The following is a 65,219-nucleotide window of genomic DNA, read 5'->3' as shown; positions in this document are numbered from 1 at the left end:
GGCTGTAGCTGGGGCCCACACCATTTCTCCTTCCCCCTCCCCAACCCCCACCCCCACCCCCTCCCCAACCCCAACCCCCACCCCCTCCCCAACCCCCACCCCCACCCCCTCCCCTCCCCAACACTGGAGACACTGGCTGTAGCTGGGGCCCACACCATTTCTCCATCCCCTTCCCCTTCCCCCTCCCCAACCCCCACCCCCTCCCCAACCCCCACCCCCACCCCCTCCCCAACACTGGAGACACTGTCTGTAGCTGGGGCCCACACCATTCCTCCATCCCCTTCCCCCTCCCCAACCCCCACCCCCACCCCCTCCCCAACCCCCACCCCCACCCCCTCCCCCTCCCCAACACTGGAGACACTGGCTGTAGCTGGGGCCCACACCATTTCTCCATCCCCTTCCCCCTCCCCAACCCCCACCCCCACCCCCTCCTCAACCCCCACCCCCACCCCCTCCCCCTTGCTCATGACCACCCCAAACACCGCACAGCCAACCAGCGGGGACCAGGATGGCTCAAGTAGCCGTAAGTAAATAATGTGTATAATGTTGACCTACACATTTCTACACATCAAAAATCACAACAACCACATATGTGTATCCAACATCAACATTAGTTGCAACATATCACTGCAGGCCGACCATAAGGTGTGTCCTGTCCTTCTCCAGGAACAAGGGTCCCCTTGGTGATATTTTTGAGTGTGGCCATGCCTCACCCCTTGAATAATTGACATAACAGTACATCCAATGAGATATCCGACATTAGTGGTGTGGTAGTTATGTGGCTCCAGGTGTTGGGTAACTCCAGTTCCCAGCATGATGTGCAACACAGGGCCGGATTATAATGGAGGCACAAGGGGTCAGTGCCCCTGGGCCCCCCTCTAGTTAGGGGCCCCCTGTGGTTGGCATGTATTTAAAAAAAAAAAAATTGATTTGTTTTGTATTTTTTGTTTTTTGCTAAAGGTTTTGTCCATGGGTGGGGTAGTGCTGCAGCTTCACCTATCTGCCAATGTGACAATGATTTATGGTGCTGAACATCGGGAGCCAAGGCACACTGATTGCACAAGTGTGCAGTGCATTTCTGGGACTTGACTAAGTCCCCTGACTCTTTGCACCAGAGGACAGAGGCTGAGAAGTTTGTGCTGAGCTCGGATTGGTGGAGCTCATTACATGCTTCTCAGGTCCATGGAGAACAGCAGCAGCAGCTTAGTCATGGGAGGGTTTTTAATCAGAGGCAGCAATAGGACTGTGAGGTCTCCTCCAGAGTAAGGGGCAGAGGGACAAACACAGGCTTTTCATGTGGTGTGTGTGTGTGTGTGTGTGTGTGTGTGTGTGTATATATATATATATATATATATATATCCCCTGCAGTTAACCATTAACCAAGTTTACTCTGTGTTTTGACAGTATAATTTTCTCCCATGCAGTGTGCGGCCAGTAATGACAAGTGCAAGGGGGCCCCCCGGTCTAAAGTACCCCGGGCCCCCCAAAGGCTTAATCTGGCACTGGTGCAACATAAATGTAGAGATTGTTTTGGTAATAGTGTGTGAGGCCATGCGGATGCATGCTTTACAAACATAGCTGTAGGCCTATAATTTGTACAGCAATGTCCTACATTTAAAATAGTAAGGAGTGCTTAAGCCGCCACAATGTCATAACCCTTAAATAGCACAGCCTAATTGTGAGGTTAGAGGTGATTCCCCCAAAACCAAACTACCAATTGGGTCTCAGCATACATACATTCAAGAAGGAGTAATTGAATTAATGTTATTTACTATGTACAGTATGTGTGTGTTAACATATTATTTTTTAGTACTGTGTTTACAGCAGACCCATCTTCAATGTAGTTTAAAAATGTATGTGGCCTTCACACATAACTCACCACTTTTTATTATGTACAAATACAACAAACATTTGTGTATGTTATATATTAATTTTTTTTTTTATCCCTTCACTACAGACACTGAACAGCAGCAGGAGGAGGTGGCAGCCCTTATTCAGGAGATATTCATGACACTCCTCTATCTCCAAATCCTTTTTGGCCTTCTGGAGGCCCGCATTTAATTTATTTTTATCCCCCCCCCCCCCCCTTATTATTTTTGTTCAAAATAAAAGTTTATATTGTCTTATTAATTGCCTGTGTTTTTACTAATAAATATGTTAGAGGGTTTGTAAGGGTAGGTACATACAGATGTGTACTGTAAGTTATACTTGTAATTTGAGGTGAGGGGTAATGATTGATGTGTGAATGTGTGTGTTTTTGAGTAAAATAACACATAGTGAAAATGCATGAATGTTTAATGTTGTTAGATTAAAACATCACACATAACATCAGGGTAGGTATACATGTTACACATTGTGGACAAAGAAATTATGGACATATTTAGTACATATACAGAAACACCAACATAACTTGATGTACAATTAACAGCAATATGGGGACACATAGATAGTGATTAAAATGCAACATTAGAACATAACAAATATACATGTAATGAGGGTTCAAATGTTGTTTTATTAGGTCTTTATTAAGGTAGACAATTGAGTTAATAGAAATCAATAATTGAATAACAAATAGATTAATTAATCAATTGTCAGATTTGTAGTTGAAAGGCAAGATTTGCAGGTCCATATATGTGAAGAGTATGGCAGCGTACACGGACGTACGCTCACTCTCACGAGCGGTGACATAAGCTGTGTTTTCCATTGAAAACAATAGGGACCCGTCCGTGCAAACTGGCGTACGCTCAGATCTCCGCAAGAAGTCGGTGGGGAGACGGACGAAAGACGTCCGTAAACGGCGCCGTACGCTCAGTTGTACGCCTGTTGTCGGAGTGCAAGGGCTGGGCCGTCCGCGTACGTTGCCGTACGCTCATTTGTACGCCACTCCCCTTCTACGATATTTCTGCCCGTACGTAAGCGGCTGATTTGTGGGTGGACCTAACCCTAACGGCCGCGTACGGCTAGCGTACGTTAATGGCGAACGTACGCACGTTTGGCCGCTCCGATCAGAATAAGGCCCTGTGTGTGGGTCCAATATCTGAGAGATTCAGATTAAGGGAAATCTCTAATGCTGAATCTCCCGTTATGAATCTCTGGCACAACTCTCTCCGTGTGTAGGGCCCTTAAGTCTCTGCCTTTCAGAGCCCACAGGAGTCCAGGCAGAATGTCTTCTGGGTGCTCTCTGTGGCAGTGGTGGTCCCTTTTTTATTAGAACATAGGAGAAACAGTACATATCTTTTATTTCCTAGGATGCAAGGAAGTACCCTGTTTGCGTAGCATTTACTACTAACCAGTGGGCAGTCCAGAAGGGGGGCTGCAGCACAATCCAAAATTCAAATAGGGAGCTGCACCAACTGTCACTCCAAATGCTGGCAAATATCACTGCTGGCAGGTGGTGCAACTCCCTGATTTGAATTTTGGACTGCCCTCCAGCCACCTCTGGAGCCCCCATGACTACAAACCAAAGGTGATCCAAATTCAACCTTACAATGCTTAAGTGAAGATTGAGATGGTTTAGGTTTAATATAAGACAAACCAACAAATCCACTTTTTAGACAAGAATACGGTTAAGGAAAAAGGCCAGATTCTACTGTTCACTTAGAACTGGGACAGTTGCAGAGCTGCAGGTAAAGGGGGTACGCCATAGTATGGGTGGGGGGAAGTGGTACAGGTATGCAGTACCACTTCCCCCACCCATAGCCGCTGCTTTTGCATGCCGGTTCACTTGGCAAAATGGAAGCAATGTAACAGCTGGGCAGAGAGCGGTGGGCTGCCCAGCTGTCTTCTGAGTAGGTCCATGGCTATTTGCAATATCGCGCCAGGTCACCAGCCAATAGGAGCCGCTCCTGATTAGCTGCCGGGCCGCAAGCTCCTATTGGCTGGCAACCCGGCGCGGTATTTCAAATATCCGTGGACCTGCTCAGAAGACAGCCGGGCAGCCCACCACTCTCTGCCCAGCTGTCACATCACTTCCATTCTGCGGGGCTCACCAATGTCACCATGAGCCTCACTCCCCCATGGCAATGAGCATGAACCACTCTTGGCAGGGCATGTAATCCCCTTTGTCAATGAGCATGAAACCCCCTTGGAAACGAGCATGTAATCCCCTATAGAAACAAGCATGTATAATCCCCCATGGCAATGAACATGAAACCCCCTTGGCTTTGAGCATGAAGCCACCGGCAGTGAGAAAGAACCTTCTTTCATTGAGCATGTGGGTAAGTGGCATTTTTGTTTCATTATATGTAATGGGCATCATGGTGTGTGGTGTCATGTGTAATGGGCATTATAGTGTGGGGCATAGTGTGAGGTGGGCATTACGGTGTGGGACATAATGTGTAATGGGCATTACCATGTGGGGCATAATGTGTAATGGGCATTACGGCGTGTGGTATAATGTGTAAGATTCATAACAGTGTGTGGCATAATGCCCCTATTGTCATGTAACCACTCGTCTAGTTTCATATGACCATGCCCCCTCATGACACATGGCCATGCCCAATTTTGGCACACGTGACTATGGCACACACTTATAGTACCACTAAGAAATAATTTCTACTTGCACTACTGGACAGTTGCCTCTGATGGGAATAAAGACTTTATACAGTACTGCAGCTACGAGAAAGCCTGACATGTTGTGTCATCATCTGAAACCAAAGTTGCAGAGTAACATTTGGATGAATATTTGCAAAGGTCAAGAATAAACCTTCTCCTAATGATACCTGTGACTAATTAATCCCAAATGGACACCATTTTCTGGTTCAAAAAGAGAAATAGGTGTTCCGTGTACACTTTCTGTAAACAGAGGTGGACCTGGACAACACCCCATCAAGGTTTCTTATTTTTCTGATAGCCTACTGGGTCCTCCTGGGACATCAGAATCCCAATGGAAGGGGGAAGGTAAGTATCCCAATGGAGGGGGTAAGGTAGTTATACTTACCTTCCATCTGCCCCCTGACCCTCCCTCCTTGTAGCCTAACCCTAACCCTAACCCTTCCCCTTAGCCTAACTCCAGCCCTAACTGCTAGCACCTAAACCTAACCCCAACCCCCCCGCTGCCTAGTACTACCCCCTTGAAAGTACCTAACCCTTCTTCCTTGCAGCCTAATCCTAAACTCCTCTAGTGCCTGAACCTAACCCCTCCCTGGCCTAACCTTAACCTGCCCCACATCCTTATGTTCAGCATTTCGGCAGTTGGAATTCCAATGCCGGAAATATAATCTTTTTTTTTTTGCACAACATTTTTTATTTGAATTTATATAACAAATGTGAGCATTACTGGCAATTTTGGCAGATATTTTTAACATCTCTCGAAGAGATGTTGGCACTCAAAGTATAAACATCTAATGTACCATGTAACATGAAAATAAATACTCACCATCTGTCCAAGTTGCAATTATCAGACATTATTAAAGAAAGTTTGAATAAAAGTGATTCCGATCCTCACCCACTGCCAATGTCAGACACAATGGAGCAATTGTTTCCTTCTGTGCATGAGTCTGTCACACTTCACATGTGTCCAGAGAGAGTGCCTGGGAGTTGTGGTTGAGGCACACGGTGGATGCATAGCCAGAGAAATGTGTTGGAAACTCAAATTTGACATAATACAGGAGCTGCTGCACATCTTTTACACAGCGATCGTGGAGTCCGACCTATGCTCCTCTATCACAATCTAGTACAGAGGGGCTAATGAGACTGACAAACAAAAACTGCAAAGGGTGGTGAGATCAGCAGAGAATATCATTGGGTAGATCATTGGGACTGAACTCACTATACTTCGCCAGGGTGAAGAAGTGTCCAGAGAAGATTGTGGCAGACAAGTTTCCTCTGTTCATAAACTATTCGACATTCTCCCATCAGGCAGATGCTTCAGGTCCATCCCTGCTAAGTCATCCAGAACAGCAAGAAGCTTCTTTCTGATAGCTATTTAACAATTGAACAATGTACTCTAAATTACTGCTAATCTCTCCACCAAATTGTCCAACTATGCAAATCGTAACATGTGAACTATTGTATGTAATGTAAATGTGTGTCATGTTTTCCCTCTTGTACCCTTGCCTGAAGCTGCACTGCATCTGCAAAAAAATCCTAGTATATGCGCGTATACATGGCCAATAATTTTGATTCTGATTCTGAAATGTAGTAGCTATTGATGACCGGCGATGGGCTTGTTGCCAGTTTAAAAAAAAAAGAAAAAAAGATGCATCCCTAAGAAGGGAATCTGGACAGGGGCCTATTAAGCATACTTTCACTCCACCTGCCCCCCACCCTAACCCTCCCTTCTAGGAGCCTAACCCTACCCCCCCCCCCAGCCTAACCCTAACCTTCCCTGCTGGTGCCTAACACAAACCCCATACCCAGCCATCTAAACCTAAACCCCCATCACCCCTATTCAGGTACTGACCCACTGCAGTGTGTAGCTCTAGTGCTGATTGTTTGAAGAGACATTTTTGCAATGCAAGCACCAACACAATGGAGTGATATTGAATTTGCCTTAGATGACTGCATATAATAACATAAGTTCCTTACAAGTAACAGGAGTAAATTACAGATAGGAACACCACCCTGAATATCTATCTATCTATCTATCTATATATCTTTTGGCCTATTTCAAATGCAAGGTTTATTTTCTTAGACAGGCAGTTCAAAGATGAACAGCCATAGCTACCAGCAATTCACAGGTCACAGCAGATCTATACAGACAGAGGTGTAAATTCTCTAAAGACCACTGAGATCCAGGACCCCTGACAGAAGTCACCACCTGACCTATCACCTGGGCAGCTAGTTCACCATTAGGAGCCCTGTTCCTTCTGTCAAACAAGCTGACAGGTGACTGTAATCATGCTTGCTATATCAGACTTAATCAAACGGAATAACTGTGCTGGATTCTTTCCAACCACAATCCATGGTAGGTATATTTATGCTGTCCCTGTCAACAAAGGTCAACAAAGCAATAGATCAACATGGCATCGGTCAACATATGAAAGACTGACATTACTTTTTTGATTTTTCATACATTAAGATCCATGTGGATTCCGATTTGGAACAATAAAGTGTGCAGTCGTAATTGAGCGATGAAGCAGGCCTGAAGCATGGTGGATACATTTTCTACACAAATTGGGGACTCGCGTGCTCAAGCATCGATGCTGACACCAAAAAACATGAAAAACTCATATCACCTTTACATATGTCAACCTTTTCTATGTAGATCTTTTCCCGGTATCTACCTTTTGTCAATGTCAACACTGTGTCAACCTTTTGGTGTTGACCTATTGACCGTTAATCTAGACACTCTCTATCATTTGAGCCACACCCCTATAGGGCATAGTGGCACTAAATAAGTTAATCAAAAAATTAATAACTCTTGTATTGGCAAGTATGAAATAAAACACTGGAGGTTTCCAAGGCGCAAGGATAGAGGAGCAGCTCGATATAACCAAAAAAGCTTGTTCAACCAAAACAAGTAAACAATGATATACAAAAAAGAATAAGGATATATTCCAAGCGCTGTCTGTATAGGAATTTTTTCTTTCTCCCGTTCTCACAGATGGTGAATATGTGAAATAAAGAGAGGGGTTAAATGTGTAGGACTATTTATTTGTCTTGAAACATAAATATATGACAGGGGTAAGACGTACCACACTCACAGAGAGAGTGTGTTTTTGAAGCTCAAAAAGTTATCTTTTTCTGGTGATATAATGCGACCTTCACCAGACTTCACCACAGTGTCCAAATTATTAAATTTAAACGTACATTTCCACTCACTAGAGTTTAATGCTGTAACACATGTAAAGGTTTCTTTTTAGGTAAGCGTACCAATTACTCACAATTCGCCGGGATTTTTAAAGCACATCTGGGTTTCTTTCACTTGGAAAATACTTTTATTGCCACACAGAAAAAACAATATAAAAAAGGAACCACAAGTACACTGAAGAAATAGATCCAAGGGTGAGTGAGTGATGTTTTGTAGGATTCACATTAGCAATACATCGGAAACTTTCCGGATAAGTCTGAGATGTTTGGTGAATGAACACCCAGTACCTTGGTTCAATGTCCAACAGTGACAAGTGTCCAATATAAAAGGAAAAAAACTCTTTGTGCAAGTCCAGAAAGCCAGCCAACGCGTTTCGATTAAAATCTTTTTCAAGGCCTGTCTCTGGAGTGCACTGCATCCATATTTATACCCAGGGATCAGGAAGTGAATACTCCAGGAAGAGGAGGAACCATAGGGAAATTTGTTTCATAAATGCATATCTACACATTTCATAAGAGTAGGTAACATAACTTATAACATAGCATAGCTTATTTGTGAATAATTCAAAACATGCATAAAAATCCAGAAAAAACGAATGAATAAAGCCAAAAACGCCTGTGCGTTCCACACACTTGGAACGCACGGATATCCGGGTCTATGGAGACCGGCCTCACACTTCCTGCAATAACGCCTCCCACAACATAGCCGTAAATCACTGGCCGGGGACAGCGTCTGTACGCAGGAGGCTAGAGCTGTCCTTACATAATGGCTATGTGCCATTGGCCGGGAAAAGCATCTGTCAAGTGGGGGCTTGAACCAGCGCTGCGCCCGGAGTGGTCCCTCCGTTGCGCGTCATCTGGTATCCGCCTTCCCAAATGACGTCAGCCAAATGCCGGATTTCTGCAGCGCTCGTTCCCAAATATGTATTGGAACGCATAGCGATGTTTTGACGATGATATATGTGGAACGCACGGCCATACTTGACCTTCTATCATAAAAATGGGGGCTGTTATTAATTGATTTTTACGTAAAACAGCATGTGTAAAGTGCTTGTGCCTAATAACAATAAGATGTAGTGAATATAATAAATATAAATAAAATATTGATGTTAATATTGATGTTCACTGGCACGGTCTTCTCCTGGTTCACCTCATACCTCTCTGATCGCTCCTTCTCCGTCTCCACTCCGAGATCCTCCTCTCCTACTACCCCGCAGCCAGTCGGTGTTCCCCAAGGGTCAGTCCTTGGCCATCTCCTCTTCTCCCTCTACACCACCTCTCTGGGCACCCTCATCAGCTCCTATGGTTTTCATTACCACCTTTATGCTGATGATACCCTAATCTATCTCTCCTCCCCCGACCTATCCCCATCACTCCTGTCCAAGGTCTCCGAATGCCTCACGGCCATCTCAGCCTGGATGACCCAACGCTTCCTGAAACTAAACATGGCTAAAACTGAACTTCTAATCTTCCATCCCCCGAACATCCCCTCTTCTCCCACTATCTCCATCAGCATTGGTGAAACCGAGATCACCTCCACCGACCAAACGCGCTCCCTCTCTTTCACCCCCCACATTCGTGCTCTCTTACAGTCTTGCCGCTTTCACCTACGCAACATCTCACGCATCAGACCATTCCTCTCCACTGACGCGACCAAAATTCTCATTCACTCTCTTGTCATCTCCCGCCTTGACTACTGCAACATCCTTCTCTCTGGGCTACCTCTCACCCGCCTCGCACCTCTCCAAACCATTCTTAACGCTGCTGCTAGGCTCATCTTCCTCTCCCGCCGCTCTACCTCCGCCTCCCTCCTCTGTCTATCTCTTCACTGGCTCCCCATTCCTTTCCGAGTTCTCTTTAAACTCCTCACCACCACCTACAAGGCTCTCTCCTCCTCCACCGCTCCTTACCTCTCTTCACTGATCTCTATCCACACTCCCTCCCGTCCTCTTCGCTCCATCGCTGACCGCCGACTGACCTCTCACCTAATCACCTCCTCCCACTCCCGTGTCCAAGACTTCCCGCCACCCATCAGGCTTTCTGATTCCCTTACCTCCTTCAAGCGCTCTCTCAAAACCCACTTTTTTCGACTAGCCTATCCTTCCTCCTAACCTCTTTTGATCCTCCTATCCTGCCTCCGTTCCCCTCCATTCCTACTTATCCTGTTGTTTTTCGTTCGTTCGTCCACCCACCTATTTTTAGTATGTTAACTCTTATCAGTAGGGTCCTCCTGCCTCACGTACTCACCCTACCTCTTTACCTCACCTGTCCTCCTGTCCTGTTCTTCCCTTCCTCTACTTCATCTTCAGTCTCCTCGACAATTTTGACACCTACTTCTGAACTGATGCTGATTTTATTTCTACCAGCTATACCCCTATTTATACTGTATTTTTCAACACACCCTGTACGTTACCTTGTCATTTGTTTTTTGTTTGCTATATACGGCGCTGCGGACACTTTGCGGCGCCTTATAAATAAATGTACTACTACTACTACCTAAAAAGAAACCTTTACATGTGTTACAGCATTGAACTCTAGTGAGTGGAAATGTACGCTTAAATTTAATAATTTGGACACTGTGGTGAAGTCTGGTGAAGGTCGCATTATATCACCAGAAAAAGATACCTTTTTGAGCTTCAAAAACACACTCTCTCTGTGAGTGTGGTACGTCTTACCCCTGTCATCTTGTAATTGCAAGGATTTTCCATTTTTATTGGAATTGTGGAAATTAGCAAAATTTGGATAATTGGCCTAATTCCGCATGTTTTGTTAATTAAATAAAAATCAGTTGCCTGCAATCAAAAATTCACTGCCAGAAAGAAATTATGACCACCCCCTTTAGGAATTGCGAATGCATCGATATTTTGCAGATCCAGTTGAAAAAACCAAACCATTGAACAGTTTCTTCCATCAGCGCTAGTAAAGGGCTTCCACTAATCTGCTTAAGAACCAGGATGGAAATGGTCATCGCTTATACCACTTTCACATAAAAAATGCAGGGACTTACCCAGGAATATGGTCCCTGGATAATGCAGGGACTTTCCTGGGTTGGCCACTTTCACATCAGCCTAGTCCCTGCATTTTCTGGTGTAAGGGGGCAGGCAGCGGGAGTCGGGTTGTGGGTGCAGAGGGGAATCTGGGATGGATATCACGGGGGAGGCAGGTAGTATCTGGGCAGCATGTGGTCTGGGCAGTGTGAAGCAGGGGCTTCAGGTGCAGCAGGCAGTCCGCAGTGTCCAGGAAGTGCTGAGTGAGCTGACACTGTGGACAGCGTTGGCAGAATTTGAAAATTCAAAATATAGACCGGCTGCTTATTGGCTGAGAGAGCACTCTCAGTCAATCAGCAGCCAGCCTATCTTTTGAATCTTCAAATTCTGCCACTGCTGTCCACAGTGTCCGCTCACTCAGCGCTTCCCGGATACTTCGGATTGCCCGCTCCACTGCTGCACCCACAGCCCCCTCTTCACGCTGCCCAGGTAACACCTTGCCTCCCCCCGTATCTGTCCCCGACTGAGGAGTTGGAGCCCAACCCAGAGAGATCCGGAGATTCTGCTGCATGTCATCAGCAATCAAGGAAGCCGGGTCAGTAGCTTTCACATGAGCCAGTTACACAGGCTGGTTGCAGGAGCAACAGTGCTAGCTAGCAGGGTTGAAATCCCGGCAAATTTTCACAGGAATTTGACACGGGAACCTATCACACCAGAGCTAGTCGTGGGTTGTTCCCGGGGCCAACCTGGGAAATTTGGCTGGTTTGAAAGGGGTTTTACTTTAGAGACCCACCTGAAAATATTACAGCAGCTGAATTTGCCCCAATGTAATTTACAACAGATGTCTCTATGACTCTAGAGTTAATTGGTTCCAATAAGCAAAGCTCCTAATAGGGTGCATGGATATAATTGGCCCTGTCTTTGTAAAAATTGTTCAGTGCTCTTTGCAGACAGGAATTTTTCCTCAACCTCTAAAGGAAGCAATTGTTAGACCTCTTCTTAAAAATCCTAATTTAGATCCAGACTGCATGACCAACTACAGACCGGTATCAAACCTTCCTTTTCTAGGAAAAGTCATTGAAAAAGTGGTTGCAAATCAACTAGAAACCCACCTGATATCTCATGATATGTATGATCCATTCCAATCAGGATTCAGGAGAAGACATAGCACTGAAACAGCCCTGGTATATGTGCTAAACGATCTTCTGATGGCAAGAGACAGAGGTGACTGTTCAATCTTAATCCTTCTGGATCTCTCTGCAGCATTTGATACTGTGGACCATGGGCTTCTGATTGAGCGCCTAAAAAATTTCTGTGGACTGGATGGCACAGTACTAAGCTGGGTTAAATCATTTCTCGCTGGCAGGTCACAGAGAGTTTAATCTGGAGTATACTCATCTTCATCCGTGCCATTGCCATGCGGTGTCCCACAAGGTTCTATATTATCCCCCATGCTTTTTGCAGTGTACATGCTGCCACTGGGTGAAATAATTAGGCGCCATAGCCTTGTCTACCACTGCTATGCAGATGACACACAGCTGTACTTGTCCTTTGCTCCAGGCACTGAAAACCCAATAGCAACCCTAAATGGATGTCTAGCTGAGCTCCAGGAATGGTTGAGTGCCAGTTGGCTGAGACTGAATCCTGATAAAATAGAGGTCCTTATGATTGGACCTCAACCTCAAAGGATAAGACTGCAGCACAGTCACCCAACTGGACTGACATTTGGGTGTACAGAATTACAAAACTCTGATCATGTGCGGAATCTTGGCGTGGTACTAGATGGTGGATTGACACTTAAACCTCAGATATCACAATCAAATCCTCGGTCTACCAGCAAAATTACTGCACTGATTACAGCTGGTACAAAACACAGCTGCCAGGCTGTTAACCAAACAGCCCCGTTCTAGCCACATTACTCCCATTCTCTACTCCCTTCACTGGCTGCCAATAAAATGGCAAATAATTTTCAAGATCAATCTACTGAGTTTCAAAGCCCTACATGACCAAGGCCCAAGGTATCTGAAGCAGCTTCTGATTCCATACTGTCCCACCCGATTACTGCGGTCTGTAGATGAAGGACTTTTAGCAGTACATAAGGATCTCCCGTAATTCATCTGGGGGTCGAGCTTTTAGCATTCAGCTCCGACTTTATGGAACTCACTTCCCCGCACAGTTCGAGAGACCCCCACTCTAGAATGCTTCAAAAACAGAATCAAGGCCTTCCTATTTACTCAAGCGTTTCCCTCAGCCCCTTAAGTATTGTTTATGAAAAGCTTTTCTGTACTGTATTACATTCAATCTATCTGTTAAGCGCCTTGAGTCCTATTGGAGAAAGAGCGCTATATAAATTAAATTATTATTATTATTATTTTTATTATTATTATTATAACATATTTATTGTAAACATTTCAAATAAAATTGATTTTTTTATGTAATTTATGCATTTTATTAGTTATTGAATATTTGTAATGCATGATCATTTTATATAATGAATGACATTGAAAGAAAAAGCAGAGATTCAGTAACCATGCTATAACATAATGTTCTTGTCTATAGAGTTTACAATCTAAATACATAACAAATAAATTATTGATTAAAACATTTTTATCTTGCATTCATAGGAGAGAAAACAAAATTAATTTATTAATTGTTAACTTTTGTACATCATTAACATTAATGTGATTTCAGTATAGCTATTCATTATTTTCTATTTGATTATTTATACGTTCTATTTTAACAATCTTCATAAAATGTATTCCAGATGTTTGCTTGCTCCTGTGATTTTCAATTTGTCTAATTATATAATAACTCCATCCATGATTTTTTTCGGTACTTGTTTCCTAGCACGGCCACAATCGCATTGATCTTGTGCCCTTAATAGTGTTATGCGATGGCCCCCGACGCGATGGACCCGATTTCCCATTGAAATGCATTGAAAAGTAAAAAAATCGCGTCGGTCGCGTCGCATGCGGCTAAATAAGCATTAAATGGTCCCGACGCGATGCCCCCGATTTTCCTTAGGGAACAATGTTAAATGGCTCAATTTACCCAAATCAACAGGGAACAATGTTAAATGGTCCAGAAACCCCCCAAAACACCCCTGAACAGTGAAATGGCCCCCCAAAATTAGTTAACGCCACCCCACGATCAACGTGAACCCGAAGCGTGGCGAGCGCAGCGAGCCCGCGAGGGGTGGCGGTACGCGTCCTCCGGCCTTTTCATACCCCCACTATCCACGTCGGCGCGGAGTTGAGAATAGAATCGAGCCCGAAGCGTGGCGAGCGCAGCAAGCCCCGCGAGGGGACGCGGATACCTTCACAGGTAAACGCGTCCCCTCGTGGGCTTCACAGGCGTCCGCTTTGCCACGGACACCTGTGAAGGCCGCGAGGGGACGCGGATAACTGTGAAGGTATCCGCGTTCCCTCGCGTGGCTCGCTGCGCTCGCCACGCTTCGGGCTCGGTGGCTCGCTGCGCTCGCCACACTATTCTATTCTCAACTCCACGCCGACGTGGATAGTGGGGGTATGAAAAGGTCGGAGGACGCGTACCGCCGCCCCTCGCTGGCTCGCTGGGCTCGCCACGCTTCGGGTTCACGTTGATCGTGGGGTGGCGTTAACTAATTTTGGGGGGCCATTTCACTGTTCTGGGATGTTTTGGGGGGTTTCTGGACCATTTAACATTGTTCCATGTTCATTTGGGTAAATTGAGGCATTTAACATTGTTCCCTATGGGAAATCGGGGCATCGCGTCGGGACCATCGCATGCGATTTTTTAGCACGCATGCGATGCGACCGATGAGATTTTTTTACCTGCGATGCCCCAGATTAGAATCGGTGTGGCAGTGCTAGGAAACAAGTACCTTTTTTTCCTCTTTCTTTGTGTTTTACTATACTTCCCTCTCTTTGAGAGCGCTAAGACAGTACATATGGTCATATTTTATACTGTCATTGACTACTGTTCTCTCTAATATCTGAAGTTGTTCTACGGTAAATCCTGCTTCTGCTATAGCCTTTCTTAAAAAGTCCTCATCATAACTTAAGATATGGAATGTATCCTCTCCAACTGTATAATATTTACCGTTAAATGAACCAATCAATAATAGATGGCCGCCTACTTTTATGAAGGAAGAACATTTTTTAAGGTTTTTACAAAAAGAATCTTTGTCTTTGCTAACATTTTCTAGTAAGTATGTACTTAGTAGACAGTCGCCTTTCTCCAATACAAAGGGATCTGTTGGATTTTCTGTGTCAATGTTAAATATTTTAATTTGTTTAATTTTTCTTCTTAAAATTTCTTCTTTTTCCAACCACTTTTCCCTGAAAAGAGTGAAAGCACAATTAAGACAATCAAACCTACTCTAGTTTGCAAACTTTCTTATGTGAATACGTTTCTAAAAAGATTCACTTTATCATGTTTTATTTTCTTAAGAAGTTTTAAGTTGGATGGACTTTTACCGCTCATATTATTTATTTTTTTCACTTTATTTGTGAATTACAATTTTTCAGAAAGATGTATTTTTTATGCAAGTTACTTTGTTTTGGCTGAATTAAAAGTTGTGTAATGTTATTCTGTTTTATATTTAATTTGAATAATCTGCCAAGAATACATTTTTTAAAATGTTTAATTTGTGGCTGAAATTATTTTAAAATTATGCATTTTATAATTTTTGCTGTTTTTTTTTGGATATGCACCAGGATTCACTTAAATAATTAAAGAATAAAATAGTAGATATTGGGGGAAATTTACTAAGATGTGTATTCGACTTCACATGTGATATTGCTATGGGCAACCAATCAGAATTTACTTATTTATTTAGCACGCTATCGAAGATAGTAGACAGGATCTGATTTGTTGCCCATAGTAACATCACATGTGAAGTAGAATACACATCTTAGTAAATTTCCCCCATTATGTTATAAAGAATCAGTCTCACCTTAAGAGACGAGTGGTCCTGAAAGCAGTGGTCCCCACACTGTTCACTTATACCTCTGCCATGGTAGGTGTTAAGTTTAGTCCTTTTAGTCCCCCCAAATACTTGCTCCAGAGATGCCATTTTTCAAGAGATATATTCGGAAAGTGGGAACATGCACCGTTAAAAAAAAAAATAATGTTTTTCACAATGCGAGAGTTTTCTGAGGGGTGAATTTGCACTGAGGCTGGAGTAAAACGGAAGCTGGGTTCTTTAATTAGTTTGGACTGCATATAAAATGCTAACCACTGAAAGCAATGTAGGAGGCCCGAAAGTGTGGAGGACTGGAACCAGGATTAGTCTGGTGAGTAATATACAGAATATAATGCTGGATATATGAACTGTTCCTGACCAATGTTGACCATTGATGGTGGAGGATACCCCGGAGAGACACTGCAGGTAAGTATATGGCTCAAGTAGATACCACTAACACAGTCACTAAGAGGTCCACCAGGGGCGGATCCAGGATAAAATGACAGGGGGGGCACCATGATAAAAAAGGGTTTGGGTGGGGGAGGGGCGGTGTTAGTGGTGCCAGTGTACATGCTAAGAGAGCGGCAGGAGAGGGTGGGAATGGAATTAAAAATAGGCCCTGGCATTTAAAGTACGCAGGCCCACCATGGCGACAAAAGTGAAGGATGTAGTTGTGCGCGCTCCGGAAAAGGGTGTGTGGCCACTCAACAGGGGGCGTGTCAACACCATATACAACTTCTACACATTATGCAACAAAATACTAGACCCCATTATACTTGCCCCTTACACATGATGCCAAATGGAATGAGCCAAAATTGACATAATGCCACATGGATTGAGCCAAAATTCAAATAATGCCACATGGATTGTGTCAAAATTCACATAATGCCACATGGATTGAGCTAAAATTTACATAATAACACACACGGATTGAGCCAAAATTCACATAATGCCAAATGGATTGTGTCAAAATTCACATATGCCACACGGATTGAGCCAAATGCATAAAATGCCATACGGATTGAGACAAATTTAAAATAATGCCACATGGATTGAGCCAAAATTCACATAATGCCACACAGATTGAGCCGAAATTCACATAATGCCACACGGATTGGGAAAAAAATTCACATAATGCCACACGGATTGAGCCAAAATTCCCATAATGCCACATGGATTGAGCCAAAATTAACATAATGCCACACGGATTGAGACAAAATTCACATAATGCCACATGGATTGAGCCAGAATTCACATAATGCCACACAGATTAAGCCAAAATTCACAATACACTTCATAAACAGGGACATTGTCCACATTTACACCATAATGTCCATTACACGTTGTTACACGCCAATGTGTCCATTATGTGTTATGCCAAACACCATAATGCCTATTAAAAATTATGCTACATAAATGCTGCTTCTCTACATGCTCATTGCCAAGGGTTCCATGCTCATTGCCAGAGGTTCCATGCTCGTTGCCATGTGGGATTACATGCTCATTGCCAAGGGGGAATACATGCTCGTGGTAAATGGGGGACAGCCGCCGCCAGGCAGAAGTGATAGCCACTGACAGTGGCAGAGCCTGGCTGTATTCAGAGCACTGCAGGTCCCAGCTATTTGAAATAATACCCCTTTCACACCAGAAAATGCATTCCCAGGTTGGCCCCTTTTACACCAGCCTAGTCCCTGCATTTTCTGGTGTGAGGGGGAGAGAAAACCACCCCTCCCCCCTTTAACCAGTTATCTCATTTAACCGGCTATATCTTCGAAACCAACTGATCCATTTACATGAGACAAGTATTATATTGAAGAACTTTTGAGTGGGCTTTGAATGATTTTGGTCCAGTGAAACTGGAACGTTTGGTTCCAGAGTAATCTGCCCTCAAAGAACATGAACAGCCCTGAAATTACATTTCAAAAATAATAAAATCGTTTTACACGCAATATCTCTGGAACCGATTGACCGATTTGGACCACCCCTCCCCCCTTTAACCAGTTATCTCATTTAACCGGCTATATCTTCGGAACCAACTGATCCATTTACATGAGACAAGTATTATATTGAAGAACTTTTGAGTGGGCTTTGAATGATTTTGGTCCAGTGAAACTGGAACGTTTGGTTCCAGAGTAATCTGCCCTCAAAGAACATGAACAGCCCTGAAATTACATTTCAAAAATAATAAAATCGTTTTACACGCAATATCTCTGGAACCGATTTACCGATTTGGACGAGCCTGGTATCATATTGAAGGCCCAGCTATTTGGAATTGAATGAAATCAACTACAAGTTTCTGTGATGCCAGGGCGGGAACTGGCAGCCGTCGGAACCGGGTGGGGGTCGGAATTGACGGGTCCCATATTATCCTATGGGGAAAAAACGTTACAGGTTTGCCAGGCGATATCTCCGGTTCCCGGGGGGCTAGAGACACGGGGCTGGGCTCGTTAGAAAGCCATGGTCCTCAGCTACAAAATAAATGACAGGGGGGGCACGTGCCCGGGTGCCCCCCCCCTGAATCCGCCACTGAGGTCCACCGATGATGACTGCAACCAATGTCGATGTGCACCGATGGTGGTAATATTGATGTTGATACTCTGCTCAGGTGGCTGGTAAATTGTGTGGTACTGGGAACACGAGCAGGTAGCAATGGAAGTAAGCAATGAAGGCAGAATGAGCGATGGCATACTGATGATGTAACAATGGTAAGCAGGAACCGATGGTGAAGCAGGGACTCTGGGTAGAACCAAGGTCTGGACACTGGAGTGAGTCAGTCTGCAGCAAGGTGGTATGCAGCAGATGATATGGAAAACAGGAAACACTCAGAGATAGCAGGAGATACTGTTACCCTAAGGACATCATTACAGTGACTGCTTGGCCCAGTTTCAGCATACTTATAGGAAGAGAGTGCAGTGGATTGGTTGTAGCTGACTGAGAGTAGCCAGTCCAGGATTGGCTGAGGAACTCTTGTGAATCAAACCAATATGGCCGCACCCATGTTGGAGACAGAAATTATGTTTGGTGTACATGTGAAAAGGCCTGAGGCCTGTACCGGAGAGAAGGCCCAGTGCTGGGAATTTGTGAACAACAAGGCTGCAGACTGTGTTCAGAGGTGCCCCCTGAGATGATATTGTTGGAGATGCTGACCGCATGCACCCAGCGCCAGCTGGACACTGGACCGCCGCAGCACACATCTTGATGACAGTCTCTGAGCAAGCCTAGAGAAACACATGGATGGTAAGCAAGTGCTTCTCAGACCTTGAATCGCTACATCTTCATTCTCTTCTGTGCTCCAAAATATAATCCAGAAAAGATGGTGTAGCAGTGCCTGATACTGTATGGGGCTCATCGGGTACCCATGACATACTATAGCTATACTAATGAAACAGTGACATCACATAGATTTACAACGGCTGATTCTGGTGCATTACTCTGCTGTATTCACAATTAAATCTAAAAGGGGTTACACAAGTTTATTTGAATGTGCAAACTGACTCCTAATTTCTCATAATCCACTAGGAGCTCCTATTTTATCACTTTTAAATAGTTTTTACAGTTGCCTCGATTGGGCCACTCATGCTTGTTTGGCATGCCAAAGTCACATGGAAATGCCATGCAGCGCCATTACTGCTCTGGTTTTCTAGGAAGCGAATTAGATGCATGCGCGTGGCAATTGGATCATACAAATCTCCCCGGAAGTTGCATAACTATTATAAGTGTGGCTCCATCTGTACATCTCAATGTTTGTAAAAAAGAGACTTCATTTCATTTTTGTCTATTGAATATTCCTTTGCAGTTTATATTATCTACATAGTTTTTCCCCACTGCTGGCTGACTGAGTCAATTTATGCCTACGAATTTGTGCGTGTGGGTCGTTTTGTTCTCTAAATTTACTATGTCTCTAATGAGCAAAGGTGACACTACATTTTTCCCTAGCCATAAACTGGCCCACTCTTTCAGCTCAACCACAGGTGCAGTGTCACCTGCTTCTTCTGCTGATCTTGGATCTGGGGTGCTTCCAACCTGTTTCTGGACTCCGGGCTGGATCCTGATTCAAATGCACCATGTACTGTTAAGACCTATCAAATTCTGACTGCCTTTACATCACCCAAGATCCCAATGTGGCTATCCATGAGGTTAAATAGGACCTTACAGCTATCGGAAATCATGCTGATAATTTCAAGAACAAGATGGGGGAATTAGTGGCTTCACATAATGATTTATTTTTCAACAACAATCTGAGTTGGAAGCTTTAAAGGATAAATTGTGGACTTGGAAGATCGTTTACAGAGGAATAATAATATTAAAATTCAGGTATTCTGGACTTCATCTCTAACCCAGAATTAGAAGAACATGCCATGTCCATTTTCTGTAAATTACCCCAAAAGGCTGATGACAAAGATCTCCTACAGTATTTGACAGAATTCACCATCTCTTTAGAACATGGGTCTTCAAACTGCGGCCCTCCAGATGTTGTGAAACTACATGTTCCAACATGCATTGCCACATTTTTTCCTATAAGAGCATGCCAAAACTGTCAGGGCATGCTGGGACATACACAACATCTGGAGGGCCACAGTTTGAAGACCCATGCTCTAGAACTTGGTAAATTTCTTGGTCTCTACCTAGAAATATATGTGTAATTCTATGTGTGCATTTTTTTTTAAACGAAAGAACATTCTTCAGGCTGCTCAGTCCGAAGGGATTTCCTTAGTGGCCTATAGATGTTCCCAGATTTCTCTGTACTTAATATATCTAATGGACGTCACATGTTTTGGATAGCCAATAAGGAAAGTTTGAATATATACGAACTTGCGCTAATTTGGCGATAATAACTGAGTAAATCCAAACATGCAAATCATTATTATTTAAACATAGACCTTTGTCCCTATTACAGATGGGTCTTTTCCCATCTTTGCAGGGGATGGCGCTGGCGTCGCCAGCCGCCATCCCCCGCCAGCGCCATGGCGATCGTGAGAAGGGGACGCGCGCGCACGAGAGGCGCGCGCGTCCCCTTCCGACGGCGCTTCCATACGTTTCCCCGGGTCCCCGCCGGCTTGCCGGCGGTAACCCGGGGTCCCCGCCGACTGCCCGCACCCCCCACTAACCCCCCCTAACCCTGTCCGTCTCCCTGAGGCGGAGACGGACAGGGTTTCCGTCGCGCTAGCGACGGAGACTGAGACGCGCGTGCGCGTGAGACGCACGCGCGTCTCAGTTTTCTCGCTGGCGAGGCTGCTGGCGGGTCGCCAGCGCGTATGTTCTGGCGACCCGCCAGCAAGGATGTACAGCATGACATACTGTACTTCAGTTATTTGATCTCAAGATCATCAGAGGAGATTTTCAGTTAAATTGATTATCAAAATTCAATTTTACATGGTCTCATCTTGGAAACTAGGACAAATTTCTATCAGATTAGGTCATGTCTGTCATACTAATATGTACAGATTAAAAACATCCCTCACCTTTACCTGAATATTCAACGACCTGAATGTCCTCTTGTCTCAATTTTCTTTTAATATCCTTTTTAACATACCAGATTGCTGAGATGTGTTGGCCTATACACTTTTTTATTTTAGGTGGGACCTTGTATTAGCCTAATGGTCCTGCTCAGAGTTGCTGTAGTGCCTTTACTGTATGAATACATTTTATATACAGGTGGCTGTGTGCATTTTTTGTATACATTTATTTGATTTGAGTTTTGCTTCATATGTTATATATATATATATATATATATATATATATATATACTGTATATATAGCTAGATTCTCACAAAGAGACGCAAGCACTCTCCACTTTATTAAAGAATAATACTTTTTGATAAAAAATAAAGTCGTTTTAATTTTCAACAGAATATGTCAGGTAAATCCCGATTTCACCATAGCCCCGACGTTTGGGTCCTTAAGAACATGGAGCTTTATCAAGGAGCCTGGAGATATACAATATTGCAGATATGCCCATCAGTGCACATACACAAATCTCTACATCAAATAGTGATCAGGTAACAGTCAACTTACGTTTAGTGGTGAATAAAGGTGATGACAGGAAGCTTCAGGAGCAACAAGTGTACACCAGCATAGGTGCAGTGGGTGAGACACCCATAGAGGCTGCAGCGCCTGGTTTAAATACCTGGTGACCGGATGTCACAAGGGCACACTGTTTCCGCTGTGTGCTAGGTGACTGACACCCTGTATCGCGCTGGAATAGTGCTAGCAGGGTGGAGCAGCTGCGTTGGAACGCATATGGACCGCATAGCGCTATCACACCTCCGGAAACCGGAAGTGACACGCTGACAGCGTGTGAGCGCTTGTAGGTGTAGCTGGAACGCAGCGCTTCCAGCTTAGCGGAGCGTCTGCGTGTCAATCGCGCCACTGGCTCGTAGGGACAGAGGAGGGGCTTCCCAGAGCATTCAGTCAATGCTCTGGAACGCAAACACTTCCGGCTAGCGGTGTGTTTGCGTGTCAAATCGCGTATAGGTATGCGGGCACATAGAATGGTAAATGCGTACGGAACGCTGTATGTGAAACTGACGGGACATAATATAGCAAATGAATGGGTAGCGAGGTGTGAGGAGCCTGGTGAATCCCCAGGGCATCCAGCACCAAGATAGATCCGGTATAGGTACTATAAACCAGGTGATTGGATAGAAAGGAAGAAATAAATATATATACACATATATACACCGTGATAGCCCTGTGCATAAGATAATCCCAGATTGTGCTAACACCGGTGGGAAAAAGACTCATGCAGCATGCTAACACCGGTGGGGAAAAGGACTCATGCAGCATAGTGCAGCGTCATATAACATTTTTACTGGTGGGTATAATATTTGAAAAATAGAAAGAACATAGAACAGTGTGTACCAGTATCCCATATAGTATTAAAGTGGTCTGTGTGCCCACCACGAGCAAGTCACCGCTATTCACCACTAAACGTAAGTTGACTGTTACCTGATCACTATTTGATGTATAGATTTGTGTATGTGCACTGATGGGCATATCTGCAATATTTGTATATCTCCAGGCTCCTTGATAAAGGTCCATGTTCTTAAGGACCGAAACGTCGGGGCTATGGTGAAATCGGGATTTACCTGACATATTCTGTTGAAAATTAAAACGACTTTATTTTTTATCAAAAAGTATTATTCTTTGATAAAGTAGAGAGTGCTTGCGTCTCTTTGTGAGAATCTAGCTACATATTGGAGGACGGATTCCTGTCTGGACTCCTTCGCATGCACCCCACAGCTGATCTATTACCCCCAGTGTAAGTGCGGTCTTTCCTTGGAGTATATTTATATATATACAGTTCGAAAAGGATTGGAATCATATCCTAGACGACTGTTCTATGTCATTAATGCGACTACTAATTGAGGAAAAGAAAAAAACCTTTAGAGAAGTGGAGCAGGAATTAATGGCTTTAAATCCAACACTTGAAGCTAGATATAGCAAAGATATGCTCACTACAGCAAAAGGTGAAATCGACAAAAAAGTGTCAGCAGTCGAGACCAAAATCATTTCCACTAAACAAAAGAAATTTGCACGTGACCGCCTTGATTATGAGGCCAATAAAGTCAGAACGTGGAATGAAGTGAAACAGAAAAAAGTGTTTCAAACTTTTGATCATCAACATGAGGAGGAAAATGATGTGCCTAATATTAATAACGGCAATAAAGTGGTCAGACAGAAACAGAACTTTAATCGCCACAATACTAATTATGGCACTCCTAGGGATTATAGACGGGGCAATCAGGGTGGAAGATATAATGGTAATTATGGGTCACCTAGAAACAATTCACGTGTTGATCATAATAATGAAAATTGGCAACAGGTACCATACAAACATCCCAATAGATCCCGCAACCCTAAAAACCATTGGCAACAGCCTGTCTTTCCCCCGAGATCATCTGGGAGATGGGAAATAAAAAACAGGTTTGATGCCTTGAGATCTGAAAATGCCAATGGGAGTTTTTTAGACGAGCGCCGACACAGCGGTAGTATCATCCCCAAACAGAACACCCCTCAGGTTAAAAAGACGACTAGAGGTAGTAGGGGAAAAGGAAATTCCCGGAAGGGAATCAAAACAGCGACATATCCAATAACTACGCTGGATGTGTCAGAACCTAGTGTCGACACTACCACGGGTGTGACTCCTGATCATCATGGTATTTTTAACCTCTCAAAGAGGACCATGACTGATCTTGAAATAAAGGTCCTTCAGAAGGGCCTTTCATTTGCCCAGGCTCAAGTTCCGAATAAAGTCGACCTTCAGATAGACCTTAACTTATTTGCACGTAGGTTAACCTTAAAACGTAATTTTCTAAAGAAACCTCCCACTAACAGCACTACAGAGCTTGAAGAAGACCCACAAAATTCCAAACTAAAACTTAAGTCTACATATTACCCCTTGGAATCAAGGGGTCCTTATATAGATCTGTTTGCGGAGATGGTCAAAAATGATCTTAACAAATTAAATTTAAAAGCTCCCACTAGATCTAATATGAGTTTTAGAGAACGAGCAGCATTAAAAACCCTAATGTCTGATACTTCTGTTGTCATTAAAAGTGCCGACAAGGGGGGAGGAGTGGTTATTGTCGACAGAGATGATTATATAAAGGAAGCATACAATCTGTTATTAGACACTAACTCATATCTGAAATTAGCGGGTAACCCCACACAAGAATTTCTTGTTGAGCTTGAGAATTTGCTCAAAAAAGGTCTTGATAATAAGATTTTAAGCCTTGATGAATATAGGTATCTGTTGAATACGTCCCCAAATTTGGCTACATTCTATCATTTGCCAAAAATCCATAAGGGGGTCATACCCCCACCCGGTCGTCCAATTGTGGCCGGAGTGGGCTCTCTTACCTCTAGGATTTCTGAATATGTGGACCACTATATTAAAAAATATGTTCCTCTAGTAGAAACCTATATTCAGGACTCAGCCCATTTGTTACAGTTGCTGGATGTTGTTGAATGGAGGGATGGGTATCACTTTGCCTCCATTGATGTTCAGGCTCTCTACACCAGCATCCCCCACCAGGGTGGTATCAGTGCTGTGGAGAGACGCCTGGCCAACGATCCTTCTATTTCTGTCGAGAGAAGAGAGTTAATTTGCCACTGTCTCAGATTCGTGCTTAAATTTAACTATTTTGAGTTCCTGGAGGAGTGGTTCCTCCAGGTGTGTGGCACGGCGATGGGCACGATCTGTGCCCAAAGCCTGGCTAACATTTATATGGAGAGTTGGGAAACACAAGTGGTTACCTGTACCCCCTGTGAACAGTTGAAACTGTTCAAAAGGTATATCGATGACATCATCATCATTTGGGAGGGAGATGAGTCATCGTTTGCCAAATTTGTCGACATGCTGAATGTGAACATCTTTAATCTAAAGTTTACTTCAGTATTCCATCCTTTAACAATTGAATTTTTGGACTTAAGGTTGGATGTGAGCAACTTTCCTACTGATAAGAAAATCCAGACGTCGACTTTCTTTAAACCTGTCGACGCAAATAGCTATCTGGATTACACTAGTTGCCATCTGGGAGCTTGGAAAGATAATATCCCCTACTCCCAGTTCCTCTGCTTAAAAAGGAACTGCTCCAACCCCAGTGTTTTTGAAGAACAAGCCCAAACATATGTCGACAGATTTGACAAAAGGGGCTATCCAAAGAATATTGTACAAAAATCTTTGCAAAGATCAAGAATTCTTGATTGACGTCAACTTATGGGTCTAGGCGATGCTGGTATATCCCCTGTTTCTACAGCCCTTGAGGTACATGCCACCACATCTGCTAGCACTGTGAAGTCCAGTGATACGTTCTTTATCACGCAATATAATACCCATGAAAAAGAACTAAATCAAATATTTAGAAAACACTGGAATGTTCTCAAACTTGACCCTATTCTTGGCCAACATATACCTGATACACCCAAAATGATATACAGGCGTGCAAAAACTATTAAATCGATGGTTTCAAAAAGCCAGCTTGAACCCATTGTGGAGAGGCCACCGTCTAATAGTTTTTTAAATATTCATGGCTCATTCCCATGCAATAGGTGTAAGGTGTGCCCTTTCATGAAAAAAGGCAATACTATTGACGGCACAGACCTGAAAGTCACTAGTTTTATAAATTGTAACACTGCATCTGTGGTATACATGTTGATGTGCGGATGTGGGCTCAGGTATATTGGCAAAACGAAAAGATGTTTAAAAGTCCGTATACTTGAACACATCCGTAACATCAAACATTCTGTTCTTAATCATAGTGTTTCCCGACACTTTAGGGATGTGCATAAATCTGACCCCTCTAGCCTGCGTTTTAAGGGTATTGAATTTGTGAAACACAGTAAAAGAGGGGGTGATCATGATAAATACCTCCTTAAGAGAGAAACCACTTGGATTTTGCGGCTGAATACTCTGGCCCCGTTGGGTCTCAACGAGGGCTATGAGATTACTCCTTTTATGAATTGAAAGTAATCCAAGTCTTGTAGTGCTAGCAAAATTCCTGGTACTCTAGCTTCTGGTTTATAAATTCTTTTTTAGTGTTTTCTCATTTCTAGCATTAATAGAGAGTTTTTGCACTATGTATCTTTGATGTGGCAAGTTGTACGTTGCACTTGAATGAGGTTTTTTATAATTATGAAATTCTTTTTATTGTAGGTCGACATATTGATGTCGACAATTCTCGTGATTTTAATTCTTAGCTTTAATTTTTAGTCATTATGTTTCCAGTGTTTTATATAAGCTTTGGAACTGTGTACTGATAATTATGTTTGTATATATGTATCTCATAATGTGAAAGACTGCTTAGCTTCATTCACCGACGGGAGTCTTTTATTTGATATGCCCCGTATATTTAATCCATTGTGGCACTACTAATTATCTATTCTGGTATTGGCCTTTTATTATTCATATTATTAATAACATCCATTAAGCTCATAGCTTTTAACAGCTACTGAGCCCATACCTTGTACTACAGTACAAAGATACAGCCGGCTATTCCCGTCTCTGTTTTTTCTAATTCATTAGGGGCGTTCCCTAGCCCCGGCCGTCTGTGATTGACAGGTCCGGTTGCTACATATGCTGGACGTGCACGCGTAGTAGCCACGCCCTCTGACGAAGTCTTACGACGAAACGCGTCAGGGCGTGGCCTACGACGTGCCTTTCAGCTGATCCTGCTCCTGTCTCCAGCGCTCCGTCGCGTCCCCGATAGTTGTGCAGCAAGCCAGCCGTGCAGCCTTCCGCAGGTCGTGTTCGGATTGCCGTGTCTGGATGAATCGTGAGCAGTCTTGCCTGGTTTTATTACTGTAAAATCGTGTGGTACCCAGTCCACAGTGCCCTGCTTTTTGGTACGAGTCCCTGACTCTCTTTTACTGTGGAGAAATCTACTTCTCTTATTAAACTGTTATTCGTTTAATGCACCATGAAGCGCCTCTCTCTTCACATTTTTTTCTAGATATATATATATACGTTCACAGTTCCCACTGAATGGGATAAACCAGCACCAGTCCATATATGCAAAAAGATTCAATACATGTTTATTGTCCATAGACAGCAAAAAGGACCAATCATGGTCATGTCAGAATCAACACCCAATAGGCAAAATAAGTGATACTTAGCATTCCTGCATCAAAGTATAGGCAGCGTCTCCTCGACGGCCGTTTCGGTGCCCAAGCACCTTTTTCAAGAGGGGTGACCAGCCTGTCTGAACAAACCATGCTGTATAAATAGGCCCCTAAGGGGTCATCTCACCTGGTGCAATCAGCGCCGTCATTCCCGCCACAGGACTTGCCGCTATCCACCGCATCACGCCGTATACACGGCGCCGCCAGGCCGGAAGCTCCAGCAAGGCAGAACCAATGTGCCGGACATTTTGCAGGGGGACAGCTCAAAGGTTCCCGGGTCCCGGAAATGCGTCACCGCACAAGCGTTACCATAGCGATATAGTAAACACGGATCTAATCCTCATCCTGCTTATGGACGCAATCTATGTACATCAACAAGTGCTAAATACGCTCGTTCATTACATGCAAAAATAGACAATACATAAGTGAAGAATTGAAGGTACTTATAAGTGAAATATACCACACTGAAAAAAAAACGACATACACATAAATAATATGCAAATGAATGACGGGGCATCAGTTCAAATACCTATAAATAATCATATACAGGTAACAAATTATGAATATTCCCGGCAGAACTATAGTATGAATCACCATATATAGAACCTGCACTCACAAAAAGTGAGTCAAACAGAATTCTTCATTCAATCCTTTTGGCCGCATGGAGTTTAGTTCATAAATCCAAAAGCTCTCTTTTTTGAGCAATAGCTTATGCCTATCGCCTCCTCTCCTCAATGGAGGCACATATTCAATAGGCATAAAGGCGAAGTCACTTATTGAATGTCCACACTGTACAAAATGCCTGGCTAATGGTGGCGTATTAGTGTCCAACTTGGTGAATGCTTTTTTGACGGACGATCTATGCGCCCCTATCCTTTCTTTAAGCATACGCAGGGTTTTGCCCACATAGATCATGTTGCATGGACAACGTATGATGTATATCACATACTTAGTTTCACAGTCCATTCGATGTTTGATATGGTAATTTTTGCCTGTAATTGGGTGTGAAAAAATATCTGACACAATCATATGTCGGCAAATCACGCATTTAGCGCACTTGTAGGCCCCAGCTTGTTTAACCAACCAATGTCTCGCTTGATCCACTTTGGGACTAATATCTGAGAACGTAATCTGCTGCTTCAGATTTTGAGCCAACCAATATCTCAGTATATTGATTACTTCTTACAGCCGGTGGTACAGGCTAGTCCTTACTTCCTGAAAGATACAACGGATTTTCTGTTGAGGCTGAAACAGTTTGGTCATCCAATCAAAGTGTGTATACTGGTGAAATTGGATGTCACCAATCTTTACACTAATATTGCAAATGATGAGGGCATCAGTGCAGTACGCAGTATCCTCAGTTCCAGTCCTTTGTATAAAGGACCCCCAATTGAGTTTTTGTTATTATTGATGGGTTTGGTTTTAAACAAAAATTATTTTTTGTTTGATAACACGTTTTTTTGCAGCGTCGTGGTACTGCGATGGGGTCTAACATGGCCCCATCGTATGCCAATCTTTTTATGTATCAGTTTGAAACCACTCATATTTTGACCCATTCAGTTTTTTTAAAATTCATTAATTGTTACGTTAGATTCATTGATGATTTGTTTTTTATTTGGACTGGAACTGAGGATATGCTACAGAAACTCTTGTTGTATTTGAATTCTAATTCTGGCAATATTCGTTTCACTATGAATTCTAGCAAAAGCGACATCAACTATCTTGATGTCAATGTGGCGATTGTTGATAATAAATTCAAAACTACACTGTATAAAAAGGCTACTGATAAAAATACGCTTTTACTGGCCACCAGTTTTCATCCCGAACCTCTAAAACGTGGGTTGCCATACTCACAATTACTAAGAGCAGTCCGCATCACCTCATGTCCTGAGGAACTAGATGTGGTTTTGGACAGAATGTGCCAAGACTTTTTGGATCGTCTATATGATCCAAGAGATGTGCAAGAAGCAAGAGACAAGTGTAAAAATCTCAATAGAGAAAGTCTGCTAACTCCGAAAGTAAAGGAGGAAAATACTGAAAGACTACACTTTGCGAGCACATACTCTGTGGCATCAAGCTCGATAAAGGCTTCTATCATGAACCATTGGCACATACTCAGTAGTGATCCTGTCCTGGGTGGTGTCTGCCAAAACCCACCACTCTTTTGCTTCAAAAAAGTCAAAATCTGAAGCAGCAGATTACGTTCTCAGATATTAGTCCCAAAGTGGATCAAGCGAGACATTGGTTGGTTAAACAAGCTGGGGCCTACAAGTGCGCTTAATGCGTGAATTGCCGACATATGATTGTGTCAGATATTTTTTCACACCCAATTACAGGCAAAAATTACCATATCAAACATCGAATGGACTGTGAAACTAAGTATGTGATATACATTATACGTTGTCCATGCAACATGATCTATGTGGGCAAAACCCTGCGTATGCTTAAAGAAAGGATAGGGGCGCATAGATCGTCCATCAAAAAAGCATTCACCAAGTTGGACACTAATACGCCACCATAAGCCAGGCATTTTGTACAGTGTGGACATTCAATAAGTGACTTCGCCTTTATGCCTATTGAATATGTGCCTCCATTGAGGAGAGGAGGCGATAGGCATAAGCTATTGCTCAAAAAAGAGAGCTTTTGGATTTATGAACTAAACTCCATGCGGCCAAAAGGATTGAATGAAGAATTCTGTTTGACTCACTTTTTGTGAGTGCAGGTTCTATATATGGTGATTCATACTATAGTTCTGCCGGGAATATTCATAATTTGTTACCTGTATATGATTATTTATAGGTATTTGAACTGATGCCCCGTCATTCATTTGCATATTATTTATGTGTATGTCGTTTTTTTTCAGTGTGGTATATTTCACTTATAAGTACCTTCAATTCTTCACTTATGTATTGTCTATTTTTGCATGTAATGAACGAGCGTATTTAGCACTTGTTGATGTACATAGATTGCGTCCATAAGCAGGATGAGGATTAGATCCGTGTTTACTATATCGCTATGGTAACGCTTGTGCAGTGACGCATTTCCGGGACCCGGGAACCTTTGAGCTGTCCCCCTGCAAAATGTCCGGCACATTGGTTCTGCCTTGCTGGAACTTCCGGCCTGGCGGCGCCGTGTATACGGCGTGATGCGGTGGATAGCGGCAAGTCCTGTGGCGGGAATGACGGCGCTGATTGCACCAGGTGAGATGACCCCTTAGGGGCCTATTTATACAGCATGGTTTGTTCAGTCAGGCTGGTCACCCCTCTTGAAAAAGGTGCTTGGGCACCGAAACGGCCGTCGAGGAGACGCTGCCTATACTTTGATGCAGGAATGCTAAGTATCACTTATTTTGCCTATTGGGTGTTGATTCTGACATGACCATGATTGGTCCTTTTTGCTGTCTATGGACAATAAACATGTATTGAATCTTTTTGCATATATGGACTGGTGCTGGTTTATCCCATTCAGTGGGAACTGTGAACGTATTTAACTGGACCTGGCACGGTCATCTATACCTAAGTGAAGCTGGTGCGATATTCTATACTGCCTATATATATATATATATATATATATATATATATATATATATATATATATATAGTTTTACTTTGTTATTAACAATTCCTTCCGAAAATGGGTGATGTTAGGCTACTTCCCCCACTTCTTAGCTAGTGCACTCCTATGTGAGTTTCACATACACCCGTGTGTTTCATGGTTTTGGTCATGACTCCTTCTTTACAACTTTTAGATTGAGATGTTCTCACTGGTTAATAAGCTGTTAGGTGTATCATTACCCCCATCTCCTTCAGTGCCCTTGTTGCATATATATCCTGTGTCTATAATGCCTCCTCAAAAATATGGGCCAGATGTAATATGGTGCAAGTCCAGCCAAACTTGCAGTTTTTTAAAAGGGGCAGTCATTTACAAGGCAAAACCGTACCTTGAAAGGATTGCCTCTTTAAAAAAAAAAAAAACCTTGTTTTTGGCCGGCAACCCGCGTGACTGCACCGCATTAGGGTCCTGGTTCAGATCCATAGACAAATTTGTAAAAATCCCTAATTAGCAATCTCCACAGATCGCCAAGCCCTGAAACTGCAATCACAGGAGACCGCAGTTTCAGTGCCAGCCTAGGGCGGCAGTGTGGAGTTTTGAGGGAGGGGGAGGGCCGCGGCGGCTGTTTGACCTACCATGCAGCCACTGTGACCCCAAACATGGCTGGAAAGCACCTAACTTGGCAGATAGGCTTGCACTTTAGCAATGTGGCTGCAAGATTTTGCAGCCATATTTTAGGGGGACCCCACACAGCCTAGTGTCACCATTTGTAGATTAACGAATCCTCGCTAAACTACAAAAAAAAATATATGCCACAAAAAGTGATATAAAAAAAGGATTTTTGATTTCTGTCTTTAAGTTGAACACTAATGGAGTGACCGCTTGAGTGTGAGGGCAAGTAATTATATTGAGAGACTTAAATATGAAGTCAAGGAAAAAAAATTAGAAGTAGAGAAGTAATGATTATATCGATAGGAATATTAAAGTAATTAAAGTTTACTTTTTATTTTTAATTGCATTTACTATTAAACACACACACACAATATTTGAAGAAAAAACTGAGGCCCTTTGGGTGACTATAGAAACAGGGGAGAAGGCGATTCTTCGTATAGGGGTGATCTACAGACCACCAGGTCAGGAAGAGGAACTTGACAAGAGCCTATTGCAGGACATCAATAAAATGGCATTAAAAGGAGAGGTGACAATCATGGGAGACTTTAATCTACCCGATGTAAACTGGGAGCTGCCTGTTGCAAGTTCCACCAGAAGTAGGGACATTTTGAATTCCTTGCAAGGAGCATCCCTTCAGCAATTGGTGAGGGAGCCTACACGTAAGGATGCAATATTAGACTTAATACTTACAAATGGTGACATAATATCTGATGTAAATGTGGGTGAAAATCTGGGATCCAGTGACCATCAAGCAGTATGGTTCAAAATAAAGACAGAGACCGACTCATCGCACACAAAAATAAAGGTGTTAGATTTTAGGAAGGCTGATTTTGTAGAGATGGGAATCCCTGTAAGGGATTCTTTGGCAGAGTGGAGGAACTTGGAAGGAATGAAGGAGAAGTGGAAACAATTAAAAAGTGCAATATTGAAAGCAACATAACTTTGTGTCAAAAGAGTTAGGAAAAACACAAGGAAAAGGAAGCCATTGTGGTTTGCAAAAGAGGTATAGTAGAAGGTATTGTAAAAGCAAAAAAGTTGGCCTTTAAGAAATTTAAGCAGACGCAGAATAATGAGGACAAAGAGGTGTATCTTGTTAGACAGAAGGAGGCTAAGAAGGTAATCAGATGTGCAAAAGCACAGGCTGAAGAGAAAATGGGCCAGTCAGTGGGTAAAGGGGGGAAAACTTTTTTAGGTATATAAGTGAAAGGAGAAAAACAATAAGTGGAATAATAAGACTAAAGACAGAGAGTGGAAGTCTTCTTAAAGGGGGACAATGTAATAGCAGATCATACTAATAATTATTTCTGCTCAGTATTCACTGCTGAAACAGAGGGGAAGGGGCCACAGTTAAGTTGCAAGTATAGTCAGAAAACTAAGGGAGAAACAAGTACATTTACAGAGGAGAAAGTCCTCACAGAACTCTCAAAACTGAAAGTGGATAAATCACTGGGGCCAGATGGGATACATCCAAGGATACTAAAAGAGCTTAAAGGGGAGCTGGTAAAACCAATAACAGAATTATTCAACCAGTCACTAGCTACTGGAGTAATCCCAGAGGACTGTAAAACAGCGAATATAGTCCCACTGCACAAAAGTGGAAGAAAGGAAGAGATAAGCAACTATCTACCAGTGAGCCTTACATCAGTAGTAGGGAAATTGATGGAAACACTCTTAAAACATAGCGTTATAGAATATCTCAAAACCAGCAATTTACAGGATCCGAAACAGCATGGGTTTACTGGGGGAAGATCATGTCAAACAAATCTTATTGACTTTTTTGACTGGGTGACTAAAGTAATAGATCAAGGTGGGGCTGTAGATGTAGCTTATCTAAACTTTAGTAAGGCTTTTGACACTGTCCCACATTGCAGACTGTTAAATAAACTTGAAAGCTTGGGATTGGATTTTAAGATAGTTGAATGGATAAGAGCATGGTTGCAGGACAGAAAACAGAGACTTGAAGTAAACGGAGTACAGTCAAAGGAGGGAAAGGTTACAAGTGGGGTACCCCAGGGATCTGTACTTGGACCAATGCTTTTTAATATCTTTATTGGTGATATTACAAATGGAATTGAGGGTAAAATGTGCCTTTTTGCAGATGACACAAAGGTATGCAACAGGGTAGACACACCAGGAGGGGTAAAACAAATGATTGATGATCTAGGTAGATTAGAGGAATGGTCAAGAGCATGGCAACTACAGTTTAATTCAAAGAAATGCAAAATCATGCACTTGGGTCTCAAAAATCCAAATACTAAATATAGTATAAATGGCACTATAATGGAAACTACGGAGGAACCAAGGGATCTAGGTGTCACTATTTCAGGGGACTTAAAGGTAGGTAGGCAATGTAACAAAGCAATAAAGAAGGAAAGTCGGTACTTGTGTATTAAAACGGCGCCCCCGATTTCCATCGCGCAATGTTTTAATCGCATTGCATCGCATGCCATGCACCCGATGGCATGCGATGCGATGCAACGCGATTTTTGCTCCCTATATGATGAAAGATTGTATAAGCACCCTAAAGGGTGCTTTTAAGCACCGTAATGGGTGCTTACAATGTTAAATGCACCCCCACGCCACCCCCCACTATAAACGTGAACCCAAAGCGTGGCGAGGGGTGGCGGTACGCGTCCTCCGACCTTTTCATACCCCCACTATCCACGTCGGCGTGGAGTTGAGAATAGAAAGTGTGGCGAGCGCAGCGAGCCACCGAGCCCGAAGCGTGGCGAGCGGGCGCGGATACCTTCACAGGTATCGGAGTGCCCTCACGGCCTTCACAGGTATCCGCGTCCCCTCGTGGGGCTCGCTGCGCTCGCCACGCTTCGGGCTCGGTGGCTCGCTGCGCTCGCCACACTTTCTATTCTTAACTCCATGCCGACGTGGATAGTGGGGGTATGAAAAGGTCGGAGGACCTTTTCAATTGTATGGCATGTACAATATCGCGCGATATTGCGTCGCATAGCATACCATCGTATGCCTTATGGTATGCGATGCGATGGGCGCCGCCAAAATACACAAGTACTGGAAAGTCAGATGCTTGGTTGCATAGGGAGAGGTATCAGCAGTAGAAAGAAAGAAGTAATAATGCCACTGTATAGGTCATTGGTACGACCTCATCTAGAGTACTGTGTTCAGTTCTGGAGGCCATATCTCCAGAAGGATATAAATACATTAGAGACTGTACAAAGAAGGGCAACTAAATTGGTGCATGGCCTACATCACAAAACGTACCAGGAAAGACTCAAATATCTTAATATGTATACTTTGGAGCAGAGAAGGGAAAGGGGGGGCATGATAGAAACTTTCAAATATATCAAGGGCTTTAACAAATTACACGTTGGAGACATTCTTCACAAGAAGAGGAGTAGCAGAACAAGAGGACATGCACTGAATCTAGAGGGTGGAAGATTCAGGAGAAATTTGAGGAAGAATTACTTCACAGAAAGAGTAGTAGATAATTGGAATAGCCTTCCATCAGAGGTGGTAGAGGCAAATACAGTAGTACAATTTAAACATGCTTGGGATAGGCATATTGATATCCTTACAAAAAAAATATGGATCAAATATGGTTTGAGTTAACATGTTTAAAAAAGGGGCAGACTAGATGGGCCAAGTGGTTCTTATCTGCCGTCAAATTCTATGTTTCTATGTAACAGAGCATTTACAAACCTGTCAATTCCTAGTTCAGGGTAGCTCTCAGAGAGATGAGACCAGTCAAAAGTTTCTTCCTCTTTATTCACAAATCTCTCCAGTTCCTTAGTATTGGAATCATGTGCTTCTAAAACAATAATTTCCTTAAAATCTTCACAGATTACCAGCAGTTGGTAAATGATGGGTCCAGAAGATAAATCAATCAAAGTATCTCCTTTCAAATAAATGATAAAGAAATGAAAAAACAAAAAAAAATATTTAGAGCAATAAAATTGACACAAATGTATTCATCAGGGTAAAAAAATATATAAAAATAACAAATTAGTAAGCTTTATTTTTAAAATGTTTTTAATTACCATTTTATAAAATATATACTCAAAAGAAAATATAAATATGAAATGCGGGGACAGGGATATTTAGAATAAACAGAAATGTTATGATTTGCTTCTACTTATTAATGCTACAATTTCAGACCATGATTTCAGGTTGGGTATCCAGTAGCGCACGCAGGGGGGGTTTCTGAGTACCCAGAAACCCCCTAGGAGTCTAAGGGCCCTAGGCTGCAAGCTGAGGGTCCCCTCTTTCCATCGGTACAAGAATTTTAAAAATCGGCCTTTGGGAACCCAAGATATCTGACTTCAAAGCAGTGGTCCCCATCCAAGCCTGTTAATTGCTCTTCCCAGTCAGATATTTCAGGTTCTGTCTGACTTAGAGTTTTTTTGAGGGTTTATTCCAAAAGCTGGGACTATCCTCCTTTGAGGGACACTAGGGGCTTGTCTCTACTGTTCCCAGAACCAGAGATATCAGCCTTCCAGCAGCTAGTTACTGCTCCAGCTCCACACACCTGGTATGTAGTTTTATATACTCATGGGCAGATTGCTCTGCCTCCTGAACTCTGATCCCCTAGTTCCCATAACCATTTGGTAGGTGGGATGCTCTAGTTTTTAATTCCATTAAAATCTAAGAAATCTATTTCTAGGAACTGGAGATATCTGCAGTCAAGCAAGCTGTCCTCCCACCAGAAAATTATGAATAATAAGCTCACTCCACTATACACCCCTCCTCTGCATATTAAACATCCTCTACCACCCTGGAAGTTATGTATCAGGGCTCCTTCATTCAGCCCAATGCAAACATCCTCTCCCACCTCATATCCCACCATCTGTGCAGTAAAGGGGTAATTAGTGGAAATTAGTGATACAGGCCCTACATGCTGAGCGGTTGATATAATACCCCCTACCACCCGCGGGACATCAAGGCTTCCCCCACCCCTACCGCTGGAGGATCGGTAGGGGCCCCAATACATTGCTATGCCCAGGGGTCTACACTGCTGTTGACGCCCCTGTATGTATATATATATATATATATATATATATGTGTGTGTGTGTGTATATATATATATATTTTTTTTGTATTTATTTATTATTATTATTATTATTATTATTATTATTATTATTATTATTATTATTATCATTATTTATATACATTTGGTCTATCTATAATACTTTAACTGACCCGGCATATACTGGGTCACCTAGGTGTCCATCTCCGTGCTTTGCTCCGCCCCTCTGGAAACCCCCTTCTGAAAATCCTGCATTTGCCACTGGTATCCCTTATCCAGATATACCAAAACAGTAGGTTTTCAGAATATTTTGTTTTTATTTTCCCCTGCACCTTTATTTATACTCATCTCATCCCATGGCATCCACGGCGGCCATTAGACTCCTCTTCAGCAGCATCCCCAGCCCAAGTATGTATTGGCAAATCCATTTGCAATCCCCCACCATCAAATGATTTTTCCAGTGAGTGCAGTCTGTGCGTAGCCCAGGACTTACTTGGCGGGTGTGATAGAAACCAGGTTGATCCGGGCCGGAGCTGGCGTCACATGCCATACCTTAAAACACTGGGGCACACCTGCGTTTTCGCAGACACTCCCAGTGAACGGTCGGTTACCACCCACAAATGACGGCTTCCTGTCAATCAACGCTTATGGCCAGCGATTAAAAAATACTTTGTATTTTATTGCAGGACAGCCTTTGCATGCGCACTACGATCTGTACGCATGCGCAGTCATTTCAGAGAGCGGGGACCATCAACACAGGATCCAGCAAGTAGATCAAGGACCCCATCAGTGAGTGATAATTACACATTTTAACCAGCTATATTAAACTGTTAGTGTTGTTTTTAAGACGTCGAATAAACAGCACTTTCAAATTTATATTCGACCTATTCAAACAAAGTGATGATAAATTTGCACAGTTGAAAAAACACCAATAACTCGCTGATCTGCTTGTTTGCGACAAAACTGCAGGTGTTTTGTCCAAAGCCAATTTGACCTCCCAAGAAAGTGAAAAACGCCCTTAATCACATACTAAAATACATTTTTTTCTGGCTAGCTGAAAAAACTAAATTAAATACTCCCCTTAGCTTTACAAGGTCCTCACTCTTATAAATCTAAAAAACTCAATAAATCACCAATGCATTGATATGCTGTGTTCAATAACTATTAATGCACTATTACCAAAACAAAAAGCCATGCCGTAACCTGGCAGCAATTTGCCTTCGGCCAACCCCGCACCTTACACCCAAGAACTGTTTACATCACACCTGGAGGCGGATTGGCCAAAGACTGTACAGGGAAGGATTTTTGGTAGACTTAAGCATCTGTGAGGATAATAACTCACCCTAGGGAGCATGTTAAATATCATTCAGTACATAAAAAAATATGTTAACATTAAAAATATTAAAATGTATTAAAAATAGATTTACATAGAGTAAAAACTATATTTTTCACACCATCATGATAGCATTAGATTCGTACTTAGTAAAGCGATGCTCCTTGACAGATATTGACCAGAAAGAGCCACCAACCGCTTAAAATGACAGCTTGATACTCTTGTGCATGTCACATTAAATTTTAAATTGTGAATTTTGGTACTTATGTAATATCTGGGCTCCCAGTTTTCTTATGAGACCGCGTCCCCTCGAGGGGCTCGCTGCGCTCGCCACCCTGTATAAAATAAACTCCATGCGTAGTTGGATAGTAGGTGTCACGGACCCCCCGGTCGCCTGCTCCGATACGTCAATCTGAGCAGCTCCAGCCGTGACTGGGGTTAACTTAGGACACTCGGGTCCTTTCCTTGAGGTACACTGCCACCAGCCAAAACCTGATTTTAGCGCTTGAAACTGCGCAAGGGGCGGCTTGGCTCGCACCTGACCGCACAATACAATATATAAATGGTAACACGCTGGAGCGTTCTCTTCTGAGGCTAATGAGTCTTAGGAACACAGAACCAGAACTGGGAATATGTATTATTTATTCCTAGAAATACTACAGAGCTTTAAACAAAATGGTTACAAGACATTACAATGATTTTAAAAGTACACACGAGTTTTAAATGCAATTTCAGAAATAAAATAAAAGGAAAAAATGACAGAACCTATCTTACACTTAAATACAGATCCTGACGTGGGGGGGTTCTCCACAAGAAATCTCTGGTCGCGTACAGCCTGCTTGCTAGACCCCCAGGTAGTGACACTGACTATAGGGAGAAGGGTCTTAGTTATACCTTGCAGACTCCCTCCTCCCTCCCACCCTTGGGATTCCACTCTTTCCATGCTGAAGGAGCATGGAAGGTCCCTGGCAATGTATCTTCTACAGTCTGCTGTTTTCAAAGTGATTGATCCTCCTTCCTTGCATAGCAGACCCACTGATAAGAGATGTGAAGTAAGGGGACAAACTCTAACCTCTTCTTCTGGACCATGGTTTATGAGGGGCTCAGATCTTATCTTACATCCTAACTCCGGAGGAGTCCACAGATGTCACACTGAGGGAATACAGGCCTCAAACTCAAACCAGGGTCACCTACAGTTTACATACAAGACATGTCCTGATTCCAATACTCACAGGAGACATAACTATTACACCAATATCAGACATACATTGATTGAACAGATAATCATAACAGGAGGCATACGTTAATTTGATCGATCACCTGATCTGATCGTTACACCTCCCCCTTTTAAAATGGCGCACAGAGGCGGTGACCCACGTCACCGTCTCATCAGTGCGCTATTAACTACATCACCTGGACAGGTAGCAGTGGTCTCTGTGCTGAGACAGACTGCCACTGATTCTGCGGGATCTGTACTAACACTTCCCTATACTTGACGTCTGTCATGGCACCACCTGACGCCATAGCCGTGGCTAGGGTGGGCAATGGGCATAGTCCCTGTCCCTCTCGCAGGAGATGGCAAACTAAAAGCACACAGGTGTCCTCGAACCCATAGTCTGTGAGCACACTGATATAGTGGGAGCTGTGCCCATCCCGGCTGGTATTGACACAGCCCACCACAGCTGTGCGTCGGACTCCTGGACACGGATTCTCCCCTGCAGCTGGCAGTTTGGCCTTACTCACTGAGATCAGTACCAGACCATTCCGCCACACCCCAAACGGCCATCCCCCTGGGACTCGTAACTCAGCACGTTTAACTATACCACAGGTGTGGGGCATTCTCCCAGCACTATATACAGACTTAAAAATGTCTTCCCAGCACCTCTCCTGAGCTGACTGACCCCCCCTCCCCTTCACAGGGGGGAAGGTCCACTCACTCAACACCTCACACCTCATCCTTTTGTGAGGAGATTCGCCCTCTGTGTCTGGGTGTGTGAATTGTGAAGGGGGGCACGTTTCTGCAAGGGGAAATACCAGCAGGTCATTGTCCCCTGTCTTGGAAACATCCCAGCTCAGCTTTTCCAAGGTTAATGGAGCTGAGTTTACCTGTGCTTCGCGGGCCCTCCCACCCTTCTGGTTGCACACAGCAGCTTCCCTACTAGCCACTGGCTCTATTCCTGAAACAACCCTCTCACTGTACCCAGGGGTATCTTTCCCACTTCCCAGGTATGGGGCAGCCTGTGCAGGGTTGATTCTCAGTTCTGCGTGGAAAGCCAAGCTTTCCATGGCAGTCCAGGACACCTTCCTGTGCCTGACCTTCCCTCCCAGACCCGCAGGTTCTGTGGCTGGGGTGGTGCCACTGAGGTTCTCAGGAGAGGCATCCGTTATCCAGTGATGCTGGAAAAATGCACTCTCTGGAGGATTCTCAGTGTCTGGAGGGAACCCCTGCTGTGTTCCTGTATCTGTGTTTGTGTGGCTACAGTAAGGAGGGGGGTTTGGGGGGAAAGCTGCAGTAAGGGACACTCTCTCCCTATCTGACAGGTCTACAGTGCACACAGGACCCACCGGGTCACTTATTATACCTGGTACCACATTTCCCACAGTAGCGCAAGACATCACATTATCAACAGTAACATCAATATCATAACCTGGGGAGGCATCCTGCAATACCTGCAAATTAGCCTGTGCATCTTCCACAACACATGGGGCCCATCCTGCTGGCTTACAATTGCACCGTGGCAAAAACGCTATATCTGGATCCCATTGTCTCTGAGCAGGAATGGGGTTATCTGAGCATGTTGTCACCAGTAACTTATTGGCAGGTACATGCGCTGCCTGCAACCAACTCAGATCTGTCCCATTTGTGCAGTTAGCGACCCCTGGCCCGATGTCACAACCAGACATCACTGGAAGAACAGGGTTAATGTCTAGCACAGCAACATGAACGACATCACCAGCAGCACTCCTACCACTGATGAGTGAGGGTGTCTCATCCCCAACTAGATTAGGGCATTCATTTAACCCCACAAACTGGCAAGGATTACCCACTATACCTGTCTCTAACTCACCCTCCACCTCCATCGAAGGTACAGCACTATCACAGATCATCCCAGGGGCTTCACACAAAATAACAACATTGCAATGTTCAGCATGGTTACATACTACCTGAGATGCATCATATGGTTCAGAAGGGTTAGCGACAGATATGTGTGGAGTTAATAAAAGTCCCACATCAATAGTCCCACACATACTTGTGTGCATACAGTCAGAAAGTCCCATTCCTATTTCCGACATAGTCTCTTCCCTGCATACTTTCACTATGCAGTAGCCGCTTCCGGCAACAAATCTGGAGCAACGGGTGGGAACATGCTGCTCACATCTTCCAGCAGTTTAAACTGGGCCTTGTGATGTGAGGTCTCCTGAGCAGGCTCCATGACTGCTGTAGTAGGCAGAGGCACCTTGCCCTGGTGGGGCACCCCTGGTGAGAGCAAGCTGCTGACATCCTCAGATTCTGCTTCTCCCAACCGTTTAAACTGGAACTTTGCTTTCAGAGCTGGTAACAGCAGCTGTTCTAGGCGACGCCACTCCGCACCTATCCGGCGGCACTGATCTCCCCAAAATGGGGTATCCAGCTTTCTCCAAGCATTGACCTCCTGCTGCGCAAATTTGTAACATTGTCCCAGTTCTCTCAGCAGCACCCAAGGAGACGCGGATGGTCCCCCGAAACGAAATGCTGCACGATACTGGCTGAAGGCATTGCACTCATCGTCCCTGGCCTGGGTGAGCTGCGTGATCATCTCCCCACGAGTATGGTTGTGGCAGGAGATACCTTGCAGCTGGCATTCTTCCGTTAGTTCCTCTGTGCTCAGTAGGGTAAACATATCATCATCCTCCACTGGGTCAATATACTCACTGGGCTCTTCTGGTGCTGTAGGGGATTGGTACTCTGCAGTCTCCCTGACTGCCACACATCCTACAGTCTCCCTGGTGCTAGCAGAGATGTCACCTCTCTGAGCATCGGTTGTAGTGTCCAGGGCCAGCTCATTACTCACAACCAAGCTGACACTCACTTGGCTTCCTCTGTCTGCTTCCAAGACAGGGAACTGTGCATGACGCGGTACGGTGAAATTCGCGTCAGCGGTGATTTGGGACCTCTGTCCCTTGTTAGGCTCCCCATGATTGATAACAGAGTCCACATCATGATCCAACACATTATTTACTTCCGCAGACAGTAAAAGTTCAGTACAAAGCCCATCTCCTGCTAACTCAGTAGCCACGGCAGATAAAGTCTCACGTAAAGGTTCGCCATCATGATGCCCTGTATCATTCTCCACTGGTTCACCAACAGAGATCAGGCCTCTGAGCCTCCCCAGCACCAACTGGTGCTCACGCTCAGCCTGACGCTCTGCAGCCTCAGCCTCTCGTACGGCTTTGCGCTCCGCAGCCTCTCTGTCGACAATGCCTTGGCAGAACTGCACCAGCTGCAAAGCGAATACGGGGTTCACATTCTTTATTTGCCTGATAGCAGCTAGAAGGTCGCTCAGAAGTGTAGACTTGCTGGGTCCAGCAGAAGTGTTTGACCCTGGCGCGGAATCGTTTGTACTGTCCAGTGCTGACTGAGCCCCTGGGGTAGGATTGTCCATGGACTGGTTTCCTCCAGCAGCTAGAGTCCGATCGGCATCCACTAGTGCCTGAATCATACGTTTTCTACTCTGGCCAGACCAAGGGATATTCCTCTGCACACACACGACCGCCAGGTCATCTCTCCTCATCTGCTGGTAATCAGCCATCCGGAGTCTCACACTTGTCAAATAAAATGATAGGAAAGAAAAACAAGAGAAGGGAGGGAACAGAAATTGCATCCACTGTGTGACTTTTAAAACTATAGTAAAGCTCTGAGTTCTGATTCTGGTGATGTGGGTATTTCTCACAAAATTCTACCCACACTCACTTAAGTTCTTAAAGAGAAAAATGAATTCTCCATCCCACCGCTGCCACCAAATGTCACGGACCCCCCGGTCGCCTGCTCCGATACGTCAATCTGAGCAGCTCCAGCCGTGACTGGGGTTCACTTAGGACACTCGGGTCCTTTCCTTGAGGTACACTGCCACCAGCCAAAACCTGATTTTAGCGCTTGAAACTGCGCAAGGGGCGGCTTGGCTCGCACCTGACCGCACAATACAATATATAAATGGTAACACGCTGGAGCGTTCTCTTCTGAGGCTAATGAGTCTTAGGAACACAGAACCAGAACTGGGAATATGTATTATTTATTCCTAGAAATACTACAGAGCTTTAAACAAAATGGTTACAAGACATTACAATGATTTTAAAAGTACACACGAGTTTTAAATGCAATTTCAGAAATAAAATAAAAGGAAAAAATGACAGAACCTATCTTACACTTAAATACAGATCCTGACGTGGGGGGGTTCTCCACAAGAAATCTCTGGTCGCGTACAGCCTGCTTGCTAGACCCCCAGGTAGTGACACTGACTATAGGGAGAAGGGTCTTAGTTATACCTTGCAGACTCCCTCCTCCCTCCCACCCTTGGGATTCCACTCTTTCCATGCTGAAGGAGCATGGAAGGTCCCTGGCAATGTATCTTCTACAGTCTGCTGTTTTCAAAGTGATTGATCCTCCTTCCTTGCATAGCAGACCCACTGATAAGAGATGTGAAGTAAGGGGACAAACTCTAACCTCTTCTTCTGGACCATGGTTTATGAGGGGCTCAGATCTTATCTTACATCCTAACTCCGGAGGAGTCCACAGATGTCACACTGAGGGAATACAGGCCTCAAACCAGGGTCACCTACAGTTTACATACAAGACATGTCCTGATTCCAATACTCACAGGAGACATAACTATTACACCAATATCAGACATACATTGATTGAACAGATAATCATAACAGGAGGCATACGTTAATTTGATCGATCACCTGATCTGATCGTTACAGTAGGGGTATGAAAAAATGGGGTGCATTTAACATGGGAGCCCAGATAATACATAAGTACCGTTTTTCCAGTATTAACGGAACTGCAGAGCGATTTGTATAAGGTAAAGGAGACCCTCCACCGTGGTGTGCCCCGTGTTGATTAGGGGTGGATTTGGAACTAAAATTGGCCCTAGAAAAATTTCTAGAATTATCCTCGTGTAGACGGCACCAAATCAAATTAGGCGGAACCAACACCAAAATAGGTGGGATTAATACTTCTCTACACCTATGTACAAGCATGTTTCAATATGCTTGCCAGTCTAGTGACCTCCAGTCCTTTAAGCTTCTGTGACAAACCACAAACCTCCACATTTCACATAATCCCCCAATTCACCCCCGTGAGACTGAGCACAGTCTCCAAATCCTACATCAATCAGAAAAACAACTAATTACAATAATCCCACAAATATAGAAAATAACTCCACCTCTCCCCCAACGGAGCCTAGAAACACCCCATAACTTGTTACTGATAGCACCCACTTCTGTCCCTTTTTAAAAAATGTCAAAAGGTATAGAGATGGGTGCCCACCTTAGATTAGAATTTGCAAAATTTTTAAATAAGGCTACATCTTAAAATAAAAAATCACTCGCTGACAGGTGGCCTCACTTGTGTGTCAGCCTAACGGGAATCCTCCCTTTAGGGTCTATGGCCAATCCGCCCCTGCATATACATACCTGTAATCTTAAATTTCTGAAGCTCTTTCATAGGGAATATTGCAATTTCACGAAACAGATTCTTGTCCGCAGTTGGAGAAAAATATGTATTACAGTAAGTTCCTGTATCAAACTCGTTTTCATGATAGTGCTTTACACCGCTGCAATCCATCCTGCAATGGTAGAGGTGTATGATACTAATGGTGATGAATAGTAGATATATATAGGTTTTGTTGAGCAATGTGAACAATAAACATTGCATCAAAATCACATGCATTACAAGTAAATATAACTAATGTCAGAATTTATTTACAGGTATACTTGGATAAGTTTATTATGTTGTAAAACTTGTTTTTAAGTGAAGTACAGTATATCAGCTGTATAAACAACATCTACTCTGCAGCAGGTTAAAGCTATAGTAATAAATAATATTTCTGTGTCTGGTTGTCTATGATGAAACACTACTACTGTATGTCGTACTTGCATACTATTGTAGGACTAGAATGAGGGAACTAACAGTAGGATGTTTCATATGAGAGGGCGTGTCACACTCTGCTTAAAGGGCATGTCTAGCACCGCATATGGTTGTGTCTATTCTTAAAAGCCTTTGTTGCGAGATGTTCTATATAATATTTAGTAAGAATATATTTTATGTATGTAATGACCCCATTTGAATGTATTTATGCCTGATTACTTTCCCCCCCAAATTTTTTTTAACAGTAGCATAATGTGGGATTGGTGCAGTAGGGGAGATTTCATAGACACTTCAGGGAGTTAGGGAGATTGTTACTATTTCAGGGAGTCTCCTGTACAATGCAGGAGGAAAGGCAAATTTGTGTTATGATATTTGAGGCGCAAAGATAACCGATGATTCACCAGTTCTTTCCAAATTTACAATGATGTAGTCTATATTTTCTTTGGTTCTCCACCTCCAAGATGTGTTTGTACAAATGTATGGAAGAAGGAACAAAAGAAGATGGAAATTAACCAGAGATAGCTGGTGTGGTAAAAGGTTTTACTTGATACAAAACCAAGAAGGATGGGCCTACCCAGACTCACGGTAGGTATGGACTGATGCAAGCCAGTTGCGTTTTCTTATACTGGGATGTAGTTTACTTTCTGTCTCCTGTGGATGAAGTATGTGGAAAACAAAAAATAGCAGCGCTGACAATTTATTATGTGGTATTGTCTATTTTTTATAAGTACTAGTAGTAAAAATATTTAATTAACATAAAAACAATACATAATTGAATAAAAACAACATACTGTACACAAATGTTGCTGTACTAGATGATAAATAAGGGAGGGGGGAGGCAACCATGAGATGTGGCCAGTTCTTAAATTGATGATAGAGTCATAAATTCCACTTGTGGTTGTATAAAGGTTATCTCACCACTGGGGGAGTGTTGGATTCTTTGAGTCCAATTGTCAACTGTCCTCACGATTACACAGTGTTGTAGTGAAGCAGATGGTTTATAACAATACCGCTGGAGGAAGATCTATGGACTGGATAAAGGGGCCCAGTTTTGGAGGTCCTCAAAATAGCACGGCCACTTGGATTTCTAGTGAGGTGAAGTAGCTGCTGGAGCATGACCTGTGGGCTCAATTGGGCACTTTCGGGCACAATAATGCCCTTCCTCAGGAGCCTACTGCCACCACTGAACGGATCCTGAGTGACACCAAGGATGAGGAATCCCTTTTGCTGCTCAGTTACCATCAATGGTGAATCTTTGTCTGAAGTGACAGGATGCACGAGGAGAGTGATATCTATCCTGGTGGTCATCTGTATCTATTACCCAGTCGGGGTTACATGCATTTATCTGCTTTTATCGTGTGAGTTTGTGAAATAAATTGTGTGCATTTTTTCTTCAAATGGTTTTTGCACTATTTTTGCCTTTATCAAGTCCTTTATAGGATACAAGAAGAAAGACTAAGAGTTGAGAGAAAAAAGTGTATTGATATGTGCATTAACTTTGGTCTATGTGAGTGCAATATCTGAAAATAAAATCATGCTTTTCACAATAGACAGTACTGCACTACAGTATGTCTCCTTTTTGTTTGAGTTCTAGATCTTAAACTGCCACATCCAGTTATATCTAATACTAGTGACCCGCCTCAGCTTCGCACGGGAAGCACTAATTATCTATAGCGAGATGACTTCTGTTGGGCGGTCATGTGACACATTTTTAGCAGATACCTATAGGTACAGTGCCGATGGTCAATCTGGTTCCGTTGCACAACTTTGGTGAGTTTAAGTTGCGAATAAGCATCACCGGTGATCCAACCTTCAATATTAATACGTGCAGTGGCATTCCGGGTGGTTCCAATGAATTCAAATATTCACTCGGATAATTGGCGGCTTGTTCTTCATCCTTTACTGTGTCGATCGATTTGTAATTGACTGTTTTGCCGGGCAGTTTCAATTGAATTTGCTCATTGAGCTTGTTGACATCATCATTTTCTGGTGCCAAAATTGCACGTTCGCACAGCCAATCCAGATTTTTGTAGTTGGTTGGGAATACCTTGTCGACAACGGCTTGAATATTCAGTTGCATTTGACAGAAGTTCGGTGGGAACGAAATCTCATTTGTGGCGCGATCAATTAATAGCAACCCCCCCCCCCCCCAAAAAAAAATATTCTGTTGATCCGATCGTTATCAAACTTCACAGGATCACCCGCTGGGCTAATCTGAAGATTGCCTGAAAATTTCTTCAAAATCGGTAAAGCCGTTTTGGAGTCCATAGGAAACATACACACATCGATTTTTATATATATAGATTGTTCAAAGAACTTCATTATTCAGCCACTTTTATGAGTTGTTGCATGTCCTAAAAATTTTTTGCCAGTGGGTGGCACTGCTTTACGTGTGTAATGGCTGCCACGGCACTGAAGGGGTTAAGCCATTCTGGACAAGGGTACATTTCTGGGGTACCATGGCCTGTGGTGCCCGCACCGCATGCCACATCCGAATGATGAGCATGCATTCTTGTTCCATTGCCCTTTCCCCTAGTTCCGCTAGCCGATCTGCTAGGCTATCCGCGCTGTCCACCCTGGGACGCGGGGATCCTGGCCCTGCTAGGGAATGTTGGGAAACGTAGCTGCTGCTAGAGGGGACGGGGCTTGTGAGTCTCACCGGGTCCAGATGACGGTCCTCTGTGTGGCTGTCCTCTTGGTCACGGTCACCATCAGTGTGCTGCACCTCCTCCCAGAGCGGGACGGATTCGGTTTGCTAAGTTTGCTAAGGACTTGTAAACTACATGATTTGCCCAAACAGGAGTGGTTAAGACACCTTGTGCCCACCCTGCATGGAGAGGCCTTGGAGGCCTATCGAGGAGTTGCCAATGAGGACTGTGGGGACTATGATGTTGTCACCAAGGCCCTCCTCCAATGTTTTTTAAAAACTCCTGAGTAATAAAGGAAAAAGTTCCGGGACTTGCCTAAGAATCCTGGCAGCACCCACGAGCAGTTTTCCACCCAGCTGCGGCAGTACTTGGTGAAGTGGGTGAAGGAATCTGAGGCCATGCCATGGGACACCCTGATTGACCTGATCTGCAGGAAGCAGTTCTACTGCAGGTGTGCCCAGGAAGTGAAGGAGCGGGTGCTAGATCAGGAACCACCCAGCATAAAGACGGCTGCCCAGCTAGCGGACAAGTATGTGACAATTAGGTCACAGGGGCTGAAACGCCCAAGTAGCAGCCCACTACAAAGGACTGTACCACCAGAGGGACACCCCTCTTTAGATCATCGCCCCCCAAAGCAAGCACCTTCCAACCCGGTTGCTCTTGGCCAACAATCGCCCCACAGTGTCCCTGCAAGTTATCAGGGATCATCGGAGCCTTGTCTGGTCAAGAAGTGCTACAGCTGTGGGAAAATAGGACATCTGAGGATGAACTGTCCCACACTGCAGGCACCCCAGATTCGCGCTACAAATCCAAGTGCTATAGCCCGGCTTGCTTGCTTAACCCGTGGAGATGAACCCACAGAGACTGTACCCCCTCCGGTCAGTCCGATGGAGTGTGGTGGGAAGCAGGAAGACTCTGCTGATAGAGTCACCTGCATGGCTAAGTGGCCTCTATGGAATATGTAACTTGGACCACCTGCAGCTGGTCCAAGTGGGGCCCTGCAGGGAGAAGGCCTGAGAGACTCTGGGGCCTCAATCACTGTGGTGAGCCCCCGACTTATTGATCCTGCTGCAGTATTGCCGGGTCGCACTGCCAACCTTACAATGGCAGATGGAATGGAGCGAGAGGTACCCATCGCCAGAATCTACCTGGATTGGGGAGCTGGACCAGAGTTGCGAGACGTTGCCGTCATGGATGGCCTCCCAACAGATGTAGTCCTGGGGAATGATCTTGGTGGTGGAATCGTTATCACATTTGCTAATGCCATCACCTGGAGTCAAGCTGCCAGCCTACAGTCATTACCATCGACACCAGCGCAGCCCAGCCCAGAGGAACAGACCACAGTGGCCAGACAACTGCCATCACAGCCAACCACAGCCAACCACAGCATCAATCAGCCCAGAGGAAAAGACCACAGCGGCTAGATCAGCACATCTACTCTGCATGCCTTATGCCTCTGGTGTGCCTATGTCCCCTAGCAATGCAGAGGATGTGTGTGCCAGCTTGTTGTATTCTGTGGGGGTGCGTGAGTATGAGTGACCACACTGACCTTTCCATGACTGACCCCAACCAGAATGACCCTAGAAATCCAAACCTAGATCCCCCTGTAGAGTTTCCCCCTTTAGGAGAAAGTGAGGGGCACTGGAAGGGGGTTAGGGAGGCTCCACTCTCTGATTCATCCCTGATAGGCATGAGGTGCCAAGCTCACAGCGGCCTTGATGGGGTGGGGGCAGGGAGTGTGCCCTGGCAGAAAGGGTTCAGGCCCAGGGTAGTTAAGAAGGTAGGAGGGGATAGACCAGACAGGGCAAATTCTATGAGACATAGGTCCTTTGAGGACAGGAGGGCATCTCTGACAGTTGCAGACTGGGGCCCGGAAAAAGTGACAGGTGCAGTGCCTGGAGGATAGTGTGGGAGGAGACAAGGGTAGGCCCAGACCAGTGAAGGTAGAGGCGACCAGAGGCTGTTCCCGGCCCACAACCCCCAGACAGGTACTGACCTTAGAACCTGTAAGGCCCCACAGACCAGTTGTCCCTTACTCTAGTTTGGTAGTGACACCCCTTACAGTAGTGATTAGGAAGGGTCTTCCCAAGACAGTGGACTGTACACCTGCTTGTGAGTTAGCATTCCAGTCGCTGAAGGAGGCTCTGGTACCAGCTCCAGTGCTGATGATGCATATTTATTACCAGGACATTGTGGTATGGACTATTGTGTCACTCCATGGACTGGGAGTGGTACTGAGCCAGGAGGAGCCATATGGGCAGGGGCACCCTCTGACTTGTGTGAGCAGGATACTGCTATGGTGGGAGGTGGGGTATGCCACAATTTGGACAAGCTGGGTGGCAATTGTGTATGCAGCAGACCAGCTTTGGCACAGATGGTCCTGCTGGCACCCCACCGGGGTGAAGGAACACCCACCTGATGAAGGTTTGCAACCTACCTTGGGGAAAACAGAGGGATTGTTGTGGTGGGGCCTTGGACTTGGACATTTTGGTGACTGTGTGGACTTTCAGTGCCAACCAGAAATGGCCCACTGCAATCTGGAGGAACTGTCTAGGCTGGAGCCAAAGCCCCCCAGGTAGCCCCTCTGTTGACCCAAAAGACTGCAGGACCTGGAGCCAAATCGTTGGGACATGGCACTCTGGTTTCCCGCTTGAATGGGAGGGGGGGGGGGGGAGAAGTGTGGCTGGAGAGCCCGGCACACATGTGTAATGGCTGTCATGGCACTGAAGGGGTTAAGCCATTTTGGACAAGGGCACTTTGTACATTTCTGGAGGAAGGGATTTAGAAGTCTTTGTAAATAGGAAATAAGATCATAAACAGTCCTTTTGCTAATGGCTGGGGAATGACACTGCACAGCAGGTATCAGAATTTGTGTCTGCAGTTCCTGTGAATGGTGTTAGTAAGGAGCCCAGCACTGAGGCACAATAACAAAGTAAAAAAAAACACATATTGTAAAATTATATGTGCAGGCACTGAGCTGGGTCTACATGTCCCATGCTGCAGTGCTGCAAGTTATTGAAGCCTGTGCTGTGCACATGCTTAAGACAATGTATAATATTGTAAATGTATATAAAATGTGTGCACAGGCTCAGTGTGTACAGAGTAACACATGTGTGCTTTAAATGTATTTCAAAGGAAAAGTGCACTTGTTGTAACTGTTGTGTCCCAGGGGAATCCAGAGTCCTGTGTGGGCTGCTGGGTTCCCCCCAAAACTTTATCCCAAAAACAGAATGCTTTCCCAGACAGCCTCCAGGCTTGGAGCTGCAGGGAAAGGTAACAGGGAACCTCAGCTTTCCAACAAGCTGAGTAGTCCCTTGGAGCTCCATGGGGCTCTCCGTTAGTGGGCAGGAGACCCGGGCAGGGGATCAGGGCTGCCCATCTCTGGAGCTCACCTCTGGGCCAGAGGTGTTCTGATGGTCCCCTGGCAGGCTCCTGGAAGTATGTTTTGGAGGGAAACCTTCCCCCTAGACAGACCGGCACCTGGGTGGTACCTGGTCCCCCAGGTGGGCTGTGGCTCAGAGGAGTAACCACTCCCCTCTGTCCATAGGGGCAATGCTGACCGTGCATGTGCCCAGTGCACACACGTCTCATGCACTTAAGTTGATTGGTTGAAGACCACAGGGTGGGCTTAACCCCTGTGGTAATGTGTATTGGATTTTGGATAAAAAGTCACCAGTTTTGCCTGTAAAAATGTACAACTGCCTGACTTCAATGCTGTAAACATTTGTATGCTGTACCTCCTAGCAAATTGGCAAATAAACACCTTTCTGCCTCAAGGATGTCCACTTTCACCCTGCGACCAACAGAATTATTTCAATAATTCCGTTCTCCGGCTGTTCTGGGTATAGCATCCAGCATCTCCGAGTTCTGCTCTGCCAGCTACCAACGCAGAAGTCTGGTCCGTGACCAGTGGGGAACCAACCGACGCCAGTCGGAGGTGTGTCAGCAGTGTGTTGATGCACACACTCCAGCAGGTAGTACTCCGGTGCCAGCGTTTGGGCACCATGTAGGAGGAGTCTGGTGGTGGCAACGATAACCCTGCCCACTGTGTAGTGGGCGGAGTCAGTAACAGGCGGTTACTGACGGTAACAGGGTATCCCCTATTGGCCAGGTCCCGTGAGACCAGGAACCGCATCCGTGGACCCAAAGGGTGTAGCCAGAGCATAAGGGCAGGTGTCCGGTCACAGTCGGTTATCTTTGTGCCTCAAATTTTGGAACCCACATTCTGTGAATTTGGTATTTGTAAGTTTTGGGGAGTTAGGTGACTACCCAGGGTTAGTACGATATAGAGGCAGCAGTGCGCCATTAGAGGTCATCCCCTATAAATTTTCTTGTGCAAATTTGTGTTATGAGCTATGTACAGCATCTGTTATTCACCACGCCCAGTGGTGACTTGGGATGGAAAACTAGCCCAGAAAATGTATGGAAACAGTCCTGAGGAAGTGGGGCCCTTTGAGGGGGGTGGGATCTATTAAATGGGTGGGATCATTCCTCATAGGGCCTGATTCTTGGAAACATTTAAAGCCATCCTGGAGTATTTTCCTGCTGTTGCGTCTGTGACCTTATGCTAAATTCACTAGGGTCAAGTGTGGATTAGGAATTAAAGTGGCTCTACAAAAATGTCCAAAAAGTGGCCTCTTACATGCCCCCACCATTACAATTTGATGACATGATATTAAATGGATAGTAAAATTAATAAAAAATTTGTTTTTTAAAGTGAGATTTGTCACAGACCCTATATATTTTTCCATCGTAATAAGGAACACCATAAGTAGCATTTCCTACAGTGGCAAACGCAGGATTTCTTTTTTTTTTTTTTTAATTGAGTTTTATTTATTCCAACGTTGCATGTAATACAATAAATTACAAAGTAGTTATAATTGCAAAAACAGTTACATTTCATATTAATAACATACATACTAATCCCACCCCCGTCCACCCCACACCCACCCCACCCCCCTATCACAAACACTCAAACACTAGGCCTATACTTCTTGCCGACTATGTACCACTCTCCTTAATTGTTAAGACTCTTACATTCCAAATTAAATATTGGCGACTCCCTCCAACATTCTCGTGGCTCCTCATACTACCTTAGAGTTCCCCCTACTGATTCCTTCTCGGACATGTTTTAATTCCGGGTTTTGCATGGTATATCTGATCTTAGCTCATGGCTATGGATACCCTTTTGATTTAGTTTCTCCCCGTAGACTCTAGGCTTGAAAATACGGCAACCTACCTACTAGAGAGCTACAATATGTGCCTCGTGTTACAAACTTTACAAAATGTGATCTCTTTATCTTTTTTAAATTTATACCTTATTTATATTTTTAACCTTTCTAAATACCCCTTTTCGTGACTATCCTTAATAATATTCCCTTAATAGACAAAACTCCCTATTCAATTTATTTTTCCCTTAATTTATCCCATATTAATCTGACCCCTATTTCGAGTCATTACTTTAGTGGCTCATCAAACCGTGATGTACCCTGTAAATTAATATCACTCCATTCCCCTCAGAGAACTCAATTTAAATACAAATATTCCTTAAGTGCTTTTTATTAATTTTCTCTTTTACTTAGTCGTAATCCCCTGTGAACTCCCCTATTCTGCCTAAATTTAGGTTATGTGTCCCAAATTACTAGTGCCGTTATCCTATCCTTCACTCTCCTCCATTCTCATTGACCGTCTTTCCTAGCTTCTACTTTATAAAACCTTGATTGTTTCCATAGACCCCAAGCCTTACAGAATTTTAAGCCAGCTCCCCTTGTAGCATATACATATCGCTCGTGTTCACATGTGCTATTAACCAAGCTCAACCAGTCCATGATTTTTGGGCCCGTGGAGGCCATCCATTGCCTTGCTATTATTACTTTAGCAATGGCTGACAAATTTGTCACCAATTGCTTCCATTCACATGCCGAGTTTCTCTCCTCCCATACCCCCAAAACCAGATTTAACTCCGTAAGGGACCCCCAAGGGACTCCCACCTTCTCCATTTTATCAATTATCTCATCCCAGAATACTTTAATTACCTTACACTGCCACATGAGATGCCAAAAGGTCCCCGACTCGGTCCTGCATTTTGGGCAACTATCAGATTGGGCTCCAGCAATTTTTTCCAATTTAACCGGGGTTATATAACTCCTATGGAGGATATTAAATTGTACCTGTTGAGTTCGGATTAATGCGGTAGCCCTACCTGGAAATGACAAAGCCTCCCTCCAATCATTCTCAACCAGCCGTGGAATATCTATAGACCATTTTTTTTTTAGGACCAACAATTCTTCATTTTGGATATATGAGTTCAGATACCTGTACACCTTAGACAATCTCTTCCCATTGCTCAGTTGTTTAATAATTTTTTTGCCTGGCGATTCAACAATGTTCTCCAGTATCCCACATCCTTCCTGCATCAAAGCACTTCTAACTTGGAGGAATCTAAAGAACATGTGTCCCGGTAGATCATACTCCGTCTGTAGATCACTAAACGATCTGATATTTCCTTCATAACAAAATTGTCTTATTGTGATCACCCCATATTTCCCCCAAGCCTGCCCTCCCTGCTGCTCTTTTATTTCTCTCATAGTATTCAGGGAGGTATCGGGATCTATCCCCGTGTAGTTGGTCACTTTACATACCCATTGCCAGATTTTTACTGCTTGAATTATAATTGAAGGCTGATTCCCCCGCAGGTCTTTCGATAGCAAACGCTGAAGTGGGGCTAATTCTGCCCCCCCACATTGCACTAATTTAACCAACTCTACCGTGGCTTCCCCTTCCCGGACCCAGGAGCATAAATGGACCAGCTGGGCCGCAATATAATAGATCTTAAAATTTGGGACCGCCAACCCCCCCCTATCCCTATCTCTACACATCGTGTCCATCTTGATCCTTACTCTCTTATTCCGCCCAAAAAAAGAGGAGATAATGCTGTTAATATTCTTAAAATAATCGTCCTTTATATATATACCGGTGAGTGTTGAAATACATATAAGAGCCTGGGCAATACTGACATTTTTATTAGATTTACCCTTCCAATTTGTGATAGAGGAAGTTTTATCCAACACCTACACTTTTTCCAGTATTAACGGAACTGCAGAGCGATTTGTATAAGGTAAAGGAGACCCTCCACCGTGGTGTGCCCCGTGTTGATTAGGGGTGGATTTGGAACTAAAATTGGCCCTAGAAAAATTTCTAGAATTATCCTCGTGTAGACGGCACCAAATCAAATTAGGCGGAACCAACACCAAAATAGGTGGGATTAATACTTCTCTACACCTATGTACAAGCATGTTTCAATATGCTTGCCAGTCTAGTGACCTCCAGTCCTTTAAGCTTCTGTGACAAACCACAAACCTCCACATTTCACATAATCCCCCAATTCACCCCCGTGAGACTGAGCACAGTCTCCAAATCCTACATCAATCAGAAAAACAACTAATTACAATAATCCCACAAATATAGAAAATAACTCCACCTCTCCCCCAACGGAGCCTAGAAACACCCCATAACTTGTTACTGATAGCACCCACTTCTGTCCCTTTTTAACAAATGTCAAAAGGTATAGAGATGGGTGCCCACCTTAGATTAGAATTTGCAAAATTTTTAAATAAGGCTACATCTTAAAATAAAAAATCACTCGCTGACAGGTGGCCTCACTTGTGTGTCAGCCTAACGGGAATCCTCCCTTTAGGGTCTATGGCCAATCCGCCCCTGCATATACATACCTGTAATCTTAAATTTCTGAAGCTCTTTCATAGGGAATATTGCAATTTCACGAAACAGATTCTTGTCCGCAGTTGGAGAAAAATATGTATTACAGTAAGTTCCTGTATCAAACTCGTTTTCATGATAGTGCTTTACACCGCTGCAATCCATCCTGCAATGGTAGAGGTGTATGATACTAATGGTGATGAATAGTAGATATATATAGGTTTTGTTGAGCAATGTGAACAATAAACATTGCATCAAAATCACATGCATTACAAGTAAATATAACTAATGTCAGAATTTATTTACAGGTATACTTGGATAAGTTTATTATGTTGTGAAACTTGTTTTTAAGTGAAGTACAGTATATCAGCTGTATAAACAACATCTACTCTGCAGCAGGTTAAAGCTATAGTAATAAATAATATTTCTGTGTCTGGTTGTCTATGATGAAACACTACTACTGTATGTCGTACTTGCATACTATTGTAGGACTAGAATGAGGGAACTAACAGTAGGATGTTTCATATGAGAGGGCGTGTCACACTCTGCTTAAAGGGCATGTCTAGCACCGCATATGGTTGTGTCTATTCTTAAAAGCCGTTGTTGCGAGATGTTCTATATAATATTTAGTAAGAATATATTTTATGTATGTAATGACCCCATTTGAATGTATTTATGCCTGATTACTTTCCCCCCCAAATTTTTTTTAACAGTTGCATAATGTGGGATTGGTGCAGTAGGGGAGATTTCATAGACACTTCAGGGAGTTAGGGAGATTGTTACTATTTCAGGGAGTCTCCTGTACAATGCAGGAGGAAAGGCAAATTTGTGTTATGATATTTGAGGCGCAAAGATAACCGATGATTCACCAGTTCTTTCCAAATTTACAATGATGTAGTCTATATTTTCTTTGGTTCTCCACCTCCAAGATGTGTTTGTACAAATGTATGGAAGAAGGAACAAAAGAAGATGGAAATTAACCAGAGATAGCTGGTGTGGTAAAAGGTTTTACTTGATACAAAACCAAGAAGGATGGGCCTACCCAGACTCACGGTAGGTATGGACTGATGCAAGCCAGTTGCGTTTTCTTATACTGGGATGTAGTTTACTTTCTGTCTCCTGTGGATGAAGTATGTGGAAAACAAAAAATAGCAGCGCTGACAATTTATTATGTGGTATTGTCTATTTTTTATAAGTACTAGTAGTAAAAATATTTAATTAACATAAAAACAATACATAATTGAATAAAAACAACATACTGTACACAAATGTTGCTGTACTAGATGATAAATAAGGGAGGGGGGAGGCAACCATGAGATGTGGCCAGTTCTTAAATTGATGATAGAGTCATAAATTCCACTTGTGGTTGTATAAAGGTTATCTCACCACTGGGGGAGTGTTGGATTCTTTGGGTTCAATTGTCAACTGTCCTCACGATTACACAGTGTTGTAGTGAAGCAGATGGTTTATAACAATACCGCTGGAGGAAGATCTATGGACTGGATAAAGGGGCCCAGTTTTGGAGGTCCTTAAAATAGCACGGCCACTTGGATTTCTAGTGAGGTGAAGTAGCTGCTGGAGCATGACCTGTGGGCTCAATTGGGCACTTTCGGGCACAATAATGCCCTTCCTCAGGAGCCTACTGCCACCACTGAACGGATCCTGAGTGACACCAAGGATGAGGAATCCCTTTTGCTGCTCAGTTACCATCAATGGTGAATCTTTGTCTGAAGTGACAGGATGCACGAGGAGAGTGATATCTATCTTGGTGGTCATCTGTATCTATTACCCAGTCGGGGTTACATGCATTTATCTGCTTTTATCGTGTGAGTTTGTGAAATAAATTGTGTGCATTTTTTCTTCAAATGGTTTTTGCACTATTTTTGCCTTTATCAAGTCCTTTATAGGATACAAGAAGAAAGACTAAGAGTTGAGAGAAAAAAGTGTATTGATATGTGCATTAACTTTGGTCTATGTGAGTGCAATATCTGAAAATAAAATCATGCTTTTCACAATAGACAGTACTGCACTACAGTATGTCTCCTTTTTGTTTGAGTTCTAGATCTTAAACTGCCACATCCAGTTATATCTAATACTAGTGACCCGCCTCAGCTTCGCACGGGAAGCACTAATTATCTATAGCCAGATGACTTCTGTTGGGCGGTCATGTGACACATTTTTAGCAGATACCTATAGGTACAGTGCCGATGGTCAATCTGGTTCCGTTGCACAACTTTGGTGAGTTTAAGTTGCGAATAAGCATCACCGGTGATCCAACCTTCAATATTAATACGTGCGGTGGCATTCCGGGTGGTTCCAATGAATTCAAATATTCACTCGGATAATTGGCGGCTTGTTCTTCATCCTTTACTGTGTCGATCGATTTGTAATTGACTGTTTTGCCGGGCAGTTTCAATTGAATTTGCTCATTGAGCTTGTTGACATCATCATTTTCTGGTGCCAAAATTGCACGTTCGCACAGCCAATCCAGATTTTTGTAGTTGGTTGGGAATACCTTGTCGACAACGGCTTGAATATTCAGTTGCATTTGACAGAAGTTCGGTGGGAACGAAATCTCATTTGTGGCGCGATCAATTAATAGCAACCCCCCCCCCCCCCAAAAAAAATATTCTGTTGATCCGATCGTTACCAAACTTCACAGGATCACCCGCTGGGCTAATCTGAAGATTGCCTGAAAATTTCATCAAAATCGGTCAAGCCGTTTTGGAGTCCATAGGAAACATACACACATCGATTTTTATATATATAGATTGTTCAAAGAACTTCATTATTCAGCCACTTTTATGAGTTGTTGCATGTCCTAAAAATTTTTTGCCAGTGGGTGGCACTGCTTTACGCGTGTAATGGCTGCCACGGCACTGAAGGGGTTAAGCCATTCTGGACAAGGGTACATTTCTGGGGTACCATGGCCTGTGGTGCCCGCACCGCATGCCACATCCGAATGATGAGCATGCGTTCTTGTTCCATTGCCCTTTCCCCTAGTTCCGCTAGCCGATCTGCTAGGCTATCCGCGCTGTCCACCCTGGGACGCGGGGATCCTGGCCCTGCTAGGGAATGTTGGGAAACGTAGCTGCTGCTAGAGGGGACGGGGCTTGTGAGTCTCACCGGGTCCAGATGACGGTCCTCTGTGTGGCTGTCCTCTTGGTCACGGTCACCATCAGTGTGCTGCACCTCCTCCCAGAGCGGGACGGATTCGGTTTGCTAAGTTTGCTAAGGACTTGTAAACTACATGATTTGCCCAAACAGGAGTGGTTAAGACACCTTGTGCCCACCCTGCATGGAGAGGCCTTGGAGGCCTATCGAGGAGTTGCCAATGAGGACTGTGGGGACTATGATGTTGTCACCAAGGCCCTCCTCCAATGTTTTTTAAAAACTCCTGAGTAATAAAGGAAAAAGTTCCGGGACTTGCCTAAGAATCCTGGCAGCACCCACGAGCAGTTTTCCACCCAGCTGCGGCAGTACTTGGTGAAGTGGGTGAAGGAATCTGAGGCCATGCCATGGGACACCCTGATTGACCTGATCTGCAGGAAGCAGTTCTACTGCAGGTGTGCCCAGGAAGTGAAGGAGCGGGTGCTAGATCAGGAACCACCCAGCATAAAGACGGCTGCCCAGCTAGCGGACAATTATGTGACAATTAGGTCACAGGGGCTGAAACGCCCAAGTAGCAGCCCACTACAAAGGACTGTACCACCAGAGGGACACCCCTCTTTAGATCATCGCCCCCCAAAGCAAGCACCTTCCAACCCGGTTGCTCTTGGCCAACAATCGCCCCACAGTGTCCCTGCAAGTTATCAGGGATCATCGGAGCCTTGTCTGGTCAAGAAGTGCTACAGCTGTGGGAAAATAGGACATCTGAGGATGAACTGTCCCACACTGCAGGCACCCCAGATTCGCGCTACAAATTCAAGTGCTGGAGCCCGGCTTGCTTGCTTAACCCGTGGAGATGAACCCACAGAGACTGTACCCCCTCCGGTCAGTCCGATGGAGTGTGGTGGGAAGCAGGAAGACTCTGCTGATAGAGTCACCTGCATGGCTAAGTGGCCTCTATGGAATATGTAACTTGGACCACCTGCAGCTGGTCCAAGTGGGGCCCTGCAGGGAGAAGGCCTGAGAGACTCTGGGGCCTCAATCACTGTGGTGAGCCCCCGACTTATTGATCCTGCTGCAGTATTGCAGGGTCGCACTGCCAACCTTACAATGGCAGATGGAATGGAGCGAGAGGTACCCATCGCCAGAATCTACCTGGATTGGGGAGCTGGACCAGAGTTGCGAGACGTTGCCGTCATGGATGGCCTCCCAACAGATGTAGTCCTGGGGAATGATCTTGGTGGTGGAATCGTTATCACATTTGCTAATGCCATCACCTGGAGCCAAGCTGCCAGCCTACAGTCATTACCATCGACACCAGCGCAGCCCAGCCCAGAGGAACAGACCACAGTGGCCAGACAACTGCCATCACAGCCAACCACAGCATCAATCAGCCCAGAGGAAAAGACCACAGCGGCTAGATCAGCACATCTACTCTGCATGCCTTATGCCTCTGGTGTGCCTATGTCCCCTAGCAATGCAGAGGATGTGTGTGCCAGCTTGTTGTTTTCTGTGGGGGTGCGTGAGTATGAGTGACCACACTGACCTTTCCATGACTGACCCCAACCAGAATGACCCTAGAAATCCAAACCTAGATCCCCCTGTAGAGTTTCCCCCTTTAGGAGAAAGTGAGGGGCACTGGAAGGGGGTTAGGGAGGCTCCACTCTCTGATTCATCCCTGATAGGCATGAGGTGCCAAGCTCACAGCGGCCTTGATGGGGTGGGGGCAGGGAGTGTGCCCTGGCAGAAAGGGTTCAGGCCCAGGGTAGTTAAGAAGGTAGGAGGGGATAGACCAGACAGGGCAAATTCTATGAGACATAGGTCCTTTGAGGACAGGAGGGCATCTCTGACAGTTGCAGACTGGGGCCCGGAAAAAGTGACAGGTGCAGTGCCTGGAGGATAGTGTGGGAGGAGACAAGGGTAGGCCCAGACCAGTGAAGGTAGAGGCGACCAGAGGCTGTTCCCGGCCCACAACCCCCAGACAGGTACTGACCTTAGAACCTGTAAGGCCCCACAGACCAGTTGTCCCTTACTCTAGTTTGGTAGTGACACCCCTTACAGTAGTGATTAGGAAGGGTCTTCCCAAGACAGTGGACTGTACACCTGCTTGTGAGTTAGCATTCCAGTCGCTGAAGGAGGCTCTGGTACCAGCTCCAGTGCTGATGATGCATATTTATTACCAGGACATTGTGATATGGACTATTGTGTCACTCCATGGACTGGGAGTGGTACTGAGCCAGGAGGAGCCATATGGGCAGGGGCACCCTCTGACTTGTGTGAGCAGGATACTGCTATGGTGGGAGGTGGGGTATGCCACAATTTGGACAAGCTGGGTGGCAATTGTGTATGCAGCAGACCAGCTTTGGCACAGATGGTGCCGCTGGCACCCCACCGGGGTGAAGGAACACCCACCTGATGAAGGTTTGCAACCTACCTTGGGGAAAACAGAGGGATTGTTGTGGTGGGGCCTTGGACTTGGACATTTTGGTGACTGTGTGGACTTTCAGTGCCAACCAGAAATGGCCCACTGCAATCTGGAGGAACTGTCTAGGCTGGAGCCAAAGCCCCCCAGGTAGCCTCTCTGTTGACCCAAAAGACTGCAGGACCTGGAGCCAAATCGTTGGGACATGGCACTCTGGTTTCCCGCTTGAATGGGAGGGGGGGGGGGGGAGAAGTGTGGCTGGAGAGCCCGGCACACATGTGTAATGGCTGTCATGGCACTGAAGGGGTTAAGCCATTTTGGACAAGGGCACTTTGTACATTTCTGGAGGAAGGGATTTAGAAGTCTTTGTAAATAGGAAATAAGATCATAAACAGTCCTTTTGCTAATGGCTGGGGAATGACACTGCACAGCAGGTATCAGAATTTGTGTCTGCAGTTCCTGTGAATGGTGTTAGTAAGGAGCCCAGCACTGAGGCACAATAACAAAGTAAAAAAAACACATATTGTAAAATTATATGTGCAGGCACTGAGCTGGGTCTACATGTCCCATGCTGCAGTGCTGCAAGTTATTGAAGCCTGTGCTGTGCACATGCTTAAGACAATGTATAATATTGTAAATGTATATAAAATGTGTGCACAGGCTCAGTGTGTACAGAGTAACACATGTGTGCTTTAAATGTATTTCAAAGGAAAAGTGCACTTGTTGTAACTGTTGTGTCCCAGGGGAATCCAGAGTCCTGTGTGGGCTGCTGGGTTCCCCCCAAAACTTTATCCCAAAAACAGAATGCTTTCCCAGACAGCCTCCAGGCTTGGAGCTGCAGGGAAAGGTAAAAGGGAACCTCAGCTTTCCAACAAGCTGAGTAGTCCCTTGGAGCTCCATGGGGCTCTCCGTCAGTGGGCAGGAGACCAGGGCAGGGGATCAGGGCTGCCCATCTCTGGAGCTCACCTCTGGGCCAGAGGTGTTCTGATGGTCCCCTGGCAGGCTCCTGGAAGTATGTTTTGGAGGGAAACCTTCCCCCTAGACAGACCGGCACCTGGGTGGTACCTGGTCCCCCAGGTGGGCTGTGGCTCAGAGGAGTAACCACTCCCCTCTGTCCATAGGGGCAATGCTGACCGTGCATGTGCCCAGTGCACACACGTCTCATGCACTTAAGTTGATTGGTTGAAGACCACAGGGTGGGCTTACCCCCTGTGGTAATGTGTATTGGATTTTGGATAAAAAGTCACCAGTTTTGCCTGTAAAAATGTACAACTGCCTGACTTCAATGCTGTAAACATTTGTATGCTGTACCTCCTAGCAAATTGGCAAATAAACACCTTTCTGCCTCAAGGATGTCCACTTTCACCCTGCGACCAACAGAATTATTTCAATAATTCCGTTCTCCGGCTGTTCTGGGTATAGCATCTAACATCTCCGAGTTCTGCTCTGCCAGCTACCAACGCAGAAGTCTGGTCCGTGACCAGTGGGGAACCAACCGACGCCAGTCGGAGGTGTGTCAGCAGTGTGTTGATGCACACACTCCAGCAGGTAGTACTCCGGTGCCAGCGTTTGGGCACCATGTAGGAGGAGTCTGGTGGTGGCAACGATAACCCTGCCCACTGTGTAGTGGGCGGAGTCAGTAACAGGCGGTACTGACGGTAACAGGGTATCCCCTATTGGCCAGGTCCCGTGAGACCAGGAACCGCATCCGTGGACCCAAAGGGTGTAGCCAGAGCATAAGGGCAGGTGTCTGGTCACAGTCGGTTATCTTTGTGCCTCAAATTTTGGAACCCACATTCTGTGAATTTGGTATTTGTAAGTTTTGGGGAGTTAGGTGACTACCCAGGGTTAGTACGATATAGAGGCAGCAGTGCGCCATTAGAGGTCATCCCCTATAAATTTTCTTGTGCAAATTTGTGTTATGAGCTATGTACAGCATCTGTTATTCACCACGCCCAGTGGTGAATTGGGATGGAAAACTAGCCCAGAAAATGTATGGAAACAGTCCTGAGGAAGTGGGGCCCTTTGAGGGGGGTGGGATCTATTAAATGGGTGGGATCATTCCTCATAGGGCCTGATTCTTGGAAACATTTAAAGCCATCCTGGAGTATTTTCCTGCTGTTGCGTCTGTGACCTTATGCTAATTTCACTAGGGTCAAGTGTGGATTAGGAATTAAAGTGGCTCTACAAAAATGTCCAAAAAGTGGCCTCTTACATGCCCCCACCATTACAATTTGATGACATGATATTAAATGGATAGTAAAATTAATAAAAAATTTGTTTTTTAAAGTGAGATTTGTCACAGACCCTATATATTTTTCCATCGTAATAAGGAACACCATAAGTAGCATTTCCTACAGTGGCAAACGCAGGATTTCTTTTTTTTTTTTTTAATTGAGTTTTATTTATTCCAACGTTGCATGTAATACAATAAATTACAAAGTAGTTATAATTGCAAAAACAGTTACATTTCATATTAATAACATACATACTAATCCCACCCCCGTCCACCCCACACCCACCCCACCCCCCTATCACAAACACTCAAACACTAGGCCTATACTTCTTGCCGACTATGTACCACTCTCCTTAATTGTTAAGACTCTTACATTCCAAATTGAATATTGGCGACTCCCTCCAACATTCTCGTGGCTCCTCATACTACCTTAGAGTTCCCCCTACTGATTCCTTCTCGGACATGTTTTAATTCCGGGTTTTGCATGGTATATCTGATCTTAGCTCATGGCTATGGATACCCTTTTGATTTAGTTTCTCCCCGTAGACTCTAGGCTTGAAAATACGGCAACCTACCTACTAGAGAGCTACAATATGTGCCTCGTGTTACAAACTTTACAAAATGTGATCTCTTTATCTTTTTTAAATTTATACCTTATTTATATTTTTAACCTTTCTAAATACCCCTTTTCGTGACTATCCTTAATAATATTCCCTTAATAGACAAAACTCCCTATTCAATTTATTTTTCCCTTAATTTATCCCATATTAATCTGACCCCTATTTCGAGTCATTACTTTAGTGGCTCATCAAACCGTGATGTACCCTGTGAATTAATATCACTCCATTCCCCTCAGAGAACTCAATTTAAATACAAATATTCCTTAAGTGCTTTTTATTAATTTTCTCTTTTACTTAGTCGTAATCCCCTGTGAACTCCCCTATTCTGCCTAAATTTAGGTTATGTGTCCCAAATTACTAGTGCCGTTATCCTATCCTTCACTCTCCTCCATTCTCATTGACCGTCTTTCCTAGCTTCTACTTTATAAAACCTTGATTGTTTCCATAGACCCCAAGCCTTACAGAATTTTAAGCCAGCTCCCCTTGTAGCATATACATATCGCTCGTGTTCACATGTGCTATTAACCAAGCTCAACCAGTCCATGATTTTTGGGCCCGTGGAGGCCATCCATTGCCTTGCTATTATTACTTTAGCAATGGCTGACAAATTTGTCACCAATTGCTTCCATTCACATGCCGAGTTTCTCTCCTCCCATACCCCCAAAACCAGATTTAACTCCGTAAGGGACCCCCAAGGGACTCCCACCTTCTCCATTTTATCAATTATCTCATCCCAGAATACTTTAATTACCTTACACTGCCACATGAGATGCCAAAAGGTCCCCGACTCGGTCCTGCATTTTGGGCAACTATCAGATTGGGCTCCAGCAATTTTTTCCAATTTAACCGGGGTTATATAACTCCTATGGAGGATATTAAATTGTACCTGTTGAGTTCGGATTGATGCGGTAGCCCTACCTGGAAATGACAAAGCCTCCCTCCAATCATTCTCAACCAGCCGTGGAATATCTATAGACCATTTTTTTTTTAGGACCAACAATTCTTCATTTTGGATATATGAGTTCAGATACCTGTACACCTTAGACAATCTCTTCCCACTGCTCAGTTGTTTAATAATTTTTTTGCCTGGCGATTCAACAATGTTCTCCAGTATCCCACATCCTTCCTGCATCAAAGCACTTCTAACTTGGAGGAATCTAAAGAACATGTGTCCCGGTAGATCATACTCCGTCTGTAGATCACTAAACGATCTGATATTTCCTTCATAACAAAATTGTCTTATTGTGATCACCCCATATTTCCCCCAAGCCTGCCCTCCCTGCTGCTCTTTTATTTCTCTCATAGTATTCAGGGAGGTATCGGGATCTATCCCCGTGTAGTTGGTCACTTTACATACCCATTGCCAGATTTTTACTGCTTGAATTATAATTGAAGGCTGATTCCCCCGCAGGTCTTTCGATAGCAAACGCTGAAGTGGGGCTAATTCTGCCCCCCCACATTGCACTAATTTAACCAACTCT

At 44.3% G+C, this 65,219-nt stretch overlaps 1 protein-coding gene across 1 annotated transcript; it reads right to left on the bottom strand.

The window, feature by feature from the left end:
• Positions 1 to 14,628: 14,628 nt before the first annotated feature.
• LOC146041585 (nicotinamide N-methyltransferase-like) lies at positions 14,629 to 44,685 on the bottom strand. Its single transcript, XM_083161533.1, has 4 exons — positions 44,535 to 44,685; positions 44,164 to 44,223; positions 35,203 to 35,398; positions 14,629 to 15,058 (listed from the first exon to the last, which is right to left on the bottom strand). Exons 1-4 carry the CDS (start codon positions 44,683 to 44,685, stop codon positions 14,629 to 14,631), a joined length of 837 nt encoding a protein of 278 aa, XP_083017659.1.
• Positions 44,686 to 65,219: the final 20,534 nt, after the last annotated feature.

The sequence above is a fragment of the Crinia signifera genome, chromosome 19 (assembly GCF_055691185.1).
Source record: "Crinia signifera chromosome 19, ASM5569118v1, whole genome shotgun sequence".
NCBI lineage: Eukaryota > Metazoa > Chordata > Amphibia > Anura > Myobatrachidae > Crinia > Crinia signifera.
The sequence above is the reverse complement of the archived record's forward strand: the minus strand, read 5'-3'. Positions and strand labels throughout refer to the sequence as shown.

Bases quoted from the DNA above. Each gene is read 5' to 3' on its own strand.
- LOC146041585 (XM_083161533.1), bottom strand. From the start codon at position 44,685: ATGGATTGCAGCGGTGTAAAGCACTATCATGAAAACGAGTTTGATACA. The intron at 44,224-44,534 runs GTATGTATATGC...TGATTGATGTAG, and splicing joins TCAGAAATTTAAGATTACAG to GATTTGGAGACTGTGCTCAG. The intron at 15,059-35,202 runs GTTTGTAAATGC...CACTCTTTTCAG, and splicing joins CCTGAACTAGGAATTGACAG to GGAAAAGTGGTTGGAAAAAG.